Source organism: Hylobates moloch, unplaced genomic scaffold (assembly GCF_009828535.3).
Source record: "Hylobates moloch isolate HMO894 unplaced genomic scaffold, HMol_V3 SCAFFOLD_9, whole genome shotgun sequence".
Classification (NCBI taxonomy): Eukaryota; Metazoa; Chordata; class Mammalia; order Primates; family Hylobatidae; genus Hylobates; species Hylobates moloch.
In genome coordinates, this window is record NW_026652284.1 from 87,130,267 (window position 1) to 87,202,355 (window position 72,089).

General features: G+C 40.6%; 1 protein-coding gene across 4 annotated transcripts; it reads right to left on the bottom strand.

Moving 5' to 3' along the window:
* Positions 1 to 2,666: 2,666 nt before the first annotated feature.
* Positions 2,667 to 52,189, bottom strand: ABRA (actin binding Rho activating protein). Of its 4 annotated transcripts, none has more exons than XM_058443640.1 (5): positions 52,090 to 52,175; positions 49,503 to 49,546; positions 47,511 to 47,586; positions 11,797 to 12,534; positions 2,667 to 3,800 (listed from the first exon to the last, which is right to left on the bottom strand). In XM_058443640.1, exons 4-5 carry the CDS (start codon positions 12,462 to 12,464, stop codon positions 3,323 to 3,325), a joined length of 1,146 nt encoding a protein of 381 aa, XP_058299623.1. In that variant the 5' UTR covers positions 12,465 to 12,534; positions 47,511 to 47,586; positions 49,503 to 49,546; positions 52,090 to 52,175; the 3' UTR covers positions 2,667 to 3,322. The 4 variants fall into 4 exon arrangements, with proteins under 4 accessions (XP_058299623.1, XP_058299622.1, XP_032616152.1 ...); XM_058443639.1 differs by lacking the exon at positions 47,511 to 47,586 and adding an exon at positions 44,083 to 44,160 and having other exon boundaries at positions 52,090 to 52,168; XM_058443641.1 differs by lacking the exon at positions 47,511 to 47,586 and having other exon boundaries at positions 2,946 to 3,800; positions 11,797 to 12,006; positions 12,076 to 12,534; positions 52,090 to 52,189.
* Between the last annotated feature and the right edge of the window lie 19,900 nt (positions 52,190 to 72,089).

Sequence of the window (72,089 nt, forward strand, 5' to 3'; positions counted from 1 at the left end):
TGTATTTTTAGTAGAGACGGGGTTTCACTGTGTTAGCCAGGATGGTCTCCATCTCCTGATCTCGTGATCCGCCTGCCTCAGCCTCCTAAAGTGCTGGGATTACAGGCGTGAGCCACCGCGCCTGGCCCTCTATTTCACTTCTTAAAAGATACTCCTTTTCTTTTATAGCTGCATCTATTGTGTGCATATGCCATACTTGATTTGACCATTTCCTACATGTTTTAGGTTGTTTATAGTATTTTAAGTTAAAAACAAGGCACAACACATTATGCATATGTATTTTCATATTGCTTGAGTTGTATCTTCCATGGAAATTTTAGGAGTGGGATTTATTGGTCAAAAAGTAAATGCAATGTAATTTTGTTAGGTACTGCGTGCCCCCCAAATCTGGGCACACAGTATTATTAGATAATCCTTATGGGAATGATAGCTGGTGGATGGATCACAAACCTCTAGGCTAAGAGGTTAGGTCATAGAGCACATTTTTAAATTAAGTAACAGAAATTGACTGTGTACTTCTTATACTAAAAATATAGGTACTGGGAATGAAATTAGAATATTCTAGGAATCCTGGGGGGCATCTACATTAAGGGACCACTTCAGTATGGACTCCATGGTCTCCTGCTCCTCTTATATACCCTGAACAGTAATGTAATAGAAAAGTTCCCATTGACATAAAATTCTAGTTTACACAGAATTGTTTCTATATCATGTGAGAAACAGCACTGGGTATTCTTACGTTTTATCAGTTAGTAGTGATTAGAAAAAGAAGGAAGTAGAGCTTGGGAAGGGAAAGGAAAAAGCAGAAGGCAAACCAAGAATAGATGCAGCCTCATCTTGCAACACTGTGGGAAGTAAAAAGCCCACGCTCAGAACTTCCCTCCTTGTGGTGTAAGTGGGCAGAGTGATGAGGTGAACTTACACAACTTTAAGTTATGAGATAGAAGGGGTAATAAAGTACAGCACAGAAACCCTCCGAACATCTGATTGAAAGTTTGGAAAAGGAAAATCCTGAAGATTGGGAAATTAGTTGTATATTGCCTGTTATTGGGAATTTAGAATTATCAGTGATAAAATACCTGATTTCATATATTATTTGGTAACTATAAAAATATGAGGACTTTCATTACCTCATTTGCCACCTGAGTTCTTTTATTTTTTGTTTTAATTTTTTGTCAAAATATCCTAAGTTTTTCCAACTATGGATATTCCTATCATGGAGTTTTTAGGATAATAATTTTGGTTGAGGAGATATTTTTGGATCCCAATTCAGGAAACATTAAGATGACAAATGGCCTTAAAAATAAATAAAATATTTATCAGAAGAATAATACACAATAAAGAAAAAAGTCTACAAACCACAAGCTAGTATCACAAGACACCTCTTACGATGATATCTATCTCACAAGGTGCTTGTGAAGATGTGCCTATCACACAGCAGGCGTTTTTATCTAAGGAAAGTAGCTTTCTGACTTTACAGCCAGGCCTTATACAGAAGAATGCCAATGTCTTAGAAGCTGTCTGAGAAGAGGCCTTTTACTCCATCCTTACACTCAAACAAATTGAACTTTGAATAATCTATGTTAGTGCCTGCATAAATATTATTATTCAGAACTGAATATGAGGAGACTCTTGAAACCTTCATCTATTAACACATATTCTACTGATACTGTAAGTAACCTAAGTTGCACACTATAATTTTATTGTGTTTCAAACAGAAGAAAGTGTATGTGGAATATAACCTATAAATACTATAAAAACAAGAACAGAAAATACAAGAAATCATCTTTTATTCTTGTGCTATTTGTCTTTAACATTTGGCATAGGTTTCACTTGTAATAGAAGTGTGCATCTTATATGAAATTCTACTTAGAAATATTGGTCATTTATGGCTTTATAAATATGGTATGGAAACAAAATACACATACTTTCTTAAAGAAGATATCAGAACCTTCAGTTTGAAAGAGACTCATTCATGAAAACAAATATAATTTTTATAGCAGTCTAATACCTGTTATTTTGAGGTATCATATTTAGACGTTAATTTTTACATTTAACACCAAAGTGCTATACTATCAATGCATTTTAGTAATTTCATTGAATCCAGTAAGAATTGCAATCTCACATTCCATTCCATTTGTTTTTAAGATCACATAGGCACATTAATGTCCAATGATTTTCTCCTTGCCATCATAATTGTGTATTTTTTACTTTGGCAGAACTAATATTGCAGTTTTATGACTTAAACATTTCATAAAGTTCTTTGTTACAGTATGAGGAAAATTAAACTGTCTCAAATCTGTTTTTAATTCACCAATGATTCTATGGGATTCTTCTAATACTGATCATTCCACTTCATAGATTTTCTGTATTTCTCCATTGTTGGAGAAATACATATCATTGCATTGATGTTAATGCAAGCAGCTTGATTCGATATATGCTGACATGTAATGAAACAATAAACTTCTCCAAGAAGTCCTACGAAGGCAAGTAAATCTGAATCTCTCACCTCTGCTCTACTTTTAGTGAGGGCGTGCCTTCCTTTGTTGGTGCTAAGACAGGAAGTGTCCGTTTTTATGTGATTTGCTCAAATCAAACAAGAGGAAGGTGAACTCTTACTGGAAACCTGTTAGAATCCAAGCCCACAGAGGAACTTCAACAATTTCAGCAACATCTTGACAACTTTTTATATATGTGCTTGTTTTGTAAGTGATGCTATGATATAAGCAATAATACAAAGTCAAGCTTCTGAAAAAATTTTAAGTTTAGTTTTACCAAACTTAACGGTATTTTCTTTTTTCCAAATAAAGACACATTATTATATGTTCTACTGATATTTGTCTTGTCAGCATTCTTCTTAGATGTAATGTTTAATTAAAAATCTATAGTTGTTTCTACAATGAATAGCTAAATATTTTGCCTAAAATATACAAGTGGCTGGGTGCTGTTGCTCATGCCTATAATCCCAGCTACTTGGGAGGCTGAGGTGTGAGGATCACTTGAGGCCAGGAGTTAAAAGACCAGCTTTGGTGACATAAAGAGAACCCGTCTCAAAACAAAAACAAAAAATACCCTGTGGAATTTTAACTATTAATACTATTATTATACATTAACATTCTATGTGCTTTCTGAAATGCTTTGTGCCTTCTCAAAATCTCCAAAATTCCTCATTCTAGATAGAAATAGAATGCCAGAAAGTCGTTTATGTAAAAATTGTTTAATATTTACTAACATTATGGAGAGTTTGCATTTTCATTTTACCTACATGAGCATTTAGCATTAAAACAATAGTGGGCCAAATTTGGCTTTTGTTTTTGAAGGTTCACTTGAGTAGCGTAATCACAACATGGTCATCTCGGCCTTGCCATAGCATCTCTCCTTCAAAGTCTACCAGTCCATGTTTCCTGGCACGCATGAGAATGCCCACTACTTTATCTGAAATACGAACGTATCTGTCAAAGAGATCTCCAAAAGTAACCTGGATCTTGCCGTCTTGTCTGTGGCGAGCCATTGTGCGGATAATGAAGCACATGTCCATAATTTCCCTGTAGATGTGCTCCTCAGCACGCTTGGCCCTCTCAGCAGTTTTGGTTCCTTCTTTGGGGCGGCCATAGCCCTCATCTCCTTTGTGTAGGCGGGTGGACATGGCCAACTCGTAATCAAACTCTTCACTGAAAGGATTGAGCTTCTGGGATTGTATGTGTTCATCAGCCCACTGCTGCCATCTCCCTTTCAAGTTGCCCACTGGGCTATATTTCTGTTGGGCTTTGCAGTTGAGTTTCTCTGTAAATCTGTTTACCCTAAAGTAGAGAGAGGATGAACAATCAAGATTCAGACATGTTAACACCGAGTGTTGTTTTCCCTTTTTACTTCCCACACATATGCAACTTTAAGTATAATTTTTTCACTACAAAAATAAACACAATATAAAAAATTAGAAACGAAAGAAGAAAAATCATACATAATCCCACCATTGTTCTTAGTTTGGTGCATATCTTTCTAGATTGTTTTCTGTATGAATAACTATTTTAAGCATTATAATGATATTAAAATCTATTTTAAGAAAAAAGCTTCCCCACACAAAGTTAATGCAAATGTGTACATCTTTTAAGTTGAGTATTAGTAACATTTTAGAACTGAAATCATGTAGGTGTTTTCAGGAATCTAGTTCTTAGAGGACCTCTGAAACCAATTATTTCCCAAAGGTAAGGACTCTACCACTACACATGCAGTTTAATATTTAATCATATATAGATTTTCATATGTGGATTTTTGAATGAGAGCATATATAGACTAGGATCAATGATGCCACAAACTTCGAAATATTAAGTTGTACAGATAGAAAACACTAGCTAGCAATAGTAACATTTACTGAACCCTATGTACTGGCATTCTTCTAAATGCTTTTTATTGATATTCCCCACAACCATTTCCTGAGATAGGTATTACTATTCCTACTTCACAAATGAGGAAACTGAGACCAGAGAGATGAAGTAACTTCTTAAAGTCACAAAACTGTTAAGTGGTAGAACTAGACTTTGAACCAAAGCTAAGCTGGCTCCAGAGCCTGTCTATAACTATGAAATACTGCCCTAAATAGGTGACGTTGCAGGATTCAAACGCAAGACTGCCTTAGACCAAGGTCAATGCTGTTTCTACTATGTAGCGATGCCACTCAGCAGGCCCATACAGTGTCTAATAAAGGAATAAGTTGCGTTTTAAATGTGTGTATCTTTGGAATTCAGAATGCATTTTCTATTAAAAAACCAACTCTGGAAAGTGTAGACTAGTAGTATCATGAAGATGCCAGCCTAATATTAGGATGGGGCAGCAAACTAACACAGGAACAGAAAACCAAACACCACATGTTCTCACCTGTAAGTGGGAGCTGATCAATGAGAACACATGGACACGGAGGGGAACAACACACACCGGGGCCTGTTAGGGGTCATTGGGAGGGAGAGCATCAGGATAAATAGCTAATGCATGTGAGGCTTAATACCTAGGTGACAGGTTGATAGGTGCAGCAAGCCACTATGGCACACATTTTTCTATGCAACAAACCTGCACATCCTATCCTGCACATGTATCCCAGAACTCAAAAAGACGTCCCTGCCATTTCTCTATCTCCAATTGCCTAGACTTTTTCCCTAGGTCTCTAACTTAACAGTTAAAACACGAACTCTTGAACTATCTAAAAGAAAGTTGTACTCCTAAACTTCACAAGCGTCCCACCCTCCCTTTTTTTCCCCAGTAACAAGTGGCCTCATGCCTGGAAGCATTGGGATTGGAGATGTTCAAGTGGTGCTGCAAGTACTTGTGTGAACGGCATGCCTGAGCTATCCCAGCTGTCACAATTTACTATTCAAAACCCAGGAACCAATCAGATTTGGGTATCCCTCACCATCCAAACTCACTTCCTGAAATCTGGTTACCCAAAGGCTGGAACCGAACACTGTGGAGCAGGAGGAATACATACTTACATTAACATTGTTTTCAAAAAGAAATGACATCCACCAGATGGCGAACTTTCATCAGTTCTTATGCTTGGTGTTTCCCGAAGCCCTACGCTTGCTACATCGTTTCATAGCACAGTAGAATTGGAATTGGAAATACTACTACATATAACACTACTATCCTTTATACACATGGATAAAAGTGTATGACAAAGTTAATTGTAAAAGAAAGCACACAAAAACCGTATACACAATTATTACAACTTTATAAAATATAGGTATGAAAAGGTGCTAGGAGCTCACCAGGCTGAAGTGTAATGGATTTCCCTCAGCCCTCCCTGTCAGTTGATCCCCTGCCTCTCCATCGACTTTTCCTGTTCAGCTGCCCTCAGTGTGGGCTGCTCAATCTCATTATCAAAACAGAGCAAATACCTTGTCCCTTCTGAGCCATGCTAATCAATGACTGATCACCATGCTGATCAAAGGCATATTCTTCAATATCAAGCCCAAGGCCATCTTGGCAGAGCATAAATTTCATGCCAGACTTAACAGCTGAGGTGTCCTGCCAGAGAAGAGGCTTGAAGTATCTCAAATGAAAGTGAATAGTGTGATTTATTAACTCATACTTTGTCTCCTGAGCACCAACTGTAGTTCTGCCCTATTGTATAAATCCTAATGCGTCCTGCCTTTAAACAGTTTTTGAGCACTTTTACATCCCTCCCATGCTTTGAAGTATTTATTTACGATACTTACTGTGTGCCAGGCACTTTTTAAGGTACTTATTTGATATTTTATAATGAGAATAGAGCAATATAAATTTGGGTTTATGGTACAATCACAACTCTGTAAAATGTATAAGCACTAGGCTGACGAATTTAATAACATTTGCACAATTGAAAATAATTATGTCAGTATCCAGATAACAGTTGGTTCTTTTCACTTTTCAAAATTCTCTTTTATGTTGGTATTATACTGATTTTGTAACAAAGAAAGCAAAAAATAGGTAAATACTCAAATTTGCATCCAGAGGTAATTTGTTTAAACTGTACGTTATATGGGTCTCTGATCCTTTGATGTAGCCTTTTTTTCTTCTAATTTTTAATTAGGAACTTAGATTCCCTAAATGTTGAAACTTAGTGTCATTTGGGATAACAGCTGGGATTGTTGTGTGCCAATAAATCTGTGAAGAGCTTCTAGACCAAGCATAGTAGCTCATGCCTGTAATCCCAGCACTTGGGGAGGGTGAAGTGGGCAGATCACTTGAGGCCAGGAGTTCGAGATCAGCCTGGCTATCATGGTGAAACCCCCATCTCTATTAAAATAGAAAATTAGCTGGCGTAGTGGCGTATGCCTATGGTCCCAGCTACTCAGGAGGCTGAGGCAGGAGAATCTCTTGAACCTGTTAGGCAGAGGTTGCAGTGAGCCGAGATGGTGCAACTACACTGCACTCCAGGCTGGGTGACAGAGACTCTATTAAAAAAAAAAAAAAAAAAAAACTATAAAGAGCTTCTAAAAGAAGCACCATTTAAATATTAATGTCTATTTGTTATATTGTCAAATTGTAATGCCCTCTAATTGGAGGGAAGAACACCAAAGAAAGTTGGTCCCATAAGGAAGAATTAGAAAATAGGGCTAGGAAAAAAAGAAGGAAATTCATCCTAATGAGCATCTAATTTTCTCTATTTTATAAACATTCTGTATTGTTTTTATATCTCCAATTTTTAAAAGGTCAAAGTGTATTTGGTTTAAGTCAGGGTTAGAAAGTCTTATACACTGAATTTTTTTGGTCAATAAATACTATAAATATAAGAATCGATACCAGATTATGCCAGATTATGCTGTTCTTAAAAATTTCAGGGAAAAATGTGAATGATACTTTAGACTGAACTTTAGAAAGATAACCTAGCATAAATTGAAAGAAAGCAAAGCAATATTTAAAGGCTAACATCTCACCCGTATTTTAGAAGAGCAATCCTAAATCCAGACCCACCTTCTCAGTTTCTTCATTATTAGTAAACAAACTTTCTTATAGTCAATCAAAAATATAAATTAGCCAGGCCTGGTGGCATGTGCCTGTAGTCCCAGCTACACTGAAAACACTGGCACTGAAAACATTTCCTGGTGGTTGCCCTTCACCTGAATCACCAGCTTCAAAATGCCTGGGACGCCTAGAGGCATGATTTTCTCTTCTGTCTCCAATCTGTATGGAGGAAGTGAAGATGGGCTCTCATTGCCAACTCCGTAGATCTTCCTGTAGAGGGAGTATTTCTCCTCCTCATGCAGGCACCCTCCTCTGTCAGTGAAGCAAAGAATTTCTGCCACCCTTTCCAACTTCTAGGAGAAATGCTGCATTGATTTGCTTGTCCTTCCCTACAGACAGTTTAGCCCATTTGATTACTGAGAGCGTGACATCAAGAGGGGCACATTTATCAGAAGCAGAGTGACAGCATTCAAAAGGCAAGATGGACAATTCTGCTCAGCAGTTTTGCTGTCTGTCATTTTCAGCTTTGTTTGAGAGCCAGGTCTGTGATTCTCCTTGCAAGTTGAACTGTCTTCAGAGTCTATGGAAAGGGTTCACAGCCCTAGAATTGGGCATAGGCAGAAGAACAGCATAATTTTGCCTTTTTTTCTTGTGAGGTCCTTCAATACAGTTGCACCCAAACCCTGAACTTTGGGAGTCATTAGGATTTCACTAATTAAGCCCACATTTTGATCTCCATTTTGTTCCTTGGGTCTGTTCTCTACTGAGAGGGACAGTCTAGCATAGTGGTTAAGAACACAAGTGCTGCCATCAGCCTTCCCAACTTCATCCCTTCCTCGTTCTGTGACTTGGGTTATGTGTTTCTTAATGTCTCTATGTGTCAGTTTCCCTATTACAAAATGGCAGCCTCCTGCTCAACTGCTATTATTTTCACTGAATTAAACAGGGAGGACAGGATGGATAAGTGATTGGTACTTTAATCTTGCACCTTTATGGGAGAGAGATCTAATTTCTTTTGTCTAAAGGAACTGGATTGAACAAGTCACATATGATCAAAAGACTGAATATTTTTAAAGTAAGACAAAATATAAACCATTTTCATAGTAAAACTCCAGTCAGAAGAACCACTGTTGGTAAAGAATTTATCTACTTTTTTCACAGTTGATCTGTTTCTATTATCCATGGAACATCTTAACCACCAAGAAACTTTCTTTCCACCTAAACATCTATGATACGTAATTGTCTCCTTATTGGCAGATACAGGGAGAGAAGAGTGCCTATAATTAAAAATAAGTGGACAAAAAGGCTTTTCAAATTGGCTTAGTAATGCTGCTTTCATTTCTCAAGCAATATTTGAGAGTATCATTGGGCAAAAATTCCCATGAGGCTTCTGCTGAAGTTTCCTGAGCACAGCTAGGATTACCACCGGAATTAAGAGCTGCTGTTGCTGCATATAACATTCTGGTACCCTATGTACTCTAAGACTGAGGGAAAGGAACCAAAAAAGGAAAGAAGAGATTTAACCACCGCTACCACTCTGAACCTGCAGAGCCAAGCTCCTAGCATCTTGAAGGGCTGGGATCACTAAGCCTGGCTTCCTGTATTATAATGAGTACAATTTACTAATGAGCTCCCCTGAGTCTATCACTTTACATAGCTAATATAAAAATAAGCCCGTGAGATATGAATTATCACATCTATTTTTTAGATGAGGACCGAGAGACTCAGGATTACCAAAGTAACCGTGATTCAAATCTAATTGTCTCTTATTCCAAGCGTAGGCATTTCAACACATTAAGAAGGTGCCCATGTACCAGCCTGATTTGGGGAACCCCAAGATGGGTCCTGTATCCCACTCCCTACTTTTAGGTGAGACAGTTTACTCAGAGCCAGAATGACTGAGTTCAAATCTCATGGGCTGTAAAATCTCATACAAATTCCCTAATATTTCTTCATCTCCTGTCTCCATCTATCAAAGGGGGATGATGATTATAACCTATCATATGAGGATATTGTGGGATTAAATAAATAAATATATGAAAAGTGCTTAGACAAGTGCCAAAGAATGTCTAGCTCTACTGTGCATTCAGGATCGGTCCCAGCTGTCACCTCCCTACTTCTAGTTAATTTAAAATGTGCTGAGAGAAAGATCTTGTCATTGTGCCCCCTCAGTCTTTATTCTTTTGGACCCCATTATTCCATTTCTAGCACACGTGTCCCAAGATCCAAAAGGCCAGAATTTGGAATATGGTTCCTCATGTTCGGATAGCATAGTTACTTCTGATCATGAACTCCTATATTGAGCACAAGTCCAGACCTCTGAATGCATCCTCAAGACACTGCATGAAGGTTGGAACCATGTCTGGTTTTAAAACATTGCATTTGGAGTAGGGCAGGTCTTAGTTTTGTCACTAACTTGCTGGGCAAACGTCCTCTCTGAGTTTTGGTGTTCTTATCCCTGAAATGAGTGAATAGCTACCTCAGAGGATTATGAGAAGTGAAGCAACAAAGCATTTAAACATCTACAGCACACACTAAACACGTGACAGATTATTGTAATTACCCATTTGCCATTTTATTTTTCTTGAAAGCTGGCAGTGTAGTAGTTCTAATTCTTTCAAAACACCTTTACAGTCTCAAACTATAAGACAGCTCTTTAGGCCAGGTGTGGTGGTTCATGCATCCCAGGACTTTGGGAGGCTGAGGTGGGTGGATCACCTGAGGTCAAGAGTTCAAGACCAGCCTGGTCAACATGGTGAAACCCCATCTCTACTAAAAATACAAAAATTAGCTGGGCATGGTGGTGTGCACCTGTAATCCCAGCTACTCAGGAGGCTGAGGCAGGAGAATCACTTGAACTCAGGAGACGGAGGTTGCAGTGAGCCGAGATTGTGCCACTGTACTCCAGCATGGGCAACAGAGACTTCATCTCAAAAAAAAAAAGGAACAGCTTTTTGTCAAATTAGGTAACAATTTTTTTTATTTTCTTATTGTTTCATAAGACTTGAAAAACACACTTGTACATCAAACTGTCCCCAAAGGGAGTCAGTCTATAAATGTAATGACATCAGACATTTTTCTTACATTTTGATACCCTGGCATTGTGGAATAAGAAATCCTGACTTTCTACCATGTGGAGTTACCGTCTTGAAATAAAGCACGTGTTTCTTGTCTATATAAATGTTTCAATTTGAGTAAGTGTGTGTGTGAGTGTATGTATGTGTATTTACCATCTAGACATTTTAATTATTGCTGTCTTTGTTTACAAATAGGACAAACTGTTTTTGAAAATTTGAAAAGTTGCAAAGTAACCAAATCTATGTGAATAATAATAGTTTTCATGTACCGAGCATATGTGACAAGCTCTGTGTTTGGTAGCCCTAATCTCATTTACGTTTCCCAATACAATAGAACTTTTCCCAAAAGCTTACTGTTGCTATCATTTTACAAATGAGGAAATCTGCTTTTTTTATTTTTTATTTTTATGTGAAACAGAGTCTTGCTCTGTTGCCCAGGCTGGAGTACAGTGGCATGATCTTGACTCACTCCAACATCAGCCTCCTGGGTTAAAGCCATTCTCATGCCTCAGCCTCCCGGGTAGCTGGGATTACAGATGCACAACACTGTGCCCAGCTATTTTTTTGTATTTTTTGGTAGATATGGGGTTTCACCAATGTTGGCCAGGCTGGTCTCAAACTCCTGGCCTCAAGTGATCCGCTCTCCTCAGCCTCCCAAAGTGCTGGGATTACAGACTGAGCCACTGCGCCCAGCTGATGAAATCACCTTTAAAAATGACTAGTTAGGGGCAGAACTAGGATTTGAACTTGGGTCTGTCTGACTTCATTCAGAGCCTGCTTTCAAATTAGACAGCAGCCTTCCACCTGTTTAGAGTCAGAGATTTGTATTGCATGGGTGTTATTGAAGCAGACGTATCCCCTGATAATAGCATAGACATTTGGGACAAGGTAAAAGTTTCCCCAATGAGTCTATCAGAAACCACTCTCATCTCTAAAGAAATAAGCCAATTTGTTACTCATTATTGAACTGACTTAAAGAATTCACGCAAAACAGGCTTCCCTCTCTGATGGCTTCATCTTTGTTGAGGCTAAGACTTGGGTGTTCAGTTCAAAACAAAAAGGAGAAACAAATAGTGCAGGCCCTGACCAAAAGGTCCATGTCTAAGGTTGGCACTGACCTTCAGCCCAGAGACATCCCTTCTCTACAGTACTCACTGCCTGTCCAGTCTTTGAGATTCTCGCTCTAACCCTGGCAGGATTTCATCTGCTGCCTGGATTCCTGGAGTTGGTTGGGGCTCAGTAGTGATCCTGACACAAGGAGTGGGAGAATGCATTCACTTACTGGGAGGGCAAGGGGCGCTTGATCCTGGCCACAGCCACCTGCACTGCATCCTGCTGGGGCCTCTCCTCGGCCTCTCCTCCATAGCCGCTGTCCTCTGTGTCTACGCTGTCACTCCTCCATGTGGGCTCCTCCTGCTCCATCACTCTCCAGCCCTTGGTCAGCTCAGACACCAGGTTGGCACATTTTCTCCTCCGTGTTGGGGAGCCGTGGCTGTGGAGGATTCTGTCAATGTCATTCTCTGGCTGCCCAGGTTCAGGCACACCAGCATCCCTCTCATACCTGTGGCTGAGGTGGCTCATGTCCCCTCCTCTCTCATAAGCCCTGCTGACCACCGTTTTGGACACCTCTTTCTTTTTGATGTGCGAAATCTCAGGGGCTTTCTCTGAGCTTTGTCCATCTCCATGTCCTTCTGGCAGGCGGGGTGGCGACTTTGGGGCACTCTGAGCTTTCTGGTGTGAAGTAGGGGGTGTGATTGGTTTAGGAGCTTGAGGTGAGTCCTGGGTCCCTCCCGGCAGCCAGCCTGTAGGCTCCTGGGCCTGCCTGATGCTGTTCTCATTCGCCCACTGCTGCCAACCTCGGGCCAAGTTGATGACCAGGGTGGCTGTACGTATCTTCCGGAGGGCGCTCTTGGCTGGGCCCTCCCCTCTTTCCTTTTCGCCCGGAGCCATGCTGCCCACCTGTCTTTTCTCTGCTGATAGCCTGGCCACTGGCTAAAATGAGTGTGGTCCAGTGGAGTGCCTGTGATTTAAATAGAAGCAGGGTGTGGGGTGGGAAGGAGAGCTTAGTGACGACGGAAACTATGTGAAGCATTTCTTGCCAAGATGTGGCGCCTTTGCCCTGATGGTGTTCTTTTTATAAATCATGACAGCTCCAGTTTCATCACGGCAGAGGGACATCTCTGCTGGTAAGGGACAGTGATATGCTCTCTCTTCTCCAAGTGCCAGAGTGGAAATTGCTAGATCAAGTCATGTGCTCAGCCTTACGTTTGTCTGACCTTAATATGGTCCTACCATTTATAGGTGCATAAAATACGCATACATATTATCCTGGGAACATTATAGGATTGTTCCCATTTAAACCCCAGCAGCCCTCAGTACAGCTCCTAATTAGTTCCACTTTATAGCTAAGTAAAATAAAATCTAACTTCCTGCAGCTAATAAAATCTGAGATTCAAATCCATATCTGTGTAATTCAAAGCTTGTGCCTCCTTTTATTCCAGTTATCAAAGATCCTAAGTTGCCTTTTTCTTTTTTATTCAACTCCATTAGAAATAGACCTTAGAAAATCAACTCATCCAAACTTCATTTTCCAGATGAGAACATTGAAGCTCAGATAAGAGAAAGACCAAAGTCCAGATAGTCAAAGACTAATTACTTTCTAGTCCCAGCTTTGAACTATTGTATACATAACTCATACTAAAATACAAAAAGGGAGTCAAAATTTTGGTCCAATCATTAAAAAATGTTTTTAAAACCTGCAAACACATTGGATTTTAGAAATTATTATTGGAGGCCGGGCGAGGTGCCTCACGCCTGTAATCCCAGCACTTTGGAAGGCCGAGGTGGGCGGATCACGAGGCAGGAGATCGAGACCATCCTGGCTAACATGGTGAAACCCCGTCTCTACTAAAAATACAAAAAATTAGCCAGGCGTAGTGGCGGGCGCCTGTAGTCCCAGCTACTTGGGAGGCTGAGGCAGGAGAATCCTGTGAACCCGGGAGGCGGAGCTTGCAGTGAGCGGAGATCGTGCCGCTGCACTCCAGCCTGGGTGACGAGCGAGACTCCGTCTCAAAAAAAAAGAAAGAAAGAAAGAAAGAAATTTTTATTGGAATACATATTTTGAAATACTTTGTTTGAAAAGATCATCTAAGGACAGAATTCTAAGGACAGAATAAATGAATGCTATTGGTAGCTCACTTCTTATCCCCATCCCGCCTACCCTTACCCTTTGGTTTGTGGTTGTTGTTTTGTTTTGTTTTTTGAGATAAGGTCTTGCTGTGTCCCCAGGCTGGAGTGCAGTGGTGTGGTGATGGCTCACTGCAGCCTTGACGTCCTGTGCTCAATCAATCCTCCTGCCTCAGTCTCCCAAGCAGCTGCGAATACAGGCATGAGCCACCATGCCTGGCTAACTGTTTTTGTTTCTGTTTTATATAGACAGGGTCTTGCTATGTTGCTCAGGCTGGTCTCAAACTCCTGAGCTTGTGCAATCCTCCCACCTTGGCCTCCCAAAGTGCTGGGATGACAGATGTGAGCCCCCATGTCTGGCCCCCTTTGTTTTTAGTAACACAATCTTCCTTAGCAGGACTTTAAGTTCATGTAGGCAAAGACAGTTTTTCAACTCTCACAAGACAGACTGAAATATATTTTTTAAAGGACTGGAAAGACAAGCCTGTGGACAGAAAGAGAAACATCTATGCAGTGTATGAAACCAGATAAAAATGTCCAGGGCTCAGCAATGAATAATTTCTTAAAGTAAGACAGAATTGTTTTTCATTGAACAGGTCTGTTGGCTTTAAAACTATATCCTTTCCTTCAGTCTTGCATGCAAGTAAACATACTGGTTGAAAACTGCTGTTTAAGAGCACAAAAAGGTATAAAAAGTTAATTATTTCAGAGAGTGAGACATTTATTTTGGAAAAAAGTTGGTATTAGTTTTTTGTTTTGTTTTGTTTTTTGAGAGGGAGTCTTGCTCTGTGGCCCAGGCTGGAGTGCAGTGGCGCAATCTCGACTCACTGCAAGCTCCGCCTCCCGGGTTCACGCCATTCTCCTGCCTCAGCCTCTGGAGTAGCTGGGACTACAGGCGCCCGCCGCCAGGCCCGGCTAATTTTTTTGTATTTTTAGTAGAGACAGGGTTTCACCATGTTAGCCAGGATGGTCTTGATCTCCTGGCCTCGTGATCCTCCCTCCTTGGCCTCCCACAGTGCTGGGATTACAGGCGTGAGCCACTGCGCCCGGCCGGTATTAGTTTTTCATCATGTGGGTTATTTTCCTCTTAGGATAAAAAAAAATTGGGAAGTGATTTAATACTTGATCTACAAATCTGTCAGAGGTGTTTCCAGAGTTCAACAGCATCTGATAACATTAACTGAGGGCCAGAAATGCGGAGAAAAAAAAATCCCTCTTGATTAATTAAGAGGAAATTGGATCACAAGGAAAGAAAACTATTACAAACAAAGATTTCAATCTGAGCCTGAAATTTCTGGCATTCCTCCCAGCAATGCAGATTCACTGCAGCCTGTTTGGTTCTTATCAGAATCTCTTCATCCCACTTGGAAGGTCTTAGGAAAAAATAGATTTCCTCTAAGACACCCACACGCTTAGCCCAGAATCAGGATAATTTAGAGCTTTCAAGGGGATTTTCCTGCTTGCCTGTCCACACCTGCCCCAGATTTAGTCCTGATAGAGGGAGGAGAAATGCAAACAGCAAATCTTAACAGTCTTTCACATATTAACTGGCATTGCAGTCAGCTACTGGGGTTTGGGGATGTCAGCAGATGGTCTTGGCTAAAAAACAGGAGCAGCTTCTAAAAGAACCTGGTCATTCCTTCTGAGATTTAGCCTCCATGGCAACTGCAGTCCTTCATTCATAACTCTACAGAAGAGCGTAAAATCGTTTTCCTCATCACGTGTGATTTGGGCCTTTCTTCCCTAAAGCAAGGTCTGTATGCTACCTCCCATACATCTTTGATTACTATAGAAATGTTACGTTCATTGTCTCAATCGAAATTCAAATTCTTGGGAGTTCTAGATTTTCCTGTTTCGTTTATGTTAGAAATGAAAATAAAACCTCAAAGACAAAAATAAAATGAAATAAGTGTTTTACGGTGGGAGCTTCCTAGGAAACCTTGAGATTTGAAATGGTTTGTGAAGATGCAGACCTGATTAATGAAATCATTATCGCCTAAGAAGTCTGTCATAAGTGAGAAAGTATCTTGAAAATAGTATTTGTTATTTTTTGATCATATGAATAGTAGAAAGAGGAAGGAGAGGTATTTATATATTTTTCTGCATGATACACTTAGAAGTTAGGTAGAGCCAACCCTCATAGCCAGCTGTATAATCTGATTAAAGAGACTTTAGGAACCTACATTTGCTCAAAGCTATATGAAACAATAGCTTTTTTTTTTTTTTTTTTTTTTTTTTGAGATAGAGTTTCACTCTTTAGCCCAGGCTGGAGTGAAGTGGCATGATCTTGGCTCACTGCAACCTCTGCCCCCTGGGTTCAAGTCATTCTCCTGCCTCAGCCTCCTGAGTAGCTGGGATTACAGGCGTGCACCACCACACCTGGCAAATTTTGTATTTTTAGTAGAGACAGGGTTTCGCCATATTGGCCAGGCTGGTCTCAAACTCCTGATCTCAGGTGATCCAGCTGCCTGGGCCTCCCAAAGTGCTGGGATTACAGGCGTGAGCCACCACGCCAGGCCATAATAGCTGCTTTTTAAAGTTGTTTTATTGTGTATATTTGAAGTTTACAACATGATTTATAGAATACGTATATAATAAATAGCAAAATGATTACTATAAGAAAGCAAAGTAACATATTTATCATCTCACATAGTTGCTTTTTTGATAAGAGCAGCTAAAATCTACTTTAAAATTTCTAATGCGCTTTTATTAACTATAGTGCTCTGTTGTACATTAAATCTCTAGATTTGTTAATCCTACGTATCTGCTACCTTGTATCCCTTGACCTATGTTTTCCCATTTCATCCCCTAACCCAACTCCTGTAACCACTATTATACTCTATATATTTGACCTTTTTTAAAAAATCATGCAATATTTTTCTTTCTGTTTCTGGCTTATTTTGCTTAACAAAATGTTCTTCTTGTCCATCCATGTTGTGCCAAATAGCAGGATGCCATTCTTTTTTTGGGCTGAATAATATTTCTTTCTTTATATATAGACACACACATATACATATACACACACACATATATATACACATATATATTGCATACACACATATATACATATTCCACATTTTCTTTATCCATTTTTCCACCTACAGACATGTAGGTTGTATCCATATTTTGGGTATTGTGAAAAATACCACTATAAATATGGGAGTGCAGATATCTTTATGAGGTAGTGATTTCATTCCCTTTGGGTATATGCTCAAAAGAGGGATTGTGGGATCATATATAGTTCTATTTTTAATTTCTTTAGGAACCTCCATACTGTTTTCCATAAGGACTGCAACACCCTACATTTTCACCAATAATATACTTTTCTGCACATCATTGCCAACATGTATTATCTCTTGACTTTTCAATAATAGTCATCGTAATGGATATGAAGTGATATCTCATAGTGGTTTTGTTTTGCATTTCCTGGATGATTATTGATGTTGAGCACATTTTCATATACGTACTGTCCATTTTTATATTTTCTTTGGAAAAATGTCTCTTTAGGTCATTTGTCTATTTTTTAATGAAGTTATTTGTCTTTCTGCTATTAACTTCTGTTTTATTTATACTTTTAAAATACTTAACTCTTTATCAGATATGTAATTTACAGATTTTTTTACAGATATTTTTCCCAATCCATAGGTTGCCCTTTTGTTTTGTTGTTTCCTTTTCTGCGCAGCTTTGTAGTTTGATATAGTTCCATTTATTTATTTTTGATTTTGTAGCCTGAGCTTTTAGTATAATATATTTAAAAAATCATTGCCAAGGCCAGTCAATGTCCAGGTACTTTATTTCTGTGTTCACTTCTAGGAATTTTATGCTTTTAGATCTTACATTTAGGTCTTTCATCCACTTTCGGTTGGTTTTTGTGTATGGTATAAGATAAGGGTCCAATTTTATTCTTTTGCATGTGGAAATCCAACTTTCCCAGCACCATTTATTAAAGAGACTACCCTTTCCCCATTGTGTCTTCTTGATGCCCTTGTCAAAAATTTGTTGGCTGTATATATTTATATTTATTTCTGAGCTCTCTCTTCTGGTTTTTTGGTCTGTGTTCTGTTTTATGCCAATACCATATTGTTTTGATTACTATAGCTTTGTGGTATAATTTTAATTCAGGAAGTGTGATGCCTCCAACTTTGTTTCTCTTTCTCAGTATAGCTTTGGCTGTTTGGGTTTTTTTTTTTAATGGTTCCTTAAAAATATTAGGATTGTTGGCTGGGCGCAGTGGCTCATGCCTGTAATCCCAGCACTTTGGGAGGCCAAGGCAGCCGGATCATGAGGTCAGGAGATTGAGACCATCCTAGCTAACATGGTGAAACCCCGTCTCTACTAAAAATACAAAAAGTTAGCTGGGCGTGATGGCCGGTGCCTGTAGTCCCAGCTACTCAGGAGGCTGAGGCAGGAGAATGGCATGAACCCGGGAGGCGGAGTTTGCAGTGAGCCAAGATTGCACCACTGCACTCCAGCCTGGGTGATAGAGCGAGACTCCATCTCAAAAAAAAAAAAAAAAAATTGGATTGTTGTGTCCACTTCTGTGAATAATGTCATTGGAATTTTAAAACTGATTGCATTGAATCTGTATATGCTTGGGGTAGTATGGACATTTTAACAATCCTACTTCCTCTAATCTGTGAACATGGGATATCTTTACACTTATCTGTGTATTCTTCAATTTCTTTTATTAACGTTTTATAGTTTTCATTGTAAAAATATTACACCTGCTTTGTTTAAATTTATTTCACATATTTTTTATGCTATCATAAGTGGGATTGTTTTTCTTGATTTCTTTTCAGCTAGGTTATTTGTGTATAGATATCTAAAAAATTTTGTATGCTGATTTTGTATTCTGCAACTACTGAATTCATTTATTAGTTCTAACAGTTTTTTTATATGAAACTTTGGGGGTTTTCTACCTATAGGATAATATTATCTGCAAACAGAGATAATTTTACTTCTTCTTTTTAAATTTGAGTGCCTTTTCCTTTTTTTTTTCTTGTCTGATTTTTCTTGCTAGTACTTTCAGTACTATGTTGAATAGAAGTGGTGATAGCGGGCATCCGTGCCTTGTACTGGATCTTAGTGGAAAAGCTTTCAGTTGTTCCTTGTTGATTACGATGTTAGCTGTGGATTTTTCTTTTTTTCTTTTTTTTTTTTTTTAAATGGAGTCTCGCTCTGTCGCCCAGGCTGGAGTGCAGTGGCACGATCTTGGCTCACTGCAAGCTCCACCTCCCAGGTTCACGCCATTCTCCTGCCTCAGCCTCCAGAGTAGCTGGGACTACAGGTGCCCGCCACTACTCCCGGCTAATTTTTTATATTTTTAGTAGAGATGGGGTTTCACCATGTTAGCCAGGATGGTCTCGATCTCCTGACCTTGTGATCCACCCGCCTCGGCCTCCCAAAGTGCTAGGATTACAGGCGTGAGCCACGCGTCCGGCCAGCTGTGGATTTTTCTTAAACGGCCATTATTATGTTGATAAACTTTCCTTCTATACTTAAACTGTTAAGAATTTTTATCAAGAAAAGATAATGAGCTTTGTCAAATGCTTTTGCTGCATCAATTGAGACAATAATGTGGTATTGTTCATTCTGTTAATGTGATGTATCTTTGATTTGCATGTTTAACCAGCCTTGTATGCCAGAGATTAATCCCACTTGATCATGATGTATAATCTTTTGGATGTGTTGTTGAATTCTCTTTGCTAATATTTTTTGAGAAAGAATAATTTTATTAATCCTTTTTATATGAGGTCCTTAAACAAATAAGTCCCTTACTTGTTTGGACTTACTTGTTTGGTAAATAAGTAACTTGCTTAGTTTCACACAGTTGGCCATGAAAATACTTTAATAGAGTAAAAAAGAGCTTCTTATTGCAATGGAATTTACCATGCTCAATGTTCGTGGAATGTATACAATGGGTGAAGACTGATGGTAAACAATGTGGGATAAGGTGTAAAGATGAACAAAACAGAATCTACTTTCATGATTTTTCCCAATCTAGCCAGAAGAACACATATATACAACTACCTTTAATAGTTAGGAGAGAGTCACATTAGAAATACTGCAAAAAAATGTTACAAAGGCATGAAGATATCTGGCATACCTAGAGACTTTCTAATGGTCTACAGTAGGGATCACAACCTCAAATGTCAGGCAGGTCACTTAAAGATGCGAAGTGAGTTGGGTTGGAGCCATAATAGGGTGTGGTGAGAATTGTAGACTACTTATAAAATAATGCTTCAAAGAAGTAAGAGATCTGTATTTTTGCTTGAGTGCTCCCATTCCTTAAATGATAAGATTTGTATGCACACACACACTGGTATTGGGTGAAGCAAAACAATGTAGCACGTCTTTGGGTTGGATCCTGCTTGTGTGCTCCCAGTTTATGACCTTTGGAGAACATAGTGTTTTTGGGGTAAGGACAAGAGGCCAGAGAGTGGTTAAGAGATAGCTGTAAGGAGGTAAGTTGGAGCTATTTTGTGAGGATCTTACTAAGAAATCGGTGCTGTATCAAGTAGGGCTCATTGAATCACTCAAGGATCTTAAGCCTGGATGTGTTATCAAATTTGTGTTATCAAATGGTCAATCTAGAACCAGCAAAAAAAAGTTTGGATTTCAGAAAGATAAGACTAGGATAGGAAGACTATTTATAGGGATTACTAAAATAATCTTGGAAAGAAACAAACGAAAGTCTGAAAGAAGAGATCTGAGAGCCATTGAGAATAACACCAAAATGACATAGAAACTGACAAGTCGCCATGAGTGAGGGCAGTGAGGAGTGATCCAGAAGCTTCTGAGTTAAGTGACAGCAGGGAGAGGGCAGTGGAAGAGCAAGATTTGTGGCGAGAGGGAGAAGTTTTCATGTTGAGTTGGGGAATCTCTGGGACTTGCGTGTGGAGGTGTTAAGTAGCAAGATTAATCAGGAACCTGGACCATGTGGTCAGGCAGAACCAGGTGAAAATCCAGGCTCTGCTGGTTAGCACAGTGACCCGGGGTGTATTATTTAACTTCTCTAAGGTTCTGTTTCTTCCTCTGTAAAATGAGTATTAGCACAGCACCTAGCTCATAGGGCCTGTGTGAAGATTAAATGAGTTAACACATGCAAAGCACTTAGCTCCATGCCTGGCAGACGTTAATTCTTGATGTGCAGTTACTATTGACATTTTAATGTTGAGTCATGGGAGTTAGCAAACTAAGACTCCTTAAATTCTCTTTGACCAAGGACAAGGTTGATACCAGACCCAGGGCAGGGGTGAGTCTTCAGGTAGGAAGGTCATGTAGGGTCACCTGTAGGGACTGGAGGCTGCAAGGGAAAACTTATTTATAGTGTTTTATTTTAAGGTAATTTATGGTGTGGCTTTTAAGGTTATGTCTAAAAGGTTTCTCTCCGCCTGGTGGATAAGGTCAGATGAGGTCTCAATTACTAGGGAGTGTTGCACACAGACTCTCTCCTGGAGCCTCCTGGAATATAGAGCTCAGCGGTTTCCAATCACTGGGGATCACTGAGAATTTGAGATCTTAAATCACATTAGGATCACTTGTGGCACTTTCAAAACTACAGATGGTAAAATGCTGTCTCTGGAGACGAGTGCTGCGTGGGATCCTGGCACTAGCTTGATCTAAGCCTAGCATCAGGGTTGAGAACCATGGTTCCAGCTGCTGGAGTGCTGTGGGTCTAGCAGACACTTGCAGGTTTCAAGAGTGTAGCACGATGTGGGTTCAGGAAGATTGATTTCGCATTCTGGATATTCTTCTAGAAGGTGTCTACCCTTGGAGGAGTTATTTAACTTCTCTGACAGTTGATTGACTTGTCTGAAAATAGTAGTAATATTAACCTCCTCCTCACAACATGTTGCTATCAGGTTTATATGAGCTCAAGTCTGTGACGACATTAGCCCGGTGCTTAATACACCGTACAGGAGCATCACATGGAAGCTACTAATATTGTTATTTATACTATTATTGAGGGTAATGATGCCACTTTGTAAATAAGTGACCTAGATTCATAGACAACATACTAAACTTCAGTATGAATAATGCATGTAAACTTTTATATTTTAAATAGTAGCAATTTACATACATTGTCAGAGCCTAAAGAAAATTTCAGGGAACAAATGCCACAAGATCCCATGGTCTAGTAAACGATATTCACATTAACTTAATTCGGGAAATGAACACATAATTGCCTGGCATACCTAATTTAATCTGAAAAATGGTGTCTCAGAAACTGGTCTTGCAATTATGATTCAAACTCACTTCTCTTTGAGTAGCAGTTGCTAAGCCTTCGCTGTGTTAGTAACACTAAGTTGGTTCAATTAATGCCCAATTAACTCCACACTGCACTAACTTAAACGTGTATCTCATAATACTGAGAAACACCTTAAACCTAAGCTACCCTGACTTCTGACTTCTTTTCTCATTGAGTTGCACAGCAAAACACAGCCATGCGGTACCACATCCTTCATGCCCACACACACAGCTGAATGTGACTAGAGAAACACATGGAAATTTGCTGTCTCACTTTACAATTTTTGACCTCCAACCTCAGATGCTGCTCAGCTCTCTACTATATTTCCCTTGTCCGTTCATTCTTCTAGTGTCCTGGGTGACTATTTAATGGTTTCCCTTCTCTAAATGTTCAATGCTTCTTCCACCATCGTCACTCCAGATAGTGAGTTTGCTGTCCATTTCACATAGAACCAAGAGCACCCTTGAACTCCCACTCTGAAGTCTACCCGCCTTCCTGCGTGTGTCCATGCACCCTGCCTTTGGCCCTGATGTTATGGATGAGTGGTCAGATCTCTGATGAAGGCCATCGTCTCTATTGGCACATCTGCTCCCCCCATCATGATACTGCTGTTTTAGGTCTTTTTTGCTCTCTTTCATCACAATTTTAATCTCTCTGTATCTTTTCCATCAGACAAAAATACTGCAATTTCTTTTATCTTAAAAAATACACTCCCTTGACCCCATGGTCCATCCCATTCCTCTCCCCCCACCCCCACAGCAGCGAACTCCTAGGAAGAATTGTGTGTACTATCCACTTCAATTTTTTTCTCCCATTTGCTCTTGAACCCAATCCAAACACATTTTACCTTCATGATTCACTAAAACTCCTTTTGTTCTACCAGTAATAACTTCCACATTGCTAAATCTAATGATCAATTATTGGTCCTAAATTTACTTGTCCTATCAGCAGTATTGGACACATTAGAACACTCACCTTTTCTTTTTTTATTATATTTTAAGTTCTGGGGTACATGTGCAGAGCATGCAGTTTTGCTACATAGGTATACATGTGCCACGGTTGTTTGCTGCACCCATCAACCCGTCACCTACACTAGGTATTTCTCCTAATGTTATCCATCCCCTAGTCCCCTACCCCCCGACAGGCCCCAGCGTGTGATGTTCTCCTCCCTGTGTCCACGTGTTCTCGTTGTTCATCTCCCACTTATGAGTGAGAACATGCGGGAACACTCACCTTTTCTATAAGTGTTTTCTTCACTTGGCTTCTGGGTCCAAACTCTCCCTCTGGCTTTCTTCCTACATCACTGGATGCTCCTTCTCAGCCTCCTTTGTCATTACTTGCTCTCTTCAACTTCTTAACATTGGAGTGTGCAGGGCTTAGCCTGAGTTTTCTTCATTGCTCAATCTATACTCTCTTCCTTGGTGGGGTCAGGCTTTAAATACCATCTTATGATGACAATTCCCACACATGTATCCCCAGTCTGACCTGTCCCTTATACTTCAGGCTTGTACACTAAACAACTTGCTAGGTGTCTCTGTAGGATATCTGTCTAACGTCTAGCTCAACTCTAATGTGCAAACAAGTGAACTCTCAATCTTCTTTCCAGCTTGAGCTTTTCATAGCATTCTCCTTTTCCGCCTAGAGTCAACTTTGTTCTGTCCATTGCTCAGGCCAAAAATCTTGAAAAAATATTTGACTCCTTTTTTTCTAACATATCTCACATACAGTCCACTATATCCTGGATCTACCTTGAAATGCTTCTCACCATCTTTACCACCATTAACCATCTTCCACCACACCCACCCTGGCCGTCCATAGCTCAAGCCACATCAAGCCTTGCATGGATTATTGCACAGTCTACTTCAACTAGTCTCCCTGCTTCCACTCTTATCCACACAGGATGCTTTCAACATTAGCCACATCATGTAAAACATTGTCAGATCAGATTGCTTTGTTCAAAACCTTTCTATGGCTTTCATTTCGAGTAAAGGCCAAAACCCTCATAATGTAAAATCCTACAACTCCCTCCCCTTGTTAGCTTCCTGACTACCTCTGCTGTCACCTCCTCTGCCCCATTATTTGTCCTGCCCCAGTCATACTGATCTCCAAGTTGGCACCTGCTTCGGGACTTCTGCACTAGCCCCTTAACATCCTTATTCCCCACCAGACTCGCTGCCCTTGCTCCTGCATATTCAAAAGACTTGTTAAAATCTTTTTCTAAACAAGGGAAGTTCTCCTCTTAGGAGGAATGCTTCCTTTTCTGTAGAATAGGGGGTTGGGGATGGAATCGTGCCTTCTTGTATTTTGTCTGTCTGCAATGGAGACTGAGGAAGGACATACAGTGTGGTTTGAGGATGGAGAGTCACACAGCTAGGATCGGATTGTTGAGAAACATGAATACCCTGAGAAGAAATGTAGGTTTTCACCTGCAGAATGGCAGGATGAGCATAGAATTTTAATAAACTCACTTCGTTGATGGTGTGGAGGATGATACAGGAATGGTGTGTGGGCTAGAATAGAAGCTGAGATAAGAATTGGGGAGTGGTAGCAACAACCTGGCTAGGAGACAATTAGAACCTGCTCTAAAATCATAGCAGTAAAGTTAGAAAGGAAGACATAAGTCCTACAGGTGAAACTAAGAGAGGATTGATATGAACTAGTCACAGTTAGATGTCAGATATGAAAGAAATGAAGGCATTTGGGATGAATATGTGCATCCTGGCCTGGTTTTCTAGGTAAATGGTGGTTTTATTTATAAAGAATAAACATACAAAGGGTAGGGCAATCTTGGGGATTGGACAAAATATTAGATCATATTTTGGACATATTGACTCGGAGGTACCTGTAGGACATCCACGTGAAATTATCCAGTATACACAGATTGAAGCTAAGGAAAAAGATCTGAGCTATTACATAGATTAGGGCGTCATTTAGGATCAGAATGACTAAGTCATACTAAGTCACATGTCTACAAGAGTTACAAAGGGGCCAGGCGCCGTGGCTCATGCCTGTAATCCCAGCACTTTGGGAGGCTGAGGTGGGTGGATCGCCTGAGGTCAGGAGTTCAAGACCAGCCATGGCCAACATGGTGAAACCTCGTCTCTACTAAAAATACAAAAATTAGCTGGGCATGGTGGTGGGAGCCTGTAATGCCAGCTACCTGGGATGCTGAGGTAGGAGAATTGCTTGAACCCGGGAGGTGGAGGTTGCAGAAAGCAGGAGATTGTGCCACTGCACTCCAGCCTGGATGACAGAGAGAGACTCTGTCAAAAAAAAAAAAAAAAAAAATATATATATATATATATATATATAGAGAGAGAGAGAGAGAGAGAGAGAGAGAGAAGAGTTACGGAGGGATCAAACCCAGGCACTCTGGCTCCAGGGTCAGGGCTGTTGACAACTGTGCTCTAACACAAATTCCTTCCTTCCTCCTTGCTCCCCACCCCCACTTTGAAGGGCAGAACTTTACAAGCTTGTGACATCACTCCCTAAACAAGCATCTTACAGGGATCTAAATATAGTTTCTCAGCAGTGCCTTTCTATTTGATTCCGTAAAATTTTCCTTTCCTTAATAGCCAAGAGTCTTGCAAAAGTAGCCTACACTCCTTAATTTATCACCTCCTGCTCACCCTTCAACTCACTCCATTAAATATTCTGGTTTCTGCCTATAAACTCAATTTAGTCAAAGTCATACAGAAAGTCATTGCCAAATCCAAGAAAGATTTTTAGTTCTCACTCATTTTAACTGTTTATAGTACAATGTTGGATTTTTTTAAATTTTTATTTATGTATTTTTTTTTTGAGACGGAGTCTCACTCTGTCGCCCAGGCTGGAGTTCAGTGGTGCATCTCGGCTCACTGCAAGCTCCGCCTCCTGGGTTCATGCCATTGTCCTGCCTCAGCCTCCCAAGTAGCTGGGACTACAGGCGCCCGCCACCATGCCTGGCTAATTTTTTGTATTTTTTTTTAGTAGAGATGGGGGCTCACCATGTTAGCCAGGATGGTCTTGATCTCCTGACTTCATGATCCACCTGCCTCAGCCTCCCAAAGTGCTGGGATTACAGGCGTGAGCCACCGCACCAGGCCCAGTGTTGGATATTTTTGTACACGTTCTTTTCTACACACACTCGTCTGTGTGTTTATATGTGTGTCGCAGGAGAAGGAGTTATGATAGAAATAGCAAGTTTAGAAAACCAGAAGGAAATGGCCAATCATAATTACGCCACACTCATGCAGCTTGTGCATAAGCATGTATATTTCATATCTGGTTACAATCTACTCCCAATCCTGAAACTGATTGTGCTAGAAGTATTCTTTCAGTTCAGGGATGTCATTTTGAGAAGTAGTTGAGATAACCCATTAAACATCGGTTTGTATACCAGATTGTTCTCTTCTGGAAACCATCCAAAGGTAATAAGTAGAATTTTTAAAAACTCTCGAATTCCAATTTCAGTAAAATAGGACACAGATAATCTGCAGACTCTAACAACCACTAAAACTATAATCTGCAGATTCTAACAATGACCACTAAAACTAACTGAGATTGGTTAGATTTCATTTAGAAGGAAGTCAAAAGGAATACTTAGAAGTCTGGAAGTGATGGATTCTGCAAAAACACATTTTCTAAAAGGAAGAGGTCCACCCTCTAGTGAAAAAGCTGCATGGCTTGTTTGCTACAGTGAGTGAAGAAATCTGATGGCAAGACTTGAATAAAAATTCTCCTGGACTTCAACTTTGAAAAGCAGTGGATTTGAAGATGCAGATGCAGTAAAATCACACAATGCATGACATGGATGTGCCATCTTTGCAGAAAAGCTGTCTGTGTGGTTGCATTGGAAGGTTATTTAGAGTTTGACACCTGAAAGTTACTCTGGTCCTTCTTCTTTCTCCATAGGTACTTATTTAAATGGCTAGTCCAGAAAAATTTAACTTTTCAATGATGAATACTTTTTTTCAGAGTATAATATCAACCCAAGACACTAAAAAAACCAAAGCCAAAACAGTAAACCAAAAAATTAAAATCAAAAAGAGAATTTAGCTGAATAGTAGGGTAGAAAAGGAGAATGTAGAAAATATCATTCATATATTTCACAAAATCATTTAGAAGATATAATGAATGGAATGAACCATTTACAATATTAGCAATAAAAATAAAATACCTGTGAACGAACTCACTAGAAAATATTCAAAAACTATATGAAGAATACTTTGAAAGATTACTAAATACAATCAGACAAAGAAAAGATAAAGCCATAATCTTGGATAGGAGAATTCTACATAGTTGAAACACCATTTCTCTCTGTGGTAAGTTTAACTTTATTCCAATGAAAAGTGTCAATTTTTTCATTGTTTAGAAAGAGACAAACTGATACTAAAGGTTGTATAAAAAAATGAAACAACTAAAAATAGTCAAGAAAACATTTAAAAGGAAGAAAGCTAAAATGTTAAATAGTATGGTATTGACATATGAACAGACAAACAGAAAATAGAACAAGATAGGAAATAAATAAACCTGATGACATATTAATAACATAATATGTTATAAGGGTGTCATCAGAAATCAGTAGGGAAAATAAACCACTCAAAAAATGGTCACAGTCAAAAGCCAGAGAGCCACCTAGGGGAATAGTTGGATTCATCTTTCACATCGTATATCAGAATACATTCTAAATAGATCAAAGACTTAAATGTAAAATCTGAAATCATAAGCCTACTAGAAGAAAATGATAAAATTGCTTTTTAAATTTGGGGTGTGTATAATCTTTTAAAATATGACTTAAAATCCAGAAGCCATAAAAAAGGTAAATGTTACTATGTCTTAAAAATCTGTAAGGCAAAAAAAAATTATTTTAAAAAGTCAAAAGACAACACACAGGAAAAAAATTCATAACTCATAAAACAGAATAATTTCCATCATATATAAAAAGCACATAGATATTGATGAGAAAAACACCAACTTCCCAATTGCTTGCCCAGTTATATTGGGAAAAAAATAGTAAAAGTTTACTGGAAAATAAATAAAAATGGCTTTTAAATACATGAAAACTGTTGACTGTTATTCAAAATAAGACAAATGAAAATTTAAAATTACATAGGATTATTATTTTTTTTCTAATCATAATGGCTAGAAACCCCACAAATTTTTGTTTGACATCATAGTCCATTGGCAACCTGTGAGAAAACAGGAACTCTCCATTGTTTTGGGGAGACAGACATTAGTAAAACCCCATAGAAGGCAATTTGGCAATATTTGTCAAAATGATTTATTCATATGTCTTTGACCAAGAAATTCCTCTTCTGGGAAATTATCCAAGGGATTTAAATGATATTTATACACAGGCATTGCAACATTTCTCAAAATAATGAAAACAACCTAAATTCTATCATACGGAAAAGGTGAAATGAATTATTGCATAGCTACCCAAATAGGTTATGCAGGAATACAAAAATAAATAAATACATAAACTTGGCCGGGCGCGGTGGCTCACGCTTGTAATCCCAGCACTTTGGGAGGCCGAGGCGGGTGGATCACGAGGTCAGGAAATCGAGACCACGGTGAAACCCCGTCTCTACTAAAAATACAAAAAATTAGCCGGGCGTGGTGGCAGGCGCCTGGAGTCCCAGCTACTCGGAGAGGCTGAGGCAGGAGAATGGCGTGAACCCGGGAGGCGGAGCTTGCAGTGAGCCGAGATTGCGCCACTGCACTCCAGCCTGGGCGACAGAGCGAGAATCCATCTCAAAAAAAAAAAAAAAAATACATAAACTTTCTGATAAAGTTATTGGATAAAAAGCTCTAAGATACATTAAATGAGAAAAGCAAGATGTATATAATATACAGTCTTTTGAATTGAAAATAAGGGAAAATAAGAATATATGTTTGAATTTGTGGACAAGTCCACAAAGAAACCCTGGGAGGTCTCAGAAACATCTAAATATAGAGGTTGTTGGGAAAGATACTTTCTTGGCTAATTTCTTTCACTTCTTTTAGCCTTTGGAAAAATCTTCCCTTCTCAAAGAGGATTACCTTGGCTAGCTGCCCAGTTGAATGTGAAGGCCATGAGGACTATTGCTTTCATCTGTTTTATTCCCTGGTTTGTCCCAAGCACCAAGAATAGTATACACAGTAGACACTCTAATATGTGTTCAATGAATGAATAGGTAAGGGGGCGGGAAACTTCACTGCATACTTTTGTATATTTTAATAATACATTTTTTTGAAAATTAAATTAAAAGTAAAACCAAAAAGTGAATAGTAGTAGATGTATTCCCACTTTTTTCCCATTTCAGTATTTGTTGAAATCAGTCTCCATTTCGATGTTTATGTTTTCATTAGACAAGCGCTGAAAATGTTTAGTGGCTCTGACCTTCCCGGGGCCAGCTTCACATGCCCCTAAGGGACGGAGGGCCTCCTGGCCTTCTTCACAATTCTGCAGAAGAGCCACATGGATGTTTGCCACCTGATCTGGCCCCTTTACAAGAATTTGACTTGCTTCATTCTTCTCTGTATGTTCCTAGATGATTGCAGGCCTGCGGTCTCCACAGTCTTCACTCACCAGTGTTCCTGCTATTTCAAGTCGACAAACATTCATTGAACTCCACATGGGTGTCATGAATGTTAGAGGCACAAAGGTGAATGTTATATCATCTGTGCCGTCTCAGGGCTTGCAATTCAGGAAGACAGGCACAAATAGTAATTACAGGGGACTGTTGGAGTTCACCTAATGATTTTTTTTTCTCAAGTCTTTGTACGGTTATGTGTTGCTTAATACATCGGTAGGTGATTTTGTCAATGTACAAATACCATAGATTATGCTTACACAAACCTAGCTGGTATAGCCTACTACACATCTAGGCTAGACAGTATAGTCTATTGTTCCCAGGCTACAAACCTGTATAGCATGTTACTGCACTGAATACCATAGCAATTATAACAGAAGGGTGAGTATTTGTGCATCAAAACATATCTAAACATAGAAAAGGTACAGTAAAAATACAGAATAAAAGATTAAAAATGGTACACTAGATAAAGCACTTAACAATGAGTGGAGCTTGCAGGACTGGCTATACATTGCTCTGGGTGAGTCAGTGAGTGAGGGTGAGTGAATGTGAAGGCCTAAGACATTACTGTCCACTCCTGTAGACTTTATAAAACCTGGACACTTAGGCTACACTAAATGGATTAAATAATAGTTTTCTTCAATAATAAATTAACCTTAGATTACTGTAACTGTTTTACTTTATAAACCTTTTATATATACATTTTTTTGAGATGGAGTCTTGCTCTGTCGCCCAGGCTGGAGTGCAGTAGCGTGATCTTGGCTCACTGCAAGCCCCATCTCCCAGGTTCATGCCATTCTCCTGCCTCAGCCTCCTGAGTAGCTGGGACTACAGGCTCCCACCACCAGGCCTGGCTAATTTCTTTTTGTATTTTTAGTAGAGATGGGGTTTCACTGTGTTAGGCAGGATAGTCTTGATCTCCTGACCTCATTATCCGCCCGCCTTGGCCTCCCAAATTGCCGGGATTACAGGCGTGAGCCACTGCGCCCTGGCTAAACCTTTTATTTTTTTAACCTTTTGGACTCTTTTGTAGTGAGGCTTAGTTTAAAACACAAACACATTGTACAGCTGTACAAAAATATTTTTTCTTTATGTCCTTATTCTATAAACTTTTTCTATTTTGAATTGTTTTTAACTTTTTGAACTTTTTTGTTAAAATGAGGACACAGACATCCACATTAGCCTAGGCTTACACAGGGTCAGGATCATCAAAATCACTGCCTTTCACCTCTGCACCTTGTCCCACTAGAAGGTCTTCAGGGTCAATAACACACACAGAGCTGTTGTCTCCTATAATAATGCCTTCTTTTGGAATACCTTCTGAAGACCCGCCTGAGTCTGCTTTACAGTTAACTTTTAAAAAAATAAGTAGAAGGAGCACATTCTAAAATATTAGGTTGGTGCAAAAGTAATTGCTGTTTTTACCCTTAGTGGCAAAAAAATACAATTACTTTTGCACCAATCTAATAGCAATACAAAGTATATTATAGTAAATACATTAACAAGTAACATAGTCGTTTATTATCATTATCAAGTATTATGTACCCTAGAGAATTGTATGTGCTAGACTTTTATAGGACTGGCAGCTCAGTAGGTTTCTTCACACCAGCACCATCTCAAACACATGAGTACCATGTTGTTCTGTGATGTTGCTGACAGGTGAAGCCAGCTGGACTTCCTGGATCGAGTGGGGACTTGGAGAACTTTTCTGTCTAGCTAGAGGATTGTAAACACACCAATCAGCACTCTGCAAAAACGCACCAATCAGCACTCTGCAAAAACACACCAATCAGTACTCTGCGTCTAGCTAAAGGATTGTAAATGCACCAATCAGCACTCTGTAAAAATGCACCAGTCAGCACTCTGTGTCTAGCTAAAGGATACACCAATCAGCACTCTGTAAAATGGACCAATCAGCACTCTGTAAAATGGGCCAATCAGCAGGATGTGGGCGTGGACAAATAAGGGACTAAAAGCTGGCCACCCCAGCCAGCAGCAGCAACCTGCTTGGGTCCCCTTCCATGCTGTGGAAGCTTTGTTCTTTTCTCTTCACAATAAATCTTGCTGTTGCTCACTCTTTGGTTCTGTGCCACCTTTAAGAGCTGTAACACTCATTGTTACATGAAGGTCCATGGCTTCATTCTTGAAGTCATCGACACCAAGATCCCACTGGAAGGAACCAACTCCAGACATATCTTGGTGACCCAGATGGGACTATTGCCAAGCAGTGAGTACCATCAGACCCCTTTTGCTTGCTATTCTTTCCTATTTTTCCTTAGAATTCGGGGGCTAAATACTGGGCACCTGTCGGCCAGTTAAAAGCAACTAGTGCAGCCACTGGACTAAAGACACGGGTATCAGGCTTTCTGGGAAAGGACTCTCTAACAACCCCTGACTCTTCGGAGTTGGGAGTGCTGGTTTGCCTGGAACCAGCTTCCACTTTTCCAGTACTTCTGGGCTAAGCTGAGGGTTGACAGAGAGGAAAACCATTCAGCTCTGTGGTCCCGACAAAAAGTTGGTTGACCTTGTAGACATGAGTGGAACTCTCAAAGTCATGTCACTCAAGTGAGACTCGTCCATCTATCCTATCTATCCTGACCCTTGCCTCCTGGGTCCTAATGCCTGTCAGACAACTTCTTCCTGCCTCCCTTCTCCAAGGCTAGTCTCGCTTCTAAAAACCACTCCCTGTCTCTGGTGCTTTTCTAGTTTCTCCTATAAAAATGATTTCTATATAAACTTCAGGACTCTGTTCCCTTCTTTAGGCACCCGGGCTCACCAGGCAGAAATACATAATTTTTTCCCAAAGCCCCATTTGTTGGGGGGGTCTATCTCAAATTTTAGGATCCCTCCTCAGACTCACAGGCCTAACAAAAGCTATTCCTGAAGCTAAGATATGGGGAGCCTCAGAAATGATATCCTTCCTATTCATATGATGAGAAGTGAGGACAAAAGGCATCACTCTTCCAACCCTGGAGATCCCTTCCCTCCCTCAGGGTATGGCCCTCCACTTCATTTTTGAGGCATAACATCTTTATAGGACAGGGGTAAGGTCCCAGTACTAACAGGACTCTAACAGGTTTTTGAGAATGCATCTGTAAGGGCCAATAAATCCAACTTTCCTTGGTCCTCTTTGTGGTCTAAGAGGAAAATTAAGGTTTTTGCTGCTGCATCAGTGAATGCAATTATTCCAATCAGCAGGGTCCAGGGACCATTGCGGGCTCTTGGGCAAGAGGAGTTTCTACTGCTGCGTCGGTGAGCACAACTATTCCAATCAGCAGGGTCCAAGGACTGTTGCGGGTTCCCATGAAATGCATCCTAAACAATTAGGACCAATTTGACCTGCAAACCCTGAAAAAGAAGTGGCTCATTTTTTTCCACACTATGGCCTGGCCCTAGTATTCTCTCTCTGATGGGGAAAAATGGCCACCTAAGGAAGTATACATTACAATACTATCCTGCAGCTTGACCTTTTCTGTAAGAAGGAAGGCAAATGGAATGAAATACCTTATGTTCAAGCTCTCTTTTCATTGAAGGAGAATCCACAACTATGCAAAGCTTGCAATTTATATCCCACAAGAGGACCTCTCAGCTTACCCCCATATCCTAGCATCCCTATAGGTCCCCTTCCTATTAATGATAAGCCTCCTCTAATCTCCCCCACCCAGAAGGAAACAAGCAAAGAAATCTCCAAGAGACCACGAAAACCCCCAGGCTATCAGTTATGTCCCCTTCAAGCTATAGGGGGAGGGGAATTTGGCCCAACCTGGGTACATGTCCCCTTCTCCCTCTCTGATTTAAAGCAGATCAAGGCAGACCTGGGAAAGTTTTCAGATGATCCTGATAGGTATATAGATGTCCTACAGGGTCTAGGGCAAACCTTCAACCTCACTTGGAGAGATGTCATGCTATTGTTAGATCAAACCCTGGCCTTTCATGAAAAGAATGCAGCTTTAGTTGCAGCCCGAGAATTTGGAGATACCTGGTATCTTAGTCAAGTAATCTATCAAGTAAATGATAGAATGACAGCTGAAGAAAGGGACAAATTCCCTAGCGGTCAGCAAGCCATCCCCAGTATGGATCCCCACTGGGATCTAGACTCAGATCACGGAGACTGGAGTCATAAACATCTGCTGACCTGTGTTCTAGAAGGACTAGGGAGAATTAGGAAAAAGCCCATGAATTAGTCAATGATGTCCACCATATCTCAGAGAAAGGAAGAAAATCCTTCTGCCATCCTTAAGCAGCTATAGGACGCCTTAAGAAAATACATTCCCCTGTCACTTGACTCACTCGAGGGTCAATTGATCCTAAAAGATAAATTTATTATCCAATCAGCTGCAGATATCAGGAGAAAACTCAAAAAGCAACCCCTGGGCCCTGGACAAAATCTGGAGGCATTATTAAACCTGGCAACCTCGGTGTTCTACAATAGGGAACAAGAGGAATAGGCTGAAAAGGAAAAGTGAGATCAGAGAAAGGCTGCAGCCTTAGTCATGGCCCTCAGACAAACAAACTCTGGTGGTTCAGAGAGGAAAGAAAATGGAGCAGGCCAATCACCCAGTAGGGCTTGTTACCAGTGTGGTTTGCAAGAACACTTTAAAAAAGATTGTCCAACAAGAAACAAGCTGCCCCCTTGCCCATGTCCACTATGTCGAGGCAATTACTGGAAGGTGCACTGCCCCAGAGGACAAAGGTTCTCTGGGCCAGAAGCCCCCAACCAGATGATCCAACAACAGGACTAAGGGTGCCCAGGGCAAGCGCCAGCTCATGTCATCACTCTCACTGAGTCCCGGGTACGTTTAACGGTTGAGGGCCAGGAAGTTGACTTCCTCCTGGACACTGGCGTGGCTTTCTCAGTGTTAATCTCCTGTCCTGGATGACTGTCCTCAAGGTCCATTACCATCTGAGGAATCCTGGGACAGCGTGTAACCAGGTATTTGTCTCACCTCCTCAGTTGTAATTGGGAGATTTTGCTCTTTTCACATGCCTTTCTTGTTATGCCTGAAAGTCCTATACCCTTATAGTAGGGAGGGACATATTAGCCAAAGCTGGAGCCATTATCTACATGACTATGGGGAACAAGTTACCCATTTGTAGTCCCCTGCTTGAGGAGGGAATCAATACTGAAGTCTGGGCTTTGGAAGGACAATTCGGAAGAGCAAAAAAATGTCTGTCCCGTCCAAATCAGGCTGAAACATCCCACCACTTTTCCTTATCAAAGGCAATATCCCTTAAGGCCTGAAGCTCATAAAGGATTACAGGATATTGTTAGACATTTAAAAGCTCAAGGCTTAGTAAGAAAATGCAGCAGTCCCTGCAACACTCCAATTCTAGAAGTGCAAAAACCAAACGGTCAGTGGAGATTAGTGTAACATCTTAGACTCATCACCTCCTCCCTACTTAACAAACAGTCCAGGTTTTCTAATGGCAAATATACTCCCTGCATAACCATTCACCCCTCGACCCCCTGCAGCAGCGCCCCCACCACTAGTGAATTCCTTCTCATCCCCTCTTTCAATCACACTCTCAAATGGTTCCTAGTAGATACAAAACAGTTTTTTCTCCAGTGGGAAAATAGAACACAGGGAGCCACTCAGTTTGCTCCCAACACCCCTTTCCAGCCACTCACCAGAGCTCCCTTAGCAAGTACTCTAGGAGTATGGGAAAATTAAAACAATCAACTCACACACCTTTTTAACATACACAACCAGTTCTGTCTACACATCCAAGGCATATTTTTCTTATGGGGAACATCAACCTATATCTGCCTCCTTACTAACTGGACAGGCACCTGCACCTTAGTCTTCCTAAGTCCCAACATTAACATTGCCCCAGGAAATCAAACCCTATCAGTGCCCCTCAAAGCTCAAGTCAGTCAGCACAGAGCCATACAACTAATACCACTACTTGTAGGGTTAGGGATGGCTACTGCTACAGGAACTGGAATAGTCAGTTTATCTTCTTCATTATCCTACTACCACACACCCTCAAAGGATTTCTCAGACAGTTTGCAAGAAATAATGAAATCTATCCTTACTCTACAATCCCAAATAGACTCTTTGGCAGCAGTGACTCTCTAAAATCACTGAGGCCTAGACCTCCTCACTGCTGAGAAAGGCAGACTCTGCACCTTCTTAGGGGGAGAGTGTTGTTTTTACACTAACCAGTCAGGGATAGTACGAGATGCTGCCTGGCATTTACAGGAAAAGGCTTCTGAAATCAGACAATGCCTTTCAAACTCATACCAACCTCTGGAGTTGGGCGACATGGCTTCTCCCCTTTCTAGGTCCTGTGACAGCCATCTTGCTATTACTCTCCTTCGGGCCCTGTATTTTTAACCTCCTTGTCAAATTTGCTTCCTCTAGGATTGAGGCCATCAAGCTACAGATGGTCTTACAAATGGAACCCCAAATGAGCTCAACTAACAACTTTGACCGAGGACCCCTGGACCAACCAGCTGGCCCTTTGACTGGCCTAAAGAGTTCCCCTCTTTAGAAGGGCACTACAACTACAGGGCCTCTTCTTCACCCCTATCCAGCAGAAAATAGCTAGAGCAGTCATCGCCCAATTCCCAGTAGCAGTTGGGGTGTCCTGTTTAGAGGGGGGATTGAGAGGTGAAGCCAGCTGCACTTCCTGGGTAGAGTGGGGACTTGGAGAACTTTTCTTTCTAGCTAGAGGATTGTAAACATACCAATCAGTGCTCTGTGTCTAGCTAAATAATTGTAAATGCACCAATCAGCACTCTGTAAAAACACACCAATCAGTGCTCAGTGTCTAGCTAAAGTACGGTAAACGCACCAGTCAGCACTCTATAAAATGGACCAGTCAGCACTCTGTAAAATAGACCAATCAGCACACGGTAAAATGGACCAATCAGCAGGATGTGGGCATGGACAAATAAGAGAATAAAAGCTGGCCACCCCAGCCAGCAGCAGCAACTTGCTCGGGTCCCCTTCCACGCTGTGGAAGCTTTGTTCTTTCACTCTTCACAATAAATCTTGCTGTTGCTCACTCTTTGGTTCTGTGCCACTTTAAGAGCTGTAACACTCACCACAAAGGTCCGTGGCTTCATTCTTGAAGTCAGCGAGACCAAGAACCACCAGAAGGAAACAACTCCAGACACATTGCGATGGTTAGGATATCACTAGGTGACAGGAAATGTTCGGATCCATTCTAATCTCATGGGACCATGGTCTTATATGTGGTCAGTCAGTGATGGAAACAGGAGGTGCATGACTGTATTAGTTTGCTAAGGCTGCAAATAACAAATTACCAAAAATTCAGTGGCTGAAAACAGAAATTTATTGTCATACGGTTCTGGAAACCAGAAGAAGATCAAGGTGTCAGCGCAGCCATGCTCCCTCTGATGGCTCTAGGGGAGAAGGCTTCCTTGTTCTTTTCCACCTCCTGGTGGCTCCAAGCCTCTTTAGCTTGTGTCAGCATCACTCCCAATTCCTGCCTCTGTCTTTACATGACCACGTAAAGACACAGAAGACTCCTCTGTGTCTCTGTCTTCTTTTCTGTCAATGTCAGATCTTTTTCTGCCTTTGTCTTACAGGTGCACATGTCATTGAATTTAGGGACAAGCCAGATAGTCCAGGATATTCTCATCCTGAGATCCTTCAATTAATTATATCTGAAATGACCCTTTTCCCAAATGAAGTCACATTCATTGAATCCAGGAGTTAGAACATGGACATATCTTTTAGGGGAACACCATTCAGCCACTTCAGAAGAAAGCAAGCGTCCTCTTTCTTTTAGCATCTTGTTGTGTATTTAGTCTTCTTTAAAAGCACTATATGTTGACTTTGGATCGAATTCTGCCTAGCTGCTAGCTGTGTGACCTTAAGCATGTTATTTAACTTCTCTCTACTTGAGTTGTCCATCCAAATGGAAGCTGTAAATGAGCATTTGACAGGATTGTTGTAAAGATTAAATGAGGCATGGAACGTAAAGTTCCTAGGGCAGCTCAATAAATATGTGAAGATATTATTTCGTTGTGGTTAGCAATCTCTAACAATAGAGACCAGGAGGACTCCAGCTTTTCAATATATAGTTATACAAGTTATACAAGGAGGCATTTATCTTGATTCCTCTGCCTTCAAGTTCCCAATGCTAAGGTTAGCATTGGGGGTTTACTCCAATCTTGGAATGCTGGCTTTGCTTTGAAAGCCTTGCAGCTTGCTAGCAGACAACTGGAAATTCACTATTTTAGGATTTAGGACACTGGCAGGAGGTCTGAATTATGTTAATTTCAGAGGCCTCTGACAGGCTTATCTTGCAATTTTCTTAAAAAATAGAGATTGGAGTTTACTTAAAGAGTCAAAGGAAGCTGTGTGGGAAGGTATCTTTGTTTAACATCTGTCTGCCATTTAGCACCACTTGTACCCCACAGGGAGAAAGGAGAGGCTGCCTCAGAGCTAAATTTAAGTTGCAAGGGTATAAGCAGCACTTTTAAAAGAAGACAGATAACAGCTTCCTGTCTGGGAAAGATTACTGAAAAGGAAACTTTGATTCAACATTTCCTTACTCTTTTGGTGAGAATGATTTCTACACCCTACATAAAGTCCAGGGAGGAGCTATTCGTAGCTAGTCAAGCAAGATGTTTTAAGTCCTCATAAGTCTTTTCTTCAAAGTAAATATTTATTCTCTTCAAAAGCCAACTAGTGTTTAAAATCTTCTCTTCTTTTATTTTCTAAAAAAAAGGAAATGTTTTTCTGGTAAAAACACTTAGGTCAAATGAAAAGTCCCTAGGAGACCCAATTTATAAAACAAGAAGAAGCTTCTTTTTTTTTTTTTTTTTGAGACGGAGTCTCGCTCTTTCACCCAGGCTGGAGTGCAGTGGCGCAATCTCGGCTCACTGCAAGCTCCGCCTCCCGGGTTCACGCCATTCACCTGCCTCAGCCTCTCCAAGTAGCTGGGACTACAGGCGCCCGCCACCACGCCCGGCTAATTTTTTTGTATTTTTAGTAGAGACGGGGTTTCACCGTGGTCTCGATCTCCTGACCTCGTGATCCGCCCGCCTCAGCCTCCCAAAGTGCTGGGATTACAAGCATGAGCCACCGCTCCCGGCCAAGAAGAAGCTTCTTTTGATGAATATGTAAATTTGTTTGACTGTAGTAATCATTTTACTATTTATATGTATGTCAAAACATCATGTTGTGCACACATCTCAAATATATACAATGAAAAATAAATTTGAAAAGAAGAAGAAACTTCTTCCATCTAGTGAAAGGTGGTGATGGCCTAGACATTTGTCCAATACTCCTCAGTAAGTAAAACATGGAGCCTCTAGAACATGCAAATCTTCCCCCTATGGAGTGTTACCTAGCCCAGGGCAGATGGTCACTTCCCTGAGGAAAGGGATAGAGGACATCTGGGCCAGCTGGAGAATGCCTGAGCTTTGATTCAAAGGCCACATTTCCTGTGGCAAAGCTTGTTCTGTAAAACCCCATAGGCCGGGCGCGGTGGCTCACGCCTGTAATCCCAGCACTTTGGGAGGCCGAGGCAGGCAGATCACAAGGTCAGGAGCTCGAGACCATCCTGGCTAACACAGTGAAATCCCGACTCTACTAAAAATACAAAAAATTAGCCAGGCGTGGTGGCAGATGCCTGTACTCCCAGCTACTCAGGAGGCTGAGGCAGGAGAATGCCGTGAACCCAGGAGGTGGAGCTTGCAGTGAGCCAAGATGGCACCACTGCACTCCAGCCTGGGTAACAGAGCTAGACTCTGTCAAAAAAAAAAAAAAAAAACATAAATGTGAAAAGAGACAATTAGATGTCAACTACATTGACTACCTTAGGATAAATGCGGAACAAAAATAAAACTATATCCCTTATTGATAACAACCTTAGATAAAGTCCAGGGAGATTTGACAAGTATAGGGGAAGTGGTTAAGAGTATCTGGCCTGGAGCTGAAACTATTGGTTCCAGTCCCAACTTTATGGGGTTTTGGTAGTTTCCAGACCAGCCAGTAGCATTAGCATTGTGTAGGAGCTTGTTGGAAATGTAGATTCTCAGATCACATCCCTGACCTACTGTATCAGAATCGCATTTAACAAAATCTTTGGATAATTTGTAAGTACATTAAAGTTTGAGGAGCACTAACCTAGTGTCACAGAAACACCCTGGGTGACCTCCAATAATTCCCACCTCCTATTGTTCACGCCTCTGTGTACCCCATCCCTTGGGGTATGGATGGGGCCTGTGACTTGCTTCTACCCAATGGAAGAGGGCAAAGGTTAAAAGGTTTTGCATATATAATTAACCTCCCAAATTAATTGGTTCTGAGTTAAAGGGAGAGTACTCTGTGCAGGCCTGACTTTATCAGGTGAACAGCCTTTAAAAGAGGGACTGGACCTTCCTTGAGGTGACAGACTCTCCTTTTAGGCTTGATGAAATAAATGAAATAAATGGCTTTGTGTTGGAGAAGCCCACGTGGAACTGCTGGCGGCCTATAGGACCCCAGGGTGACCTCCAGCCAATAGCCAGCAAAAAGCAGGGTCCTTCACCATATAGCTGCAAAGATACGATTTCTGCTAGCAACCTAAAGGAGCATAGAAACAGATTCTTTCCCAGTTGAGCCTACAGATGAGAATGCAGCTCAACTAACAACTTGATTACAATCTTGTAAGACTCTGAGCAAAGGGCCAGTTAAGATATGTCTGGACTTCCGACCCACAGAAACTATAAGTTAATAAAGGAATACTATGTTATGCTGTTAAACTTATGCTAATTTGTTCCATGGCAATAGAAAACCAATACTTCTTGGGCAATTTGTTTATCGGCTTTGACAGGTTTGTCTAAATATAAAAAGGGGATAAAATTAGTATTAACCATAGGGTTATTTTGCAGATTAATGAGTAATATGTGTAAAATGCCTAAAACTGTGCTTGGCACATGGTAAGTACTCAGTAAATTGTATTTTTATAGCATTTATCTGATACAAACAATTACATGATTTAATTATTTTGAAAACTATTTTTTTTTTTCTTGAGACAGAGTCTCTCTATTGCCAGGCTAGAGTGCAGTGGTGCAATCTCAGCTCACTGCAACCTCTGCCTCCTGGGTTTAAGCAATTCTCTTGCCTCAGCCTCCCAAGTAGCTGGGACTAGAGGCACAAGCCACCACACCCAGCTAATTTTTGTATTTTTAGTAGAGATGGGGTTTCACTATGTTGGCCAGGATGGTGTCAATCTCTTGACCTTGTGATCTGCCTGCCTTGGCCTCCCAAAGTGCTGGGATTATAGGCGTGAGCCATCACACCTGGCCAAAAACTGCTTTTTAAGGGAGCTGAAGCAGTGTGTGAAAAATGAATGAAGGTCAAAAAATTATGTTGCATTTCGTGCATATGAGTTTCTAGGACATTAAACCCAAATGTGTCTATTGAATTAGCTTCACTAAAAATATAGGTAAGCACGGCTAAAGTCTATGTCCCTGTTTGTATCAGGCTTGTTCACCTAAAAAATCTGTTGAAGCATCTGTTGGTTACAATCCAAAGTGTGAAAATATGCACCATTGTCTTCATTTTATAGACAGTTAGGTGGAGCTGCAGAGGAAATGATTTGTGCATGTCATGGAGGAAATTGATTGCATAAATGGAATTTAAGTCCTGCATCTTTTTTTTTTTTTTTTCTTGAGACAGAGTCTCGTTCTGTTGCCCAGGCTGGAGTGCAGTGGTGTGATCTCAGCTCACTGCAACCTCTGCCTCCTGGGTTCACGCCATTCTCCTGCCTCAGCCTCCTGAGTAGCTGGGAGTACAGGCACCCACCACCACACCCGGATAATTTTTTGTATTTTTAGTAGAAACAGGGTTTCACTATGTTAGTCAGGATGGTCTCGATCTCCTGAACTTGTGATCCGCCTGCCTTGGCCTCCCAAAGTGTTGGGATTACAGGTGTGAGGTACCGCACCTGACCGAAGTCCTGCATCTTGATTCATGCCTGGATTCTCACAACATCATGAGCTATTTGCTATTTGGCAAGGGACAAATTAAGGCGGAGGATGGACATTTCTCAGGGAAAATTTCAGCTCTTGTGTCTTTTTTCTGGGTCTACCCCTCCTAACCTGCCAATCAATAAACCATCCATTGTTTCTCTTTGACAGAAACTTTGGAGACTTGTAAAATGTTAGTTCTGATTATACACCATTGCTTGCAGGTATCAACAATGCAGAAGCGAGGGCTGGTCTCTGAGCCTTTGAGTGGCAACACAACTGCTGTCATGACAATAAATTAGAATGGGAGATGAATTCCATCTTTTCTTCTGATGTTTAATTTTTTAGCCTCAACATGAACCTTCATATGCAATGCATTTCCAGACACCTACATTCTTGGTATCCCTGTCATTCTTTTTCAATGCCTGGGTTACCTTCTTATTGGAATGACCTTGTATGTTGTATTTAGAATTCTGTTTAGATATATTTAATTATAATGCCCTTTCAGGACACTTGTATTTGGCAGCCTCCTGTGATATTGCTATTTGTTTTGAAGCTCAATATTCATTTAGAAGTACTTTTTGTTCTACTCTACCAAAGACACTCACATTTGGTTCTTAGCAAATACCATAGATGAGGTCACTCTATAATCGAACTTTCATAAATCATCCTTTGCAATGTGCAACCAAATTCCCACAACCTTTTCTTCCCACAAAAACCTTTCCTAAGCCACTAAAGGATACGATAAAGAAGCAGGTTTATCTCTCTCAGTACGTGTTTTACTTTTCATTCTTTTATCAACTAAAGCTTTAGGTTTTGTTGCTAATGCAAATGTGTTTTTCTTACCTGCTGAAGAAGTGGCTGAATTGTGAAATTATGTGTTGTCCTCAGATATGCATGATAATACAATAGACTGTATTCATATGTACATATATGTATTTCATATTCACTAATTAATTTAATGTGCCAGTGTTGATGATTACAAGTTATGTCTCAATTAATATACAGGTTACAGGTGTCTGCATATACGTAAATATTTATTCACTAGGTTGTTGCAAAAGAAGCTGTGGCTTATGCCATTAAAAGTAATGGCAAAAAACAATTATTTTTGCAACAACCTAACATATCCATGTATTATAAGTCCCTGGATTCCTAATATATTTTAACCCTAAGAGGCCAACATCACTAACTATGGGTTTTGTAGTTGTTTTGGTGACAAAAGCCACGATGGAGTATGTTTTTAACCTACTTAAAAATACTTAAATTGGCTGGGCATGGTGGCTCACACCTGTAATCCCAGCACTTTGGGAGGCCGAGGTGGGCAGATCACGAGGTCAAGAGATCGAGACCATCCTGGCCAACATGGTAAAACCCCATCTCTACTAAAAAATATAATAGCTGGGCATGGTGGTGTGCACCTGTAATCCCAGCTACCTGGGAGGCTGAGGCAGGAGAATCACTTGAACCCAGGAGGCAGAGGCTGCAGCGAGCCAAGATCGTGCCACTGCACTCCAGCCTGGCGACAGAGTGAGACTCTGTCTCAAAAAAAAAAAACAAAAAAAAACTTGATTTGGTGATAGTGATAAAAATGAGCATAAACTTTTCTTCATAACATTATTAGAGACTGAAGATATCTAAACAATATACACACAATATAATAATGATATTGATAACAAGTAGACCTTTTTAAAAAAATCTAAATCCAGCTAAATTTGTATGTAGGTATTTTTAATGGACTATGTTTGGAAAGTTACGTGACAAAAATTCCTAAAGAACTTTTTAATGACAAAAAATACTAGAGAGTTACAAAAATATTTTTAGATGACAGATTTTCCTTCAGAAAGCTTTCACCATCATTGTATTTTCACAATGCCTTGACTTAGGGTGGGAAAAATTATCTTATACAAGGAAAACTAAGACACGAAGAGATTAAGTAAATTGTACAATCACATAAGAAAATCACAACAAAGGCACAGAATCTAGATTATATACTCATATTTGTTTCTTGTTGTATCTTGTAATAAACAATTTGGGGGTCAGCATGGGATAAACAGGAATAATATGAATATGGAATAATATGATTCAGGTAAACACAGTCACAGCCATCAGAGTTGCTTAAATTGTTAAAATATGTACCCATGTTCAACACCCCACCTGGACACCCCAGATTCAGCATTCAAAGGTCAACACCTGATGCATAGTGGCACCCTAAGAGTCAGCTTCAACTCAGTGCTCAGGCTGTCCCAGTGGTTCAATATTTCGAGTGTCACCCATGGACAATGTTGTTTAATAACTAGTTGTGATGCTGGCGAAGTTTCAGTGATTCACCTTTTTAAGACCTAGAGCAGTATTAAAAAGGATTGTGATGTGTTTGCTCTTCTTTCTGTTGTAGCGTGCTTCCTTACTTTTTCATCTCAAACTCTAAAAATGTCAACTAATCTGTCTCTGCTCTGTGAAGTTCCAACCTGGAAAACTTCTTCATGGGGCCTGATATTTGGAAAAATGAATACTTTAATGGAGCTGCTAGAAAACTCTTGCTGAGTCCCTCTGAATGCTTTAAAACAGTAATCTGATGAGAGCAAAAATATTATCAGAACCACTTCTTGGAGAATGCCAGGATTTGGCTGCATAGAAACAAACCTTGCTGGTTATGATAAGCTGGCCTCAAACACATAGGAATAAAGAAGAGATCTTCTCTGGGAGATGAACAAAGACAGTCTGTGAATTAAGTTAGATAAACCTCATGAGTTATTTTTCTTTAAGTGAGGGAAGACAGGTAACTGAAGTTTCAAATATCTATAAATGAATCACTCGTCTTTCTGCTGCGATAATGTGACAAGGTTAAAGCAACATTTCATGTAGTAAAGATTCACCTTCGTTTTCCAACATATCCGAATGGCTTCAATGTCAAGACTAGTTCACAGGGAAGGAGACTGAAGATTAAATATTTAGGCATTAGTATCCATCTCAATGGTTGTTCAGAAATGTCATCTTAGGATAGAATTATTTCGACCTGTATTCTCTAAGGTGTCAAACTGATTCTTTGCTCATTATGAGAGTAATTCTTTTGCATCCCTAATCCCCATTTTCCAAGTGAAACTTTGTTTTAGTTGGTAATGGCCAGCCGACATTCACAGACGTATATATTGTTCACTGATGACTGGTTTTATTTTACTATTTTTCAGGGCCACCTGTACTCTGCTTTAGTGAAATACACACTCTCATTACCTTTCTCTGCCTATGCAAGGTGGCTTTCCAGGTCCCACTACTGAATGCTATTGGTGAAACTGTCAATTCTGATACAGTGGCAGACCCTAAGAGCACAGCCTGACTTTTCAGTCAGTAGATGGACAATATGATCTCATTCTTCCCTCTTGTTACATTCCCTCACTAGACTAAGCTTTGAGAAACAACACAGTTTCATTTTAGTCTAAAAATAAAGCTGAGCTGCTTGACCTTTCTATTCTTCAAAGTCTCTTGGAGCAAATTGAGCTATCAGCTACCTCCTTTCACATTTCATAGCAACAGGCAGAATATGTTCTTATTCACTGCTTTTCTAGCTACCAACTGCTTTGCTCAGCAGGCAGCTATGTCGTGGTTGGAAAAGATGCCCTTCTAACAAACAGACCTAATACTTATTTAGCTGAAAGCAACCTCTGGGGCTAACGTAAAATCATAGTGAGCTTCAATCAAACACTTTCTGTACATCTAGTGTGTCTTAAGCATGTCAAGAACTTGTGATTTGAAACCTCAGTAGTGTGGGATTTATACTCACTCAAGCTCCTGAGTGCCTTTGGGACTCTTAGGTTACATGTGGGACATCCATGAAATATGGAAAGGAAATAGCAGTGCACCAAATATTACTATGCAATTCAAGATATAAGCCAAGATCTGTGTCAGAGGCAAGTTCCTTTGGTTAATTGCCATTTTTGAATGCATTTAAGTAAAAGTAGCCTTTTTTTTTTTAAAGCAACCAGGCATAGACTTAAATGAAAAAACATATAAATAAAAGCAAATGAGAATTTTTAAAAGGATAAACCATGAACCTCTAATATTTCAGACCCAATGTTTGGGCAGACTGAGATTAAAAAAAAAAGTATATTCTAGGTTCTTAGTTTTTATTCCACAGAGATCAACTTATTTCTTAAACCTGTTCTCTTTATTCTCAGAATTATCCTAGAAAATGCAGGTATCAATCCAATGTAATCCATAACTCTCCCACTTTACCTAATACCCTGATCCAGCAGAGGTGGCTATTTCTCAAACACTATGTATCTGCTTTATGAACTTGCTGTCTTAACTGTTCAGGCTGCTAGTAAAAGAATACCGTAAACTGGTAGCTTATGAATGACATACATTTAATTTCTTACAGTTATAGAGGCTGGGAAGCCTAGGTTCAGGACATCTGCAGATACTGTGTCTGGTGAGGACCTCTTTTATCTTCTCTGCATAACCTCACATGGTAGAAGGGGCAAGGACATCTCTGGACTCTTTTATAAGAGCACCAATCCCATTCATGAGGGCTCCACCTTCATGACCTGATTACCTCCTCAAATCCCCACCTCCTAGTATCATCAGCTTGGGGGTTAGGATTTCAACATATGAATTTTAGGGGGACACCTGCTTCCCCAGTCCCTCTGCTACTCCTTGTTCAATCCTCACTTCACATCTTAGGCTTTGATCTCTCCTCTGAGTCTTTCTTTTCCTAGTCATTGAAATAAATATTCTCCTGGAGAGTAGAGGCTGTGTAACAAGCCACATAACAATATCAATCATCTATAAGAAGTAGGTGCTAGTGGTATCACCAAATCCAGTGAATTTTTTAGTATGAAGGCAAAAGAAAAGGATTCAGCTCTTGGAACATTCATTCTTAGGATGCTTCCTCTAGGAACACAGCTATTGTGCTGGTGGGAGAAGCCCAAGCCGTGGGGATTGGCCATATGCAGGCACTTTAGTCCATAGCTGCCAGCTGAACTCCTGGTCACCACCCAGCCCAACAGTCAGCCCTGTGAGTGAGCTCTCTTAGATGTCATCCTTAGTTGAGTAATCAGAAATTCCCAGCCCCAGCAGCCATATCATTGTACCACATGAGAGAGCCCAAAGAGAACTTTCTAGATGACCCTAGTCAAAGAACAGACCCCTCTATCCAGTTGGCAAATTTACCCTACATTTTAACAAGTTGAAGATCATCTGAAGGGTGCAGATTTGTTAAGGCTCCTGTAAGAATAAAGGTCATAACTCATAGACCCTTCCAACTAGACAAGAAGCATTCTAAGAATTTTAAAAGCACTGTCTCACTTAGGGTTGACACATAAAATACAACATGCAATATTCAGCAATATTAACCCTAAAAATTTATTATTTATCTGAAATTCAAATTTAACTGCTTTCTATTTTTATTTGCTAAATTTGGCAACCTAACACAGTACCCTGAATCTGTACCCAAGAAAGAAAGGGGCTGGTCTCGAACAAACTACTTATCATCCCCTTCCATATTTTATTCCTTGGCTTTTTCTTAAATTGATACAGAAAGTAGATTCCCTAGATCAATCAAATCTACCTATTAAAATGCTGCAAACCTTTCCCCAAGATCCTCTAAGCAAATATTCATTCCTGACATTCCCAAAACTTTTATAATATATTTAGCTGAATCCCATAGAAAAAATTGAAAGGCAAACTAGAACTTGGACTTTGAGAAAATCAGATCAAATGCAAATAAAGACAAGCTTTCAATAAAACAAAATATTACTGATTTTGATTTGTCTCAGAAGAATACAATGAAGGGGGGAAACTCATGGATTTAGATGATTTTCAGCAGCAAAAAATACGATAGAGTTCATGGAAAAATAATACCAATCATATTTAATTTTTTAATATTGATTCATAGTTTACATATGATAGATTATTTAATCTGAATTTCAAAAGAAACCATGAGAAGTAGCAACGCATAGATCATTTTTGAATCCTGTACATCTTAACACTGACTACAGTTCAATACATGTTGTTAGGTTGAATCATTACTTCTGTTTTACATATGAAGAAACTGAGGTTCAAAGAAATAATGTTACTTTGGGAGGCTGAGGCAGGTGGATCACGAGGTCAGGAGATTGAGACTATCTTGGCTAACACGATGAAACCCCGTCTCTACTAAAAATACAAAAAGAAAATATTAGCTGGGCTTGGTGGTGGGCGCCTGTTGTCCCAGCTACTCGGGAGGCTGAGGCAGGAGAAGCGCTTGAACCCAGGAGGCGGAGCTTGCAGTGAGCTGAGATTGTGCCACTGCACTCTAGCCTGGGCGACACAGCGAGACTGTGTCTGAAAAAAAAAAAAAAAATGTTAATTGCCAGATAAACAATATGTGAGAAAGGGAGGACTTGAACTTGGTATTCTGACACCTGATTAACTGGTTTTCCTGATATACCATGCAAACTCTAAAAATTCTGTAAGCAATGAAGGTCAATTTTAAAAACAAACTAAAGGGTACCCTAGGAGAGGAAAATGCTGATTCAACTAATATTATTGAGCACCCATTATATTACATGTCCATCACTAAGCTAGGTGGTTTTTATACATGTTTCCTCACTTCATATAAACTGTCAATAATAGTTCATGCAGAATCCACCTATCTAAATCTTCACTATCTGGAACAAAGCCAAGAGTATGCAAATACATTTATAAGTTTCAGACAGAATAAATGACAAACTAAAAATTCAGTCATTCTACACATATTTGTTGAGTGCTGATTATATATTAGATACTCTTATCAGGCTGTAATGTAGACTTGGCCTCTGCTGTCTTAGATTTTAGAGTGCAGTGGTTGACAAAAACACAACCAATGCACTGAAACTGTTATACCTTATTCATTACAGAGCCCCTTATATGATCCCATGAAATCTAGGTACTCTTATTTAAGAGAAAAGTCTAACAAACCCAATTGTGTATTATCCCTTCTCTAACAAATTGGAAACCACAAAAAAGAAGATACAGCCCTAAGAAGCCTCAGTTGACCCTCTCGCAATGGCAGAGGCCACAGCAGACACAGCTCTAATAATGTGTGAGTTTGAAGTCATCTAATCTATTGGCTAACAATCCTTGCAAACTTGAGTAAGACATAAGCCCTGATGCTGCCACTGATTCTGGTCATAGTAATTTAATTGTTTTTTTTTTTTTTGTCTATGATCCAGATATGTGTGTTAACCCTACTAAAGAAAATAATGCACTTTAGAAAAATATGTCAAGGAAACACGTAATTAAAATAATCGACTGGAAAAATTTCCGATGTCAAATATCTATCTCATTTTATGACAATGTTAAACAAGATAGTATTGTATTAGGACCATTAAAAGGCAACTACATGTACTACATGTATAAAGCAATGAAATAATTATTTCTACCCTCGTTTTCATGCTTGAATCTTTTTTTTTTTTTTTTTTGAGATGGAATCTGACTCTGTCGCTCAGGCTGGAGTGCAGTGGCGTGATCTCGGCTCACTGCAACCTCTGCCTCCCTTGTTCAAGCAATTATCCTGCCTCAGCCTCCTGAGTAGCTGGGATTACAGGTGCCTACCACCATGCCCAGCTAATTTTTGTATTTTTAGTAGAGATGGGATTTCACCATGTTGGCCAGGCTGGTCTTGAATTCCTGACCTCAGGTGATCCGCCCACCTCGGCCTCCCAAAGTGCTGGGATTACAGGCATGAGCCACCGCACCCGGCCAATGCATGCATCTTTATGCAAATTACATTCAGTAGATATCCGTCACATCTACGGCAATTTCTACATAATGTGCTAGTGTATGTTGAAAATCTAAGAAAAAAATACAGGATACTCCAAAACACCATAAACTAAGGGTCCAGAAAAATCTTTAGTGGGCTGGAGGATTACCTTATGGTAGATTTGGGGTACCCTAAGGTTTAATCTCCAGAGGTTTCAAAGCAGCTGTCAAACTTTTATCTGCTTTCACACACATGATAGAGGGCACTTTAAACAATGTGGATGTAAGTTTAAGCAAAGTTTGCATAAGTGCATCAGAGTCAATGTAGATGTGGATATACTACTTACTGTTTCTGCATTTTCCCTTTCTTTCTTCCTTGTTCAAAGCTTAACTATTAATAAAATGAGAAAACAAGTTCGAAGGAATTATGAAATTATAACCCACAAATACCACTGTAACTTATAAAGCTGCTGCTATTGTGAAAGTCAGAAAAAAAAAAAAAAGATAGGCTTGGCTTGTACGTGCATTTCACAAATGCTTTTGCTAAAACTCCACCCTACTGTATGGAGTTAACTACTGTTGATTTTGTCTGTTTGTCTCTTATTTTTCTTTTTTTCTGGAAATAGAATCTCAATTTTTCTTTGGGAAATCATCTTACTCCTTACTTATGTAGTTGAAGGGGACTGAAAACCCACCACCTACCCAGTTCTTTCCCTCCCACTGGATTAAGAAATTAGCATCTTTTATCCCCCTTGGAGGCAGGAATGAACACATGATTCTATTGATATGTTGAGACTCAATCCCTGAGTTTTGCTGGAATTACTGGGAAGGGAAGATTTTCTTACTGTGGGTGTTGCTAAATAATGGGTACTGTGTTTCGCCAGTTAATGGAGAAAGCCTATATAAAAATCAAATCAACATAAAGGAAAGCAAAGCCAAAAGATGGAGTCATATTCCCAATAACATTGGTTTAGCACCTTGACCAAACTGTATCTGAAGGTGGTAGTCTCCTGAGACTCTTCAGTTTGTTAGTCAATAAATTCCCTTTTTTGTTTAAGCCAACTTGCAAAAAATTTTGTCATTTAAAATCAATTAAAATCTGGAATTTAATAAAATGTAAGCCAGTGAGAGTGACATTCTAGGAATAACCATGATTCTGCTTTAAGAAAAAAATCATGTGAATGTTTGTTTTCTTAAATGCAATTAGATATTATTTTGTGCCATTTATCTAATTACCATGGGATGTCTTTTAAGGAGAGCATGAGTCTGGGCAATAATTTGTCCATTTCACATTTTAATTAAAGAAGGAATTTACCACACCTAAGAAAGTCTTATGGTCAAGCATTATAAAAAAAATTGGTCACCATCATTCATGAAAAATCTCAACACAAAGTACAACAGAACACTAAACCTAATAGGTCTTCTTGAAACACATAATGCCCCCCAACCCCTAAAAAAAAAGAATTTATGAATTGAGTATAATCAACCCAAATAAGTGTCAAAAACCAGGAAATAAGATGCCTTATTTACTTTCAAATGCTTCTTGTCAGGTGGCACAAATGTTATGTCATGGAGAAGCTGTCATTTAATTAACAACTATACTGTGCTGGGTACTATGGTAAATCTTTGCATGGAGGATATTGTCTGCCACAAGATTGCTGTTCAAGTGGTATTACGGAGGTAAACATTTACATCTCTCAAAAGTGAGGATTGTATTTGGCCTTTCTGCCAAGTAACTTGTCCTTTAGGGTTAACAAGGACCTTGTAACCAGATCCACTTAAAGTCGACTTGCAGAGAAAAGATCAGCCTTTCTTCTTACTCCTGAGAAAGACTCTATTTGAATGAATTACTCCTTTCCTAGTTTCTTCTCAAGTCATGTGTAGCCTTCTTGCCCACATACTTGCAGGCCCAGATTTTTTTTCTCCCAGGGTAGGAAATAAACGCTCTGGCAAGTTAAGAAGTCAACTCTGCCTTAGATTGGGCTCTCTTCTGAATTCTAATCAGAAGTTATTTTTGACTCAGCAATCATTTTCAGGGATTCTTTGGTCTTCGTCTCTTTCAAGTCACCAAAATCAGTGCAGGGTGTGTGTGTGTGTGTGTGTGTGTGTGTGTGTGTGTGTGTGTGTAAAATAAGTGGCTACTTTTGGATGTTTGAGTGGCTCTTTGCCATACTCCAGGTTGGAGCTCCGTGAGCTTCTGTATGAAAAGGAATTTCGGCCGGGCGCGGCGGTGGCTCACGCTTGTAATCCCAGCACTTTGGGAGGCCGAGGCAGGCGGATCTCGAGGAGATCGAGACCACGGTGAAACCCCGTCTCTACTAAAAATACAAAAAATTAGCCGGGCGTGGTGGCGGGCGCCTGTAGTCCCAGCTACTCGGAGAGGCTGAGGCAGGAGAATGGCGTGAACCCGGCTGACTGAAAGTTCAGTCAGCCGAAATCGCGCCACTGCACTCCAGCCTGGGTGACAGAGAATGTCTCCGTATTCAAAAAAAAAAAAAGAAAAGGAATTTCACAGCACTAGAGGTTAATTATTGCAGTGAGGGAGAAAGGACACAGCCCATGACTTGCCTGATGAATCAACAAAAAGATATGTGTTAATATTTACTCGGTCAATGTCAGAGAGAACGTGGTCTCCGATATATTTTATGTATCTCTGTTGTATTTAATAGAATAGGCTTGTGTGCTGGTGAATAATATATATTCTAGAGTTATTCATATCTTTTAAATCCAAGCTTCTCCATGATCTCAACTGACCCCATGATTTCAGTTGTATGATCTCAGGTGACTTTCTGAATCTCTCTGTGCCTTAGTTTCCTTATTTGTAAATTGAGAAGACAGTAATAAGGGTGTTGAAAAGTTTTCATGTGATAACGCTGGCGAAGTGCTTAGCACCCAGCAAGTACTCAATATTTCATCGTTAAACTCCGTTCCTACCTGAAAGCGGCCGGGCACTGGCCCAAGTGGTCAATGTCTAGCTGTCCCCTGATACAGATCCTCAGTGGCAGTTGAAGTGTGACATGAAAACTTTGCCAGAGTTTTTAGGAACAGAGCTCTAAGAATTTGGATTGTGACACACACCTAAATTCTAAGTTAGAATGAAATGATCAGCTCGCTGGAGTAGTCTCTTTTCTCTTACATTTGAGACCAAGCCCAAACTATAGGATTAGGAGCCACTTGAATTTTGCCACATCTGTCTACACCATTGTTTTAAAATTGGGCACCTCCAGTCCCTTGGGCTTCTATAGTGAAACTTGTCTGCTTTTTTTTTTTGGATGAAACAGGCCCTCAATAGAACAGAAAGAATGTCTCTGAGAGAGTTCATATTATGTCTCATTTACACAGAAACTCAGTTGAGAGATCCAAGATTACTTGGAACTATATCTCTGTCCTTAGGCAGAACTAGACTCAAAACTTTTCAGAAAATATGTAAATTGTTTTGTTGTTGTTCAATACTGATCATCTACAAGTAAACCCAATAGTATTGTTGCCAAAAAAGAATATATAATATTTAAAATCTCTCTGCTAATTTTAGCTTCTTTGTATGTGATCTAATTTTAATTTTCTGAGCCTAAATTTTCACTTACCTATAATCCAGAGTAGCAGGTTTTCCAAAATCAATCTTTGATTTGTTGAATACAACATGTACTATGAAGGCTTTGTTCTTCTTTTATTCATGAAGTGAAATGGTATTTATTAAAGTGTTTTAAAAGATTTCAGATATTTTAAAGCTTTTGAAGAGCTTATGTATTTACTAATTATATCCTTTAAAACTCCATATTGGGCAAAGATACAAATGTAGCAAAAGTAGGGAGTATAGCATACTACATTCTATTTACCCCAAGTCCCCATCACCCAGACTCATAAGCTAATGGCCAAACTTGTTTCATCTACCTACATACCCACCCTCTTTCTATTGTCAGATTCTATTGAAATAAACCCTAGAGAGCATATCATTCTTTTGATAAATATTTCAGCCCATCTTTTTAAAAGATAAATCTATTTTAAAAAATATATCTATAATACCATATAATACCATAATCACATCTAAAATATTTTCTTTTCTTTTTTTTTTTTTTTTTGAGATGGAGTCTCACTCTGTCACCCAGGCTGGAGTGCAGCGGCGTGATCTCGGCTCACTGCAAGCTCCATCTCCCGGGTTCACGTCATTCTCCTGCCTCAGCCTCCTGAGTAGCTGGGACTACAGGCACCCGCCATCGCACCTGGCTAATTTTTTGTATTTTTAGTAGAGATGGGGTTTCACCATGTTAGCCAGGATGGTCTCGATCTCCTGACCTCGTGATCCACCTGCCTTGGCCGCCCAAAGTGCTGGGATTACAGGCATGAGCCACCACACCCGACCACCATTTTTAATAAATGATGATGCAGCCCCTTCTGGAAAACTGATTCACAACAGAGCTCAGCCCATTGTTAAGCAATTTTTATTCAACAACAAGGACAAAAATGTTTTTTGGTACTTTGTTCTGAAACCTGATTTTCTAAAACTTCTATTCATCGGCCCTAGTTCTGGAAAAATACATAAGGACTTATTCCCCCTTTAATGTAATAGATCTTGAAATGTACTTTACAGAAAATTCCAATTTTGAAAAGTCTCAATCCCACAAAAGAAATCCAGACAAATTTATTATTGGTCTGAAAAAAATGTCACCCAGATCTTTAGCTGTTTTGCTATAGACTCAAACCTTGGATCATTTGCTCCATTAATGTATTAATTTGGTTAATATGATTGTGATGATAGATTACATTTTGCTCTAGGTTGAATTCTTCCTTTTCAGATTGCTGTCAGTTGAATTCATGTGCTGACTTATTTACAGGTTACAAACAACTCAGTTGCTTTCTTTAGTTCCTAAATCACTTCCCTATTTTTAGACCATTACCATGTTTGAGAAGAATAGAGAACCTTTGATTTCCTAGGCATGTGGCAGCTTGAGGTGCCAGCATTTAGGGCTATTGTAGCTAAATCTCATTCATGGAATGAAAGTATGTGGCTGGTTGTAGTTGTGACATTGAATTCAATTGTTTTTGTTCTTTTCTAGGAAGAGATTCTACCTAATAGTTTTAGTCTAAGTTAATTTAGCTATGTTGGAGGCCTCCACCTCTCTCAGTAGGTTGCTCTATGATGACATCCCCCACTGTCTACTGGCCTCTGCTGTGTAACTTGAAGCCACCTGCAGTTGGTTGTGTTGGTGTGTAATATTCTAAGAAGTCATGCCATGTCCTTACAAGTGAAACCACAGTGCCTAGCTTCATTTAATGCCATTCCAGGTCACTTTGCCAGGAAAAATGATTGACTCATGGAAAGAAACCTTGTATTAAAAGTGGAGGAAAGCACAGAGAATTTATTCAAGAAGGTCTTGATACCTAAATCACTTGGAAATGGATATTTATGTCCCTGATTCTGTTTGTTTCACATACCAGAAATGTAAAGGGCTATGGGATTGACACATATCCTCCCAGTGTTTACTTCTCAACTAAGCATTTCATATCCTGAGATATCCTAGTTATTTTTATAAGACAGCTTCCTTGCTTTTCTCCAAGAGATTTTTGGGATAGAACAGTGGTTCTCAACCACAGGTGATTTTTTTCCCCCAGGGGACATTTGGCAATATTTGGAGATGCTCTTGGTTATCACAGGTGAAGGGTTGCTACTGGCATCAAGTGGGTAGAGGACAGGAATTCTGCTGAAAATCCTACAATGAGGAGGACAGCATCCCCACCTCCAACAAAGAACTGTCTGGTCTAAAATGTCAATAGTGCCAAGGTTGAGAAATCCTAGGTTGGAGAATCTATTTCCAATTGATTTAAATATTCTCTCTATTGACTTCAACCTTATTTACCGATTTAGATGATTTTCTTGAGTTTGACAATGACTGGGGTTAGGAAAGAGCTGCTGCTTATCAAAACCCACTAAACCACATCCAAGATGAACTCACATCACAAGGGTATTTCTGGGTGAGACTTGCTCCTCCACGCCTTCTGCACTCTTTATGTAAAGAAACTAAAAGGGAATAGGTTTTAGTTTTCTATTACTGCCATATCAAATTGCCACAAATTCAGGAGCTTAAAGCAACACAAATTTTTTATCTTACACTTCTGCAGGTCAGATGCCTGGTACAGATTTCACTGGGCTAAAATCAGAGTGTTGGCAATGTAGAATTCATTATGGATGCTCTGGGGAAATAGTCATTTCCTTGCCCTTTTCTACCTCTCTAGGCTGCCGGCATTTCTTGGCTTGTGGCCCCTTTCTCCATAGCCAGTAATGTGCAGCTCTCTGACCTTTGTTCTACAGTCATATCTTCCTCACAGCCAGGAGGAGCTTTCTGCTTTTAAGGATGCTTGTGATTACATTGGGCCCACCCAGATAACCCAGGATACTTCCCCATTTCATGGTCCCTAACTTAAACATTTTTGCAAAGTACTTTTTGCCATGTAAGGTAACATATATAGTCGTAGGTTGCAGGGATTAGGATATAAATACTTTTGGGAGCCATTATGTTGCCCATCACAAAATAAGACTAATTTTGGCACCACCTAACTTCCATTGGGCTATTGATGTCCTATAAACTGGGACAAACTAAAGAACAGAGGCTTTGGGGGATGTGCTGATACCACGTCATAGAAAATTCCTGGGAGCAGCTCAATTGCAGCCTTGTGCATAGCAGTAAGTTTGCCTCTAACGGAAGTGGATATTTCAATTGTCAAACATTTTGGAAAGAAGTCATTCCTGAGTGAGTCTTAGAAAAGGTGAGGAAAAGCCGGGCGCAGTGGCTCACGCGTGTAATCCCAGCACTTTGGGAGGCCGAGGCGGGCAGATCACGAGGTCAGGAGATCAAGACCATCCTGGCTAACACGGTGAAACCCTGTCTCTACTAAAAATATAAAAAATTAGCCGGGCGTAGTGGTGTGCGCCTGTAGTCCCAGCTACTTGGGAGGCTGAGGCAGGAGAATGGCGTGAACCCGGGAGGCGGAGCTTGCAGTGAGCCGAGATTGCGCCACTGCACTCCAGCCTGGGCGACGGAGGTAGACTCCATCTCAAAAAAAGAAAAAGAAGGAAAAAGAAAGGGTGAGGAAAACACCCTTCTTTTCTCTCCAAGGCCTGGGTTAATTTAGCCTAGATCTGGAGCGAAAGGAACCAAGAACACATATAGATGTTGGGGGTAGGATAAACCCCTGGGCCTGAGCAAGTGGCCTGGGATAGAAGACACGATGTCAACTTACTTTGTAAGGGACATAGAAGAGGGTAGAGACTGTGCAATATCTTGGAAAAGTCTTAGTTTTTCAAAAAGTGTCTTGTTTCTGCAATGCTGTCAGAAATGGGAGGAAATAGCTTCTGCTGTACTTGAAGATGGCTCCCCTAGAATGGGAAGATGCAATCTACAGAGTCCAGAATCACATGGCTGCTGAAGGGGGTCTGGGGAAGGCAATGATTAATTTTATATGTCAACTTGACTGGGTTAAGGGATGCCCAGATAGCTTGTAAAACATTTTTTCTGGGTGTACCAGTGAGGCTATCTCCAGAAGAGACTGGCATTTGAATCTGTAGACTGAGTGAAGAAGCTTCACTTTTGCCAATGCGCACAAGCATCATCCAATCCTTTGAGGACCCAAAATGGTAAAAAAGTCAGAGGAGGGGCAAATTTGCTCTCTCTTCTTGAGCTGGGAAATCCATCTTCTGCCTACAGGCGTTAGAGCTCATTGTTCTCAGTCCTTCAGCCTCAGACTGAATTACACCACTGGCTTTCCTGGTTCTCCAGCTTGAAGATAGCATATGGCAACATGTCCCAGTCTCCATAATTTTGTGAGCCAATTCCCCTAGTAAATCTCGTCTTACATATCTCTATATTTCTTCTTTGAGACGGAGTCTTGCTCTGTCGCCCAGGCTGGAGTGCAGTGGTGCCATCTTGGCTCACTGCAAGCTCCACCTCCCCGGTTCACGCCATTATCCTGCCTCAGCCTCCCTAGTAGCTGTGACTACAGGCACCCGCCGCCACACCTGGCTAATTTTTTATATTTTTAGTAGAGATGGGGTTTCGCCGTGTTAGCCAGGATGGTCTCCATCTCCTGACCTCGTGATCCACCCGCCTTGGCCTCCCAAAGTGCTGGGATTACAGGCATGAGCCACCACGCCTGGCCACATATCTCTATATTTCTTATTGGTTCTGTTTTTCTGGAGAACCCTGACTAGTACAGGGAACACATCAGAAACTGAGATATTCAGAAACCATTAGAAGAAGAAAACCTGGCAAAAGACTGAACATTAGAAGGATAAAAGGTTCCAACTATTGTGATTTGTGTGTTAAAGGAAAGTGGGACCTCACGGATTATGAAGTCTGGGCTATTTATGTAATGTACCAAGATCTGTTTTATAGTAATCAGTACAAGTATGAGATTTCAGAGCATTTTGGTAATAAATATGACATTCCTGATTCACAGAAAACTCTCTTAAATCACAAGATTTTACAATGTGATGCTGCAGGGATTGATCTGTTTTTCTTTTGAAGGTATTGGCTGGGGTGGACCTTGTGGAAAATACCTTGGACTGCTCATGAGGAGACTGGGTTGTGAGTCCCCTGTTTCCCCTTTGCACATTGTACCTGAATGAACTCATCTACTTCTGGATTTATCTGTCATCATACCTGGATGATTCTTAGTGTAATACTTCAACCTTGACCTCCCAGTTGGAAAACTATAGCCCCGACCTCAAGGAACTCAGACTTGTTTATATCTCCTTTGTACCCTCAGTCCTCAGCATAGTGCCTGGAAATATCACTAAATGATTTTTTGCTAAATAACCATATCAAGTATCTGACTCTCGCTAATTGGCTGTGTAAACTTGGTGAATTCACTTTACTGAGACCCAGGTTCCTCATCCAAAATGAGGGGCATAGAAATCTTAATTCTAAGGTAATTTCTGTCTCTGACATTCTATAATCTTTTCAGAGTGTAAAGTGTCACTTCACCCTGTGATGGTTTTACACAGTCTCTTTATTGTTTGACAAAGTAGAAAAAGCATTAATTGTCTTCCAGTAAAGTGTCAGATGTTTCACCTGACAGGTAACCAGGCTCAGGGTAGATGACTCTTTTGTGTAGATTTGGCTTCTTTTGTTCCAATCAGTTCATGCTATGTTTACAAAACATTAAGTGCAATGGAAATTAATTTCACCCTGGGTGCCTTGCCATACAGAATCAAAGGAAACAGTTTTGGGTGCTGCGTCAGACAAGGGTTTGGGCAAAATGAGGAACAAGATGAGACACTGATCTTTTACCCTTTTGTTCTACCTTGCTGTCTCCTTAGGCTCCTTGGCCAGGGACATATATCTGGTCCCAGGGAGTCCATTACCCTCGCCTGAACTCCCTTCACTCTGCTGAGGCTGTGCAGTGAAAGGTTTCTTAATTGCATTTTCCTCCAGGGACCAGACAGCTGTCTTTCCTCCAATGCACATGTAGCTTTCTTCTGAGCTTTGGCATGTGGGTGATGACGGAAATATTCTGGTTTACAAATGCCAACACCCAAGGCCACCAAGGCCACTAAAGGGCACAGAATTCACAGAATTCACCTGCCAGAGTGTTTGACACTTGTATCAGGAAAAGGCAACAGCTGAGAAAAGCCCTGTGAGAAATACTTTCTCACGTAGGTGGGAAAGGCTGTCTAGAATTGTAAATCAATTTGAGGTCTATTTCTTCTAGTGACTTCTCCCAAGGGTAGAGAAAATGGGAAATTCCTCTAGCTCATTTGGTGATTGTGTGGAGAATGATAGCCTACCAATGATGCAGCAGTAAATTTTCACCATGGGATATAAGACTCTGGTTTCTCTACCTGAAAGGTTTGATGAAGACTGGGACACCAATTTCTTCTAAATGTAGATTTTTTGTGTGCAGTCACCTCTTTTTTTTTTTTTTTGACAGAGTCTCCCTCTGTCATCCAGGCTGGAGTGCAGTGGCGCCATCTGGGCTCACTGCAAGCTCCGCCTCCAGGTTCACGCCATTCTCCTGTCTCAGCCTGAGTAGCTGGGACCACAGGTGCCCACCACCACACCCGGCTGATTTTTGTATTTTTAGTAGAGATGGGGTTTCACCGTGTTAGCCAGGATGGTCTGTATCTCCTGACCTCGTGATCCGCCCACCTCAGCCTCCCAAAGTGCTGGGATTACAGGCGTGAGCCACTGCGCCCGGCCAGCAGTCACCTCTTTGTATATAATATTAAAGATCACAAGTTTTGAGCATGGCCAAAGAGAACAACTATTTTATTTAGACCAACCATAGCAATAGTATTCAAATGTCTTTCCTTCAGCTCTGCCTCCTTGAAGGTCTTAGAGAACATTTCGTTTTATTCATGATGGTATCCAGCTTCCTTTGGATACTAATAGGAAATAGGTTATTTATGTTGCTGATAAACAGAAAGCCTTCTGGTTTTAAACTTAGTAACGAATTAAAGCAAGGTAGGTGGACACAGCCCTTTGTCCAGGATTTAGTCACTCAGAGGTGGTGGGCCCAGCATCTACATTGATACAAAGAGAAGGTGTGTATCAGCGTATCATTGGTAAGGAAGTCTTCTACCCAGGAAGTCAGGCTTGTTAAACCTGGAGACCTGCCAGAGTGACCTCAATGAACCTGAAATTCTAGGTGTAACGTGTTTGAACTCAGAGACTCATATAGGCCTATTTAAGTAGTAGTTTTATGTTAAAAAAATACAATCCAGACACTCAAAAGGAATCTAGAAAAAAATTCAAGTATTTGGGCTACTTTGAGAATATTAATAGGAATGAATATAGTGATACGGGAGTGCTGGGAAGGGAAGAGCGTGGTCCTTTTAAATGATATGGAATTGGGGAAGGGAAGTGCTGGGTAGAGGAGGGCGTGGTCCCTGGCTAGGGCTCTACCCCCACGGACATAGGTGAGGACAGGCACTTCTGCCTTCGTGCCCAAATGTTGCATTTTCCAAGACCACCCTGGCCTGCCACGCCCCCATCCTGGGCCTATAAAAACCCAAGACCCTAGCACAGCAGAGACAGAAGAAGCTGCTGGATGGCCAGAGGAACGCATTGGCAGCAGCAGAACAGAAGCGGCTGGACGTCGTGAGGGCGTCAAGAGGATCACGCGGCAGAAGAGTGCACTGACAGCCACCAGCAGGCCGGCAGGCCACTGACTGGTGCAACAACGTGGAGTTTGGCTGGGGCACGGAGTAGAGCCTGGGCTGCTCAGCAGCCTGACTCTAGGGGAAACCATCTCCCTTCTGGCTCCCCCATCTGTGGAGAGCTACTTCTACTCAATAAAACCTTGCTCTCATTCTCCAAGTCCATGTGTGATCCGATGGCAAGAAACCCCGGGATACAGAAAGCCCTCTGTCCTTGCGACAAGGTAGAGGGTCTAATTGAGCTGGTTAACACAAGCCTCCTATAGACAGCAAAATAAAAAGGGCAAAACTAAAAGAGCACCCTGTAATGCATGTCCACTGGGGCTTCAGGAGCAGTAAACATTCACCCCTAGACACTGTGGTGGGGTCAGAGCCCCACAGCCTGCCCATCTGTATGCTCTCCTAGAGGTTTAAGCAGCGGGGCACTAAAGAAGCGAGCCACACCTCCACTGCGTGTCCTGAAAGGAGAACAAGGGAACTTTTCCCGTTTCAATAGTATACAGTAATACTTATTAAAATATCGATTCCTTTCAGTTATCTAGCTTCTCCAATCTCTCCCAATAGTCTCACTTCCCAGTCTAGAAGAGTCCACATTCTTGGCAATAATCATCTTCGTGTAGGCCCAAAGGAGAAAGCTGCTTCTCACCAGAGCGTGCATTCCACACTGAACTCACTATGAGGTTTCTGACAAGAAATATATGTGGGGAAAAGTAAAATTGACCTGGGCTGTGCCATCATTTCTTCAGTTTCAGGAGACGGCTGCACCATTATTTCTCTGATTGCTATCATAGAAATCTAGGTAAATGACAGTTTAGAAGTTTGTTTGCTTACTTTATGCCAATTAATGTGTTAGGCCGATGGTTCTTAAATTGTTTTAGGAGATACAGTGCTCAAATTTTATGGTACTTTTCAGATCGCCATGAAAAAAAAGCACTAGTTAATTCTATCATATGTATTAAGAGCATACTTTAATTTGTAGCATAAAATCACAATCTTGGGCATACATGTCCATGAAATAAAGTCACCAAACCAACATGGTTAACTTCTTCCTAGGTTTTCTTCTTTAATATTGATTGCCATTTAGTCCCTTATTTTTCATCCTTTATCACTTGAGAGCAGAAGTATGGACTGGATGCCAAAAATGTAATACAAATATATGAGACAAATGAAATTAACAACATATCACCCTTTATTTTTTCTTGCAAACTGGGGAAAACTACCAGTATTTTATTTTAAGGTAATACAATGCCTTTTGTCCAACTTGAATTATTGAAATATATCAATTTCTTTCTTCCTTCCTTCCTTTCTTTCTCTCTCTCTTTCTTCCTTTCTTCCCTTCCTTTCCCTTTCCTCCACTCCCTTCCCCTCCCCTTCCCTTCTGTTTATCTCTCTCCTTCTCTCTCTCTCTTTTTCTTTCTTTTTTTTCTTTTTCTTTCCTTGCTCTATTGCCCAGGCTGGGGTGCGGGGGTGTGATCTCGGCTCACTGCAACCTCTGCCTCAGCTAACTGCAACCTCTGCCTCCTGGGTTCAAGCTATTCTCCTGCCTCAGCCCCATGAGGAGCTGGAATTACAGACATGCACCACCATGCTCAGCTTATTTATTTATTTATTTATTTATTTTTGAGACAGAGTCTCCCTCTGCTGCCCACTGCACTCTGGAGTTCAGTGGCATGATCTCAGCTCACAGCAACCTCCGCCTCCTGGGTTCAAGCCATTCTCCTGTCTCAGCCTCCCAAGTAGCTGGGATTACAAGCATGCACCACCACACCTGGCTAGGGGTTTCACATGTTTGCCAGGCTAGTCTTGAACTCCTGACTTCAAGGGATCTGCCCACCTGGGCCTCCCAAAGTGCTGGGATTAGAGCTGTGAGCCACTGCGCCTGGCCGTGAAATATATCTGAATTTCATAGGAGACTACTTTAATAATCTTTGTGTTGGGTTCTGTGGAGGGGTGCAAAAGAAGCTTCTATTCATAATGATGGGCACAGGCACCCCTTATTCCTCTAAGCTTATGTTTTCCTTTCTCTAATCTACTTCTTATTTACAGTTTTGGCCTGGTTTTCACTTTTTTATGTTTTTTTCAACCCTCGTTATTCAACATACACTTTCAGTCTGCATTTTACATATGTACTCTGTAACTTATCTTTAATCACACCCTCTTGGATATTTTTCTCTCTTCCTTGCTTTCTGTGGCATTAATTTTTACAGATTCTCATCCTACATCTCTGTCTGTCCTGATGACTCCTTGTTCTTGTTCTGTCTCCTAGGGGTCATCAGATGCTCCAAAGCTGACCATATGATCAATCCTATTCATTTTGACATTTTCTCTATAACCTCTATGGTGATGCTTTGTAATTCTCCATCTAAGTTTGAACCATTCTTTTAACTCTCAGACCTTGTCTCTACTGTCTCTAGTTGATCTTCTCCCACACATTGCAATTATTTTATTAATAATAAATATTTCTTGAGAACTGACAACATGAAAGTAATGGCATAAGTTCCCTGCCCTCAAGTTGTCCATGATTTCATGTTGGAGACAATTCTTTTGACTGTCCTTCCTAGAATGTAAAATCTTTGGATATAGAAATTGTCCTTGTTTTGTTATGTGTCCCGATTCTATCAGTAATTGGCATGTTGAGATGTTCAAAAAATGTTCACAAAATTAGCCAATGAATCATAGACAAATTGAGGGCAAAAGGAGTCTTACTGTGTCCAAAGTTGGTTCCTTCTGGTGGGTTCTTGGTCTTGCTGACTTCAAGAATGAAGCCGCAGACCTTCACGGTGAGTGTTACAGCTCTTAAAGGTGGCACAGGCCCAAAGAGTGAGCAGCAGCAAGATTTATTGTGAAGAGTGAAAGAACAAAGCTTCCACAATGTGGAAGGGGACCTGAGCAGGTTGCCACTGCTGGCTGGGGTGGCCAGTTTTTATTCCCTCATTTGTCCCTACCCACATCCTGCTGATGGGTCCATTTTACAGGGCACAGATTGGTCCATTTTACAGAGTGCTGATTGGTGCATTTACAATCCTTTAGCTAGACACAGAGAAGTGATTGGTGCATTTACAATCCTTTACCTAGACACAGAGTGCTGATTGGTGCATTTACAATCCTTTAGCTAGACACAGAGCACTGATTGGTGTGTTTCCAATCCTCTAGCTAGACAGAAAAGTTCTCCAAGTCCCCACTCGACCCAGGGAGTCCATCTGGTTTCACCTCTCATTACCTTTAACTCGTTGCTCCAATTAGATACTTAATTCTCCTCTAAAATGTCTCAACGATTGGTCACCCAGGTTCTGCTGGCACTGGAGGGTTATTGTTTGTCATTGATGTTCATAGACGTGATCCAAAATGGCTTTCCTAGGTTTCTTCTTTCGTAATGAAAAAGAAAGAAGTGAATACTGAAAGCCTAGAGAAAATCCCAGGATATGTGAACAGAGGTCGAAAGAGATGACCATTATGCAATGAGGAAGTCATATAAACAGGTTAGAAGAAGGAACTGAACTATTCACCTCGTGTAGCACCCATTCAAAACAGAGGGTCAATAGCTACAGCTGTTTCAGTTTTGCCAATTTTGCCCTCCAAATTAGACACGTGCCTTCCATTGACTTTAATAGGAGCCATGTGTGTGCAGTTGATGGCCATACTTATCACTAAGGAAGCAAAGTGCTGAGTTCCTGCCACCCACCCACATCTGTGGCTTTAATAACCCACAAGCAAATAAAAAACAAACATACTGCTGGCATATTAGGAAACCGTGGGACTTTAACAAAACCAACTAGAAAAAAAAAAAAAACAACAGAGGCTCCGGTGTGGAGACTGTGCTGGTGGCCTCCACAAAAGGCCAGGACCTCAACTCACTGTCCATGGGGCACTTTGCTCTTCCATCAGTGGGGTATTTTGTTGGAGTATTTTGGAGGATATTTATAAGACTCTCAGATGAGGGAATAAAGTATGACACTCATGGTAATAATGGGAGTCATCAATTTGTTTATTGAACAAATGCTTTTTTGAGCTTAAAGAAGTTGTCAGCTAGGATATGTTAACCATTCCAATAGTACCAGGTTTGAAACTTAATTAAAAAACTATTTCCGTAAATACAGTAAAGTATATCTGTTGGATCATTCTTTATGATATACCTAAATTGGATAGCAGTCGTGGTTAGCAATAGTGGACTTGAAAATAAAGATAAATAGTGAATTTGACAAATTATACAATGAAATACCATTTGCAGAAATTAATGTGAGAGAGTTAAGACAGTAAAGACTAATATAGACCTTTTCACAAGATACAACCTACCACTAACTGAAAGAAGAAAAGCTTCAGAATGATACACATATTGACCTTTGTTTAACAGACTGAGAATTCACTGAAAACACGTCTCTTAAAAGTTTGGTAGGTGTGTCCATTTTAGTCCTGATAAGGTTAATTATCTTGTCAATTCAATGTCTCAGAATTTAGATTCGGGACAATGGGGCCTAAGGAGAGCTCTGCACATTAGACCAGTGATTCGCTTCATATTTTCCAGTTCCACCTTTGTCTCAAGATAGCTCAAAAATTCTGTCTTATCTGTCCCTTGTTGCCAACCTGCAGACCAATGATTGGTTTTTTCCTTGGGGTTATCTCCTATGTAGACAGGCAGCCTCATAGGTCGGGGTGCTTAAAAGAAGCCCGAGGGAGGATGGTGTTGACTCTTCCTCCTGGGTGTCTATCTTATCTCTGGTTCCACTTTTAGCCTCAATTCTAACTTCAATATGGGGCAAAGAATTTAGTATCTCTAGCCCTGCTATAAAAAGACAAACAGGTTCTAACACATCTTCAATTACTTGTGGACAGGAAAAGTCTTTCTTAGTAAAGTGTTACTGTTTTCCCTCTCTGTCTCCAGATAGGCTAGCATGCTTATAAGTTCTTCATAAACAAAGTCTCTCTCCTGCTGGACTTCAGTGAAGGCTGCAAGGAGTAATCAATGTATTCCTACATTCTAGAGTTTTTCTGCCAAGTTTTCTAACATTCTAGCCTTGTTAGGCACGTTGTCTCTATCCCGAGTTACAATAAGTGACAGGTCAAGCACCTTGTAACAAACATTTCCAAATCCTTAACTTAGTAAGGATATGGGTATTTTTACTGCCATCTACCATATCACAGCTCAGCCAATTCCACATTTTATGGATTTATTTATAACACCTTATTTCCAAGTACTGGTTTCTGTATTAGATGTAACTCTTTCAGTGTCAAGTAATAGAAACCAAACTCAGTCTACTTTAAAATAGTTCATTGTCTTCTATATGTGTAACACAGGATAGTTTTTCTGGAAGCACAACTGGATTCCAACAAAAGCTAAGTAGGTTTGGGATTAACCTACTAGAGTTATGTCATATCCAGGTGTACTTTCTTTCTACCCACAAATTCTATTTCCTTGCTATTGGCTTCATTCTTAGAATTCTCACAGTCACTTTCAGCAATTGTAGACTATCTGTTCTTAAGACTAGTATCTTCAGAAGAAAGCAAGCTTCTTGTCTAACAATATAAACAATCTTGGAATTGTTCCATTGCCCTTAATTCACCTTGCTGGGATATTTGTTGATCTTAAACAGATCACTGTGGTATGCAGATGACTGACCAGATCTCATGCTTGGCCCTCTGAGGGTTGGCCCTTGAGGCAGGCTTGGTCAGCTCCACTGGAAACACTTTTAAGAGAGGCAAGGTTGATTACTCTAAGAAAAATGCTTTTATCATTACTAGAATAAGGAATGGAAGATGTTGGCCAAAGGGTACAAAGTTTCAGTTAGGATGAATAAGTTCTGGAGACCTACTGCGCAGCATGGTGATTATAGTTAATAATATTGCACACTTGAAAATTGCTGAGAGTAAATTTTAAATGTTCTCACCACAAAAAGACAAGCATGAGGGGCGATAGATATGTTAGATATGTTAATTAGCTTGATTTAATTATTTCATGATGTATATAGATATCAAAATATCACATTGCATACCATAAATGTACACAATTTTATCAATTATACCTAAATTCAGCTGGGGAAAAAAGAAATTATGGATACTGGGCATAAAATATAAAAGATATTGATGACTGGTGAAATATTAAAGAGACAGAAAGCTATTTATAGTAGAAAGGAATGGATTTGAAAAGGCAGGGAGAGAGAAACAAAAAACCCTGAGTATGCCAAGCTTTTGAAAGACAGCGTATTGGCCAGGCGCGGGGGCTCACACCTGTAATCCCAGCACTTGGGAGGCTGAGGCGGGCGGATCACGAGGTCAGAAGATCGAGACCATCCCGGCTAACACAGTGAAACCCCGTCTCTACTAAAAATACAAAAAAAATTAGCCGGGCATAGTGGCAGGTGCCTGTAGTTCCAGCTACTTGGGAGGCTGAGGCAGGAGAATGGTGTGAACCTGGGACGTGGAGCTTGCAGTGAGCCGAGATCATGCCACTGCACTCCAGCCTGGGTGACAGAGTGAGACTCTGTCTCAAAAAAGAAAAAAGAAAGACGAGGTATTTAGAAAGAGCAGAGAATTGGCTGGGCGCAGTGGCTCACGCCTGTAATCCCAGCACTTTGGGAGGCCGAGGCAGGCGGATCATGAGGTCAGGAGATTAAGACCATCCTGGCAAATACGGTGAAACCCCGTCTCTACGAAAAATACAAAAAAATTAGCCAGGGGTGGTGGCAGGCGCCTGTAGTCCCAGCTACTCAGGAGGCTGAGGCAGGATAATGGCATGAACCCGGGTTGCGGAGCTTGCAGTGAGTGGAGATGGCGCCACTGCACTCCAGCCTGGGTGACAGAGCGAGACTCTGTCTCAAAAAAAAAAAAAAAAAAAGCAGGGAATCAATATTAGAGGTGTTTGCTATACTATAATGTAGGATTTTGAGGTGACAGTATTTTAAAGCATACGTTGCTACCTAGTTTTCTCTTTCAATTTTCAAGAAATATAAGTAAAGACTTATACCATCTGTTAAGGCTTTTTGGAAGTATCTTTGAGCTGTCTTGTGGATTCAATACTATGCTGGTTCCGGTCTAGAGGGTACCCAGTTTAACTTGGGTTACGTAAGATTCTTGGAAGCCATTGTCAAGTCTTTAAGGAAAATGACTAGGACTGAGGATCATGTTGAGTACAGATCTCCACTTTCAGGCATCAATTTCTTCTCAGAGCTCTGTCTTTCCTAATAGTCTTCAATGTTTCTTTTCAATAAGGATTTAGGGCCATTTTTAGTACCAGTTGTAGCAATACTTAAAGATTAATGATAGGGGTGAATAGCCCTTTAGTACCAGAAGGCATTGAAAAGAGTTATTTACTCTGAAAACCAGAAGAATTTATTGTAGATAAAAATGATATAAAGCAGAAATTCACCTAACTGCACATTAGAATCATGAGAGAGATTTAAAAAATACCAGTGCCTGGGTCTTACCCCTAGTGATTGGAATATAATTGGTCTGGGGAGGGCTTGGCATGACTATTTTCTATAAACTCTCCCGGTGAGTCTAACGTGCTGCCAGACTTGAGGACCACTGTTGTAGAGATTATCACCACCAAGCATGCCAATGAAGGCCACAGGCATATGACCCACATGCGTGGAAAACTCATACATTTTCTCCAACACCCTTCTGTCATTCAGCTTTAATATATTACAAGAAAGCCCATCTCTAATGCTTCTTTAGGAGGTAAAGATACTGTCAAGTCAAGGAACCTTTCCGGGTTGATATGAGTATCTAGGAGTTAACATGCAGAATAACTGTGACCTCAGAAAGAAACTTCATGGCCACATTTAAATGTTGCATTTGTAATAAATGGCAGAATTGGCCAAAGGTTCAAGGTCAGAATGCAAATATTGAAAATCTGCCACAAAGGCCACTGAGTCCTACAGGGCAAATCAGACATTTGGGCAAAGCTCACTTTGATGTTCTGCATCTGTAGAAAGGAGGGGCTGGGCCACTTAGTTCATATTTGCCCGATGTGACAACACTAATTCCATGTAGGAGAGGTGACACAGATGTAGGAGACACAGTTGATGTTACTTTGAGTAAGAAGCTCTGGTATTCCACTTCATTCCCTCTACCTATCCCCCTAGTCCCTCCTATTTTGCTCACTGGCTGCCCCCCACCCTGACATTCCTTCTCTACTAGCACTCCTGGAGTGTCTCTCATTGGCATGTGCTACACTGGCCATTCCTGAGACTGCTTTATTGCCTGCACTTCTAGCATCCTCTAAATTAGATCTGGGAAGCAAATGCATCCTGTCCATTTCCTGCATTCGATGTCTTTCAATCCGCACAACACTTCCTGCTGCGGTGACTAAAAGGAGTCACCCGTGAATGTATGAATGCTTTATATGTCGCTTATAAACAACAACAGGCCAGGTGCAGTGGCTCACACCTGTAATCCCAGCACTTTGGGAGACTGAGGCGGGCAGAATGCTTGAGGCCAGGACTTCAAGACTAGCCTGGCCTACATGGCAAAACCCTGTCTCTACTGAAAATACAAAAATTAGCCAGGTGTGGTGGCACACACCTGTAATCCCAGCTACCCGGGAGGCTGAGGCAGGAGAATCACTTGAACCTGGGAGGCAGAGGTTGCAGTGAGCCAAGATTGTGCCACTGCACTCCAGCCTGGGCAACAAAGTGAGACTCTGTCTCAGAAAACAAACAAACAAACAAAAAACAAAAAACCCAACAACAGAAGAGACTAGTGCAATTTATATTAATGTTGTATTGAAAATTACCTTTTGGATATTGTCATCTTCCAGTAAAATACCATTTTTTCACAGTTATTTGGTCATTTTCTCCCTTAAAATAGCCATTTCTGAGGGTAATGGCCACTAGAATTTCTAAACAGAAGGATAAGAAAGTGACTTGTTTTGTACTGGGAAAGTTTGACAGCTGAGCTCTGTAGGAGAGAAAGTGCTGTAAGAGGCCTGTGCTTATGAGGAAGAGAGGAAGCGGGAAGAATGAAATTAGGGGCTTTCAGGGTCACCAAACCCAACTAAAACACATCAAATGAAGTCCTTTTCCATACAAATAAATAATCCCTCTCAGTCCCTTTTTCTGATTAGTTGTGTTTGAAGGACTTTCTACTTTTAATGAAGTCTGTCTCAGGTTATCTATGACTGTGTAAGAAAACTCCCTCAGATAATGGCTTAAAGCAAGAAGGATCACTGATGATTATTATCTCTGTAAGTGCTGAGGTTTGACTGAGTCTAGGTAGGTGGCTCTCGCTCAGGTTCTCTTGTGGGACTGCAGTCCCATAGTGGCTGGGTCTTCTCGAAGACCTCCAAACTCAAAGGTCTGCTGTGGGCCAGGGCTGCCACACTGGGTCTCCGGGGCATCTTTCTCTGTGTCTCTGTGGCCTCTCCAAGGGCTCTCTTCAGCATGGTGGCTTCAGCTTTCAGACTTCTTACATGGTCACTCAGGGCTCCAAACACATGTGTCTCAAGAGATAGCCAAGCAGCAGTCATATTGCTTTGTATGACCTGGCCCTGGAAGTCATTTCCTCCACATTCTATTTGTTAGGAGGAAGTTAGTAAGCCTGGTCCATGCTTAAGGAAAGCAGGACTAAGATCTGCCTCTGCTGGGAGACATGCCAAACAATCGGCGGCATGTTTTACAACAACCGCAGGGTCAAATTCATTTCATTTGCAAAAGCCTTGCTCTTAGTCTGAAAAAAACTCAAATCCTTGGTCGTAGTAAAGCCTGTAATTTAGATCTGTGGCCATAAGAAACAAATTTGCCTTTAGTACATGTCAGGCATGTGGTATCGTTTGAATGTCTGGAGCCTAATATTCCCGTAGTGACATTTTATGCATCACCGTTCTATACATGGTTTGTGCTCTGGAGGTTGTTGGTAATGATCTGAAGAGATACAATTGCGTTCTGTCTGCTCAGAACCATTGGCCCATCTGAATCTGATGGATTTTCCTCCTTTTCATCTCTGTGTGCCCAAGGATAACCTATGGGGCTTCCTTAGCTGGGAGCCAGAGCTGGCCATCTTGAAATGCATGACAGATGAAGAACTATACTAAAGAAAAACAAAAATCAGAAAATCCCAAGACATCTTGTCTTCTCTGGGTAGGATCGGATATAAAATTTCCAAAGTGAGAACCACAATTTTGCTTAGAAAATGCCTGCTTTCTGCACTATCAGTTCACAATAGACCTGACAGCTTTCCCAACCGGGTTCCTCCTTCAGCTTCTCTGTGTTGTCTTATCAGCTTGCAATAGTCTACCTTTTCCAATTTTTCAGGCTTTTTCTGACCATCTTTTTGTTCTTGCATCAAGACCTCATCCTACAGAAAAGGTTTCACTGAGGTTATCATCTCTTTGGCTGTGATGAAAAGGCTCCAAGGCCTATATGTACTTATTTTCTTCCAGCTTCCCAGTTAGCCCCCAGTGATCCTGCCTGCTAATGTGGGCACTGGTATCTATACATGTTCCCTCCCACATTGTTCCAGGGTTGGTCTATATGATCAATGGACTGTGGCAGAAGTGCGGGTGTGTCACTTCTGCGATGGTAAACAACACTGTGGCTTCCTTCTTGGTTGCTCTCTTTCTCTTAGATCACATGCTTCTGTGGAGGCTGGCTTCCATGTAGTGCTAGGGAGAGGCCCATGCAGTGAGTAACTGAGTTTAGGGCCAAAAGTCCCAGAAGTGGAACTTTGGAAGTGAATCCTCCAGCCCAGACTGCAACCTCGTGAGAGTCCTTAGTCAGACCCAACTAAGTCACTCTCAGATTCCTGACCATTATAAATTCTGTAAGATGATGAATTGTTTTTGTTCCAAGCTGCTACATTGTAGGTGAACTCATTACATAGCAATAGATAACGAATATGATCTCTTTCTGTCCTTTCCCCAGTCTCCCTTCGTCAATGCTGAACAAGTTGTTTTTGGCCCTCAAAGGTGGTCTATTGTCTCTCATAGCACATACTTGCTTTTCTTATGGGAATTTTATAGGTCTCTTTTGATTGTCTCAACTTTCTATGGAATTGAAAGTTGCCAAAGGCTATTATTTAAATCTACACTCATATCTATTATTCAAATCTATACTCAATAAGTCAGTGGTATACACACATAAATACACTCACACACATATTATATATGTGTGTGTATCTATATATAGATATAGATACTGCCAAATATATTTTATATCAGAAAGGCTTCCCTTTCTAAAATAAGTTGGGTGGTTTGTGTTGGCCTGCCACATCCACATGTTATGTAAATGGTCCTAGGACAAGTATGCTATAATCCTATAAAAACTTTAAAAAAAATTCTGACAAGTTATAAATAAGACTATTTGCTGTTCATAGCATTTATTTATTTTTGCTTATTCTCTTCTCACCTTTTTAAGTCAATTTACTTGATATCTGGGAGTTAAAAAAATATTTTAAGATAGCCCAATTTACTATCCAATAGCTGGATTATAGTTTTTTTTTTTTTGAGGTGGAGTCTTGCTTTCTTGCCCAGGCTGGAGTGCAGTGGCGCGACCTCTGCTCACTGCAAGCTCCGCCTCCTGGGTTCACGCCATTCTCCTGCCTCAGCCTCCTGAGTAGCTGGGATTACAGGCACCACGCCCGGCTAATTTTTTGTATTTTTAGTAGAGACGGGGTTTCACTGTGTTAGCCAGGTTGGTCTTGATCTCCTGACCTCGTGATCCGCCTGCCTCGTCCTCCCAAAGTGCTGGGATTACAGGCGTGAGCCACGGCGCCCGGCCTTGGATTATAGTTTTGAATTCTCTCATAGAGGAAAAATGTTAATGTCTGAAAGTAATGTTTATGCCCGTTGACT

Bases quoted from the DNA above. Each gene is read 5' to 3' on its own strand.
- ABRA (XM_032760261.2), bottom strand. From the start codon at position 12,464: ATGGCTCCGGGCGAAAAGGAAAGAGGGGAGGGCCCAGCCAAGAGCGCC. The intron at 3,801-11,796 runs GTAAGTGAATGC...TCTCTACTTTAG, and splicing joins AAGCGCCCCTTGCCCTCCCA to GGTAAACAGATTTACAGAGA.